The sequence below is a fragment of the Camellia sinensis genome, chromosome 1 (genome assembly GCF_055761805.1).
Source record: "Camellia sinensis isolate YWXY chromosome 1, ASM5576180v1, whole genome shotgun sequence".
In the NCBI taxonomy this organism is placed as follows: domain Eukaryota; kingdom Viridiplantae; phylum Streptophyta; class Magnoliopsida; order Ericales; family Theaceae; genus Camellia; species Camellia sinensis.
In genome coordinates this window covers 178205499-178277587 of record NC_138961.1, presented here as the reverse complement: position 1 = coordinate 178277587, position 72089 = coordinate 178205499, and the positions used below count along the sequence as shown (strand labels likewise).

The 72089-nt window shown below is 35.5% G+C and overlaps 2 protein-coding genes and 1 pseudogene across 2 annotated transcripts; 1 reads left to right on the top strand and 2 right to left on the bottom strand.

The window, feature by feature from the left end:
* Positions 1-23639: 23639 nt before the first annotated feature.
* LOC114301419 (Serine/Threonine-kinase) lies at positions 23640-62604 on the top strand. Its single transcript, XM_028246386.2, has 14 exons — positions 23640-24291; positions 26551-26589; positions 26686-26739; positions 26926-26989; positions 27425-27483; positions 34436-34560; positions 34696-34755; positions 42530-42588; positions 48103-48182; positions 48425-48463; positions 48851-48913; positions 49005-49052; positions 49144-49272; positions 62114-62604. Exons 1-14 carry the CDS (start codon positions 24058-24060, stop codon positions 62159-62161), a joined length of 1101 nt encoding a protein of 366 aa, XP_028102187.2. The 5' UTR covers positions 23640-24057; the 3' UTR covers positions 62162-62604.
* LOC145799933 (putative sugar phosphate/phosphate translocator At1g06470 pseudogene) lies at positions 31759-32983 on the bottom strand (annotated as a pseudogene).
* A 2063-nt stretch (positions 62605-64667) lies between the features above and the next one.
* CPR5 (protein) lies at positions 64668-70757 on the bottom strand. The gene is made up of 5 exons (XM_028246379.2): positions 70193-70757; positions 67813-67869; positions 67476-67511; positions 66599-67333; positions 64668-65544 (listed from the first exon to the last, which is right to left on the bottom strand). The coding sequence occupies exons 1-5, from the start codon at positions 70589-70591 to the stop codon at positions 65011-65013; spliced, it is 1761 nt and encodes a 586-aa protein (XP_028102180.2). The 5' UTR covers positions 70592-70757; the 3' UTR covers positions 64668-65010.
* Positions 70758-72089: the final 1332 nt, after the last annotated feature.

The window sequence follows — 72089 nt, the reverse complement described above, 5'->3', positions numbered from 1 at the left end:
AAAAGATGAGGTAGGCGTGCTTTTAGTTTCTGCTTTCTGATTATTAACTTTTAATTTTTTAAAAAAAAAACTCCACCAAATAGGGCCATATGCTAAAATAAAAAAATTATTATATACAACATAAACAAGTTTTGAACCCAAGACCTTAGGTTTCATTAAAAACATACTTATAACTTAAGCAACATACATATTATGATATTAAATTCTTTATTATTTGTTTTTATTATTAATTATTTGAATTGCACACGCATCGCGTGTGCCACCCACTAATTTTTAATAATATAAACACTAGTTGGCTCACGCACACAAATATTACCCATGCCACAAACAGAAAAGTGAGCCATAGTTACCAGATAATTATTTGATCAATATAATTATTTCATCATGTAATACTTTCAAAAAATTCTATTTTCACACCCATACTTATCTTAGTGCACAACATTTATTAGTGCACACACTTATTAATTTGATTATTAATTATTATTCTCAATGCACATACTAAATGTTTCAATTATACACTTCACTCATACCATTGTATACACACCACCTTAACCCTCTTTCCACACACTTGTTGAAAATTGTAGACTTGCTAAGGTTCCATTCCAGACAAAAAAAACCACAGTCAAAGTGCAAAGTCCACAATCCTCTATTGAAGACCACAGTCCTTTTCTTCAATCTCCAATCGATCTACAGTAATCGTATTTTGAGCTTTGATGGTCAAAGAGCCACTGCCAGAGATCCAAATCAAGGTCTCCTCACGGCGGAGCGGCAACGTGATCTACCCTGCCAATGTAAAGACTCTGTCGCCTCCTCTTTCGGCGACGACGACTCAGAGTTCAATAGTGTACCAAGAAAGCAAGCAATCGAAGAAGTGGTTTTCATGGTTGATACCTTCGTTTGTGGTAACGACATTAAAACCTCTCCATAATCCATCACCATGTCCTCTAAGCATATATTTATCCAATCCAACCACCCAACGAATCCATTTCAAGACTTGAATTCCAAGTCTACTCTTTCATTCGTCACTTTCTCTCTCTTTCATAGTACTAAAAGAACCACACCCAGAAAAAATATCCAAAACTTTTGGAACTTGGGTCAAAAGTCACTGGAGCTGATGAGAGAAAAGACAAAGATGGGTTTACACATTTACTTGATAATCAATCAAAGCATAGCTTCAATTTTCCATTATTTCTCTTTGGTAAGATTGCACATTTTCTTTCTCTTTTTCCCCAAGAAATGTTCATTGCTCGTCACTTTCTCTCTCTTTCATAAACCCCCACTATTTCAATCTCTACAGAATCGTAACTATTACTTCTAAATTTCAAAGTTCTTTTATTGATTTTTACGTTTTTGGGGTTGAGTTTTTTTTGAAAGCTTTGGCATTTAGTTTCGATTATACATTTTCTTTCCTGCTTTCCTAGGAAATCTTCATATTACTTTGTATGCAAGTGAGAAAGAATGGAACATGTGAGGAACAATAGATAAATTAGAGTTTTTTTTACTAAAGGATGTGTATTGAGATTTTTTTTTTTAAAAAGATGTGTATAAAGAAAATTAGAATATTAAAGGTGTATTTTGATGTCCATTATAGTCATTTTACTTTAGGGTATGATTTTTATTAAGATAAAATTTCATTAAGTGTATGCACTAAGGTAAATAGATGTGTGAAAATAGAATTTCTCCATACTTTTGTCTACAACAATTGGGTGAATTACATTAACAACCCTTATAATTTGAGACTTGTGTCACTTTGATCACTGACTTTTCAATTGTTACACATTTGATCATAAATTCTGAATCTCGTTCCAAATAAGGACAATTTAAGATATCGTTATTCCATTTGAAGGGCAAAGTCGTCATACAACTTATTTTGCATTTATTAACTTATATGTTGTTTGAAATATAATGGCCTTTTTTTTAGTGAATAATTATGTTGAAACTTTTTTAGTTATAAAATTCTGTTTGATTTGGTTTTCAGAATCTATATTCAGAAATTTTTTCTAAGAAACTAAAATTAAATTAGTGAAAAAAAATTAAAAACACATCATTTTTTATATAATTTATCTTTTGGGAAAGTAGAAATATTTTTTTAAAATAAAGCTTTTTGATATTTAATTTCATTAAAGTAGTTTTATTTTTTCAACAGTCAAATATGGTGACAACTTTAATATTATTATTAAACCAATCTATTAAATCAAAAAATTCAAAACTAAAAATATTTCATATGTTAAACATATTGATATCATTATTAAACCAATCCATTAAATTAAAAAATCCAAAACTAATATATTAAACATATTGATTATGTATTAAAAGCCTAATAACCATCCATTACATGATAACCATAAAAAAAATATCTATTAATAACGAATACAACCATCTATTATATGATAACCATAAAAAAATATCAATAAAACAACCACCTATTCTATGATCTTCATCCAAACACATATTAAAAATGGCAAATTATACAAATGGTCTCTGTAATTTACACATTGTGTCATTTTGATCCTTTTAATTTCAATTTGCTCGATTTGACCCTAAATTTTATATTTTGTATCAATCTAGTCCAGTAGATAACTTCTGTTAAGCATTTGGACGGAAAAGGCCATATATGGACAACATGTGCAGAGTTTTTAAGGGCAAACAAGTCAATTTGCTCTCATTCTTAATTAACTCAATGATTAATCCATCTAACTCAAAGTGAGTTAACTCAATCCCATTTAACTCAATGATGTGTGTGTGTGTGTATATATCTCTGTACACAGAAGAGAGAGAGAAAGAGAGAGAGGGGCGATGAGGAGGTGTTGTCGAAGAGTAGGGGGAGGAAGAGGGAGGTGATGTCGAGGGCCTATGAAGGATGATAAGGTAGCATAGGGTGATGACAAAGCGATTGATGTCGCAAGTTTGGGATGAAAGTAGTGAGGTGATGGCATTGCAATTGTGGGAGAGGTATGGTGACGCGATTGAGAGAAAACCCCTAAAAAGAAGTGAGTTTTAACCAAAACCTTGAACCCTAATCGGTCGAGGCCATCTGAGTCAACAGACATCGATTCAAATTTTGATCTATGTTGGGTTTTTATATGTATTCATCATTACTTTAGAAGTTCCTTTTGTGCTCAGAACTGGGTTTAATGCTGTGACACAAAAGGGTTTGAATGGTTCTTCAATGACACATCATCTCGGCCTCTAGAGCTTCAAAGCAAAGAAGAATTGTGTAGCGATCTCGGTTTGACCCGTCTCTTGTGATGTTCTAGACTCGGGTTTGTGTTGTTTGAATGGTGATTTATGTCGTGTTTCCCTTTGTCTTCCCCTCATTGTTGGTTATTGGGTTGTAGTTATGTGTTCAGAAAAGGTTGGTTGCTTGTTTTTCCAAACTTTTAGTTGCCCAGAATTTGGCTCTTCCGCTCGAGCGAGCTTCTGAAATTTTGCTCTACGCTCAAGCGGGAATTCGAGCGCTCGAGCGGGGTCTCTGTCTGCAAAAATACTGGAGGAGCGTATTTTATGCTCGAGCGTAGGGTTTCACGCTCGAGCAGGAGTCTGTATCTGACGCTCGAGCGGGGTTTTCTACGCTCAAGTGGACCGTGTTTTATCAGTTCAAAAATGTGACATTTCATATCACTTTTTGCAATCCTCTCTCTCTCAAAAATTCTCCAAGATCCAGATCTAGAGCTCCTCTCTCTAGAAATCATCTTCTCTCTTTGATTTCTCCAAATCTATTGGGATTTTGGCTATAGTTCCTTCATCAAAGTTGTATAACTTCTCGAGGGCTTTGTTGTGTGCGGTGGAGATCAAGGTTCTATACAGTAAATTTTGGGGTTTAATTTCTATCCTTCTTCAATACTTGAGGTAGGGATTTTTCTTTGAGTTATACGTATGTTTTTGCAAGATCTAGATGATTTTCAAAATCATCTTTTGATTTGTTTTCAAAATTGATTGTTGATTCAAGAAGGTGAGTGATTTTAAAAGTAGGTTTACTTCCTTTTCCTTTAAAAATAGAAATTGAGAGTTTTTGAACTATGTTGATGAAAGAAAGATGTTTTTGGTGAGATTTTCTCAAATATTTGAAGATGAATGGTTTTGGGTGAGAAAACATAGAAATTGGGAATTTTTAAGAAAGATGGTGAAAATCTTTAGAATATGTTGTTATATTTATTTTGTGTGTCAAAATAAATGATGTTTGAAAATTATTTATTTATTACATATAAATGATGATTTTCTATGGAATAAGAGAATTGTTGAAGTTTCGAAAATTATTGTTTAAAAGTGTTGATATAGTCTTTAAATGACTAAGTTGTTGGAAATGTCTGAAAAGTAAAAAATGTTATCCCTCGGATGAATTGAAATAAAAGTATTTATCAATCTTGTGAAACTGCATTGTATTATTAATCATTACATTGGCATATCGATTCTTTTGATAATGAAGAGCTTTGAAATTTGATTTGAAAACTTTGCATTAGAAAAGAATGCTAAGAAACAAGTTTTCATGAAATGATTTTGGGGTAAATACGGTAGTAAGTCTTGAAAGGTGGTGTAGATTATAGGTGTCGAGCCTTCTAATTAATACTGGTAAAAATGACAAATTAGAAGTGTCGAGCCTTCCGACTAATACCGGTAAAAATGACAAATTGGTAGTACTGGTAGGGTGTGTTTGTTTTGAAGGATTAGGGAGTGGGATTGGACTATTAGTCCCACCAAATTAATAGTTCATTGTTTGTTTCATTTTTTTTGCTCCGATCTAATAGTCCCTCGGACTATTAGTCCCACAAATATGAGACTATCCTATCCCATGGGGGAAGGTGAGATAGAAACCATGGGATTGGTATCCCATGAGATTATTTTGTGAAATGTCCATTTTACCCTCCATGCTATTACTTAGCAAACAATTAGAAAATGATAAAATAGTCTTTTGAACATTTATAAATTATTTTTTTAGAGTTGTCAATTTAAAATTATATATTAAATAAAAAATTTTAATTATAAATTATAAATTTAATTTAATTAAAAATAATAAATTATAAATTATGGCCTTATAAATTAATTTTTTTTAGTGTTGTTAAAAAATTAAATTTACATATTAAATTAAATTATTTTTTTAGTGTTGTTAATTTAAAATTATATATTAAATAAAAAATATAAATTATAAATTAAATTTATTTAAAAATAATAAATTATGAATTATGGCCTTATAAATTAAATTTTTTTAGTGTTGTTGAAAATTTAATTTATATATAAAATAAATTTATTTTTTATTGTCGTTAATTTAAAATTATATATTAAATAAAAAATATAAATTATAAATAATAAATGTAATTTAATTTAATTGAAAATAATAAATTAAAATAATTAAAATATTGTGCAAAAAATAAAATAAAACAAATTTTTATTTAATCTAACTAAAAATAATTAAAATATTAAAGCAATGTTTAATATTGCTATTACTTAGTAAATAATTGAAAATGATAAAATAGTCATTTGAGCATTTATCCTTCTCCATAATATTCCAAACAAACTTTGGATAACTAAAAATAGTCCAATCCAGACATCTAATCCCATGACTAAACAAACATAGGATACAAATTTAGTTCAACCAAATAGTCCCAGGACAATGTATCCCAAGACGAATAGTCTGATGGATTACAATCCCCCTTATTCAGTCCGTCCAAACAAACGCACCCGTATAGTCTACTTGCAGACACTAACCTAGGGATTTACGGAGTTGTATTTACCGCCCCTTTAACAAAATTGATAAATATGGAACAGTTGAAATTGCATAGCATCATTGAGCATGATGGTTTTTAAATAAGTGAAGATGTATTTTATTTTCAAAAGAGCATGGCATAGCATATGCATTCATCTCTTGAGACTTGTGTAAAATGTATATACTTTGTTAAGAATTTTCTACTGGGCTTTATGCTCACCTTATGGGATTTTTGTGCAGGAAAAGATGTGGTGATTACGCCTAACTGAAGGCATGGAAGTGTGTGCAGAGAGCATAATGTGCTCATTTGCTGTGACTCTGATTGTAAGCCAAGAGCTTTATATGTGTGAGTTTGAATAACCATTTTGTATAACCAGGCTCAAGCCTTGGAAACTTGTAAACCCTTGGGGGTATTTTTTGTTTAATTAATTGTTATTGGATTAACTGTATTATCGAATGAAGACTATTTACATCATGTAATGCAAGTATGAAGATCTATTATTAGTTTTACTTTAAAGAGGCATGATTGTTGCATTATTATTTGAGTTATAAATTTGGGGCGTTACAAATTGGTAGAAAAAGAAGTTCTGATTCGGCCATTGGAAGTCCATCCAAAAGATTTGAATCACCAACCTTCACAATAAAGAAAGCCCGAGAGGCGAATCAGAGAGTACAAAACTTTATCGAGTTTGAATTTTGAGAATAATGTTAAGAATGATAGTAGTAAAAATGGGTTTTCAGGGATTTTGAAGTCGGCGAAAGAGGCATTCGAATCGGGGAAGAAGCTTTTGGATGATCTTGAATCAAGGAAAGCTCAAAACGATATGAAAAAGACTACAGAGAATTGATTTGAGTCGTACCCATATTCAATTTCATTATCGAGGTCTAAATTCACAGACCGTGGAGGAATCATTGTTCTTCCGTATGGATTGACACTGGGTTCTCACATAACTATTGTGGAAAAGCCGAGACAAGCTCACGCCGAGCATAACCCGAAGATATATTTGTTAAATGATAGTCAATATGTGATGGTGTGACAACCCCGATCTGTAATTAGTTAATAATCCGTGATTAAGAATGCCTAATAAGTAATTAAGATGAAATCATGTGTTAATTGTGCATTTCGTGTGTTATTTGTGATTATATATGTTTGACGTATGAATATCTGTTTGAATTTTCATTTCGACATGCTAATTGAAGGCCTTATCGACATCTGAACACGAAACTGTCTAGGTTTATATGCTATTTGGGATTTTTAAAATTTGATGGTAAGTTTAATTAGAATTCAATTCGGACTCAAATAATTAGAATAAATTAATAATTAAGTTGAACTAGCTTAACTCTAATCACACTTAATTAGCCTAATGCTAATGAAACTTATATAAGGCTAATACAAGAGCTTGAGAATGTTCTACACATTCATTTTCTCATCTTTGAGACCAATGTGAGAGAAAGAATTAGAGCTAGAGAGAGAGGATTCAACATTCAAAGAGGAATAAGAGGAGAATTAGAGAGGAATTGAAGAATTGTTCAAGGAATTGCTAAGAGTAGAAGACTTTAAGACTTCTATGTATGAATACAATCTTTAACTCACAAATTGTAGCTATATAGTGTAAGAATTCAAGTGAATTATTGAGCTTAGAATGAAGAAATGAGATCACTCCATGCATGCATGCTCATTTCATCACATTTTGAAGTTATTTCCAAAGAATTCTCACATGTATGTATTTATATTAGCTTTGGTTTATGAATTCATCCCATTTCATACCATTATATCTCAATTATTCATGCTTTGGAAAAAAAGAATTCATGTCAATTATTGTATGTAATACATATGGAGTTTCAAGTGCAATTTTGAACAATTAACATGTTTTTGGGCCTTGACCTTGTGAAATGATTTTTAATTCACGATGTGTTATGAGTTTCTGCATGTTTTCTTTCATTTTGGCCCAACAGAATGAGCTTTGATGTGTGAAAATTGAGTTTTGGACTTGGAGAGCAAATTTGGAAATTCCAAAATTCGTATTGTTTGCTTGAGCTGTGAAACCTTCGCTTGAGTGTACTTTGCAAGCTCTCAGTACTTTTGTAGAGTTTGATGGTTCACTTGAGCGACCACCCTTTATTTTCAGTCTTGGCTAGAGTGATCAAAAGTTAGTTCGAGCGTAAAATGAGAGCATCCAGTGCTTTTGCAGATCAAAGAGTTCGCTCGAGCGACCAAAAGACCGCTCAGCGGACTGTTCTGTTTCTAAAATTTTACAAAGTGTTTTCCAAGTGCATTTTTGCATCATCATTGCGTCTATCTAAGGCATTCTTAAGCCATGATTTAGGCTACAATAACGAGGAAATGAATTGGAAACACACCAAGAAACAAAATTAATAAGTTTAAACGTCAATAGAGCGTGTGTTTTATTGTGTATCTGTCACGTGTTTGTGTAGGTCACGTGTTATCGTCCACCTGATCAGTCTGCTCTGTCCGCTTTGCTTCTAGAGCTATCTGTAAGTAACAACTCTGTAAAGCTATATTTGACTATAAGTATTTTTTGAAAGAAATAAAATGATCTGTTTTCTAAAATGTTATTTTGTGAATCATAAATAATTGTCTAGCTTTCTGAAATGTATTCATGGTATCCTTAACATCATGTGATATATGTTATCTGCTACCTGGTACTAGGGTTTCACGTGGGTTTCAATTATGGAACTGGTTATGCATAACCGTCTATCTGCTCTGTATCTGCTCTATATATGGGTCTTTATGACCACCTACTCTGCATGTGACCAATCTGATCTGTTAGCGCTAATGGAGGTACCACTTATGACTATATGCAAAATCTAAATATGTATATGAATTTTTTTATGATCTGAACTTTGATTTTTGAATCTGTTATGGACACCATTTGTAAAACTTGTACTCTGTTATTATTCACTAGGCTCCAGCTCACTGTATTATGTATGTATATAGGTGATCAAGCGCGTGACTAGGCTTAAGCTGCTGCTGCCTGGAGATCTATAGTGTTAAGCCAACTTGCATGTCTCCCATGGAAGTTTCGAAATCTGCAAGTGATCTTGTCTTTTGTGAAAAAGAAAAAGAAAAAAGAAAGGTTCTATTTTCTTTTGTTTTGTCGGGATAACTTTTGTTAATCTGTATATAGGGCTAAGCCTTTTTTCTGTTCTATCTGTACATGTGATGATGTGATGACGCAAGTATGACGTCATAATATATGTATTATAAGTTTTAAATTTTTGTCTCATGTATGCCTGTACAGTTCTATAGACATCATATTTTTTATATTTGCTTCCGCTAGCCCCTTATTTTGTTAATCTGTGTCAAAGGCCTTTAGTAATCTTATGATTACTGGCCAGTTACGATGCTAAATCTATAGGGCAGGTTTGGGTCGTGACAGATGGCTTCACAGTTTATAATAGAATAGTAATGTTTGAATACTGTTGATAGAAATGACTCGAAGATATCTTTGTGTTGTGGTTTTTGATCTAGGGTTGAAAATTGGATTTTGTTTTGTAATTTTTGATAATTATGATGATCTATTGATGTTGGGATTGTTGTTTAGTTGTGGCGGTGGCGGCGTTTGTGGTAGCGGAATGCAGTGGAACAGCGGACGACGATAGTTAGTGGCTTTGTTCAATCACAAGTTGTAGTTTGCTTTTTGTGGTCCTTTTGTATACGACTAGCCCTACAGTTTGGACTCTTGTGATCTTGAATCTAATTCCATATAAGCAATGTGAAATAGATAAACACAAATGAGTACAAATCCAAAATTTTTTTTGAAAAATAGATTTTGAATAAAAAATACTAGAAATGAACTGTTTTACCAGATTATAGAGTCGTCACCTAAATATTTTTGAAAAATTTAGGAAACCCGAGACTCATGCCAAAGGCCATTTATCCATCATCACCAAAGCGTTTCAGCTCAGGAACTTAGGTACGAGAGGGGAAGATCATGGATTGAGCACTCCACTTACCCGATCAAAGATCGATCTCTGCTAATTATGATGTGATTCTTATTTACATTATATGCTTTTGTTCCGATTATTAGGCTAATTTTACTATGTGACGCACACAAGTATAAACTAATTTGCAAAGATTGGAATATCTTGATTTATGTGTGTTTTGAAAGGTGTTTGAATATGTACTACTTGAAAAAGTGATCTCGTATATACATTAATCAAATTATCTCAATTTAAGTAATTAGTCTTCATCCACATGCATTCAAACAGTTATATCAATTAAGCACTTAACCTTATAAAAAATATGCTAGATATGACAACAATCACACACATGCAATATGCTAAAACAATAAATGCTCACCTAGTACTCCAAGACAAGCTAAACAAAACAAAAGAATTAGAAAAATGCATGCTCCTAACGAATACAATATGACTAATGCAACACATGCGATATGCAATTTAAGTCGGCTTGGCTACTAACATGGCATGTGAATCAATTTGATAACATGCGGTTTGAGCACGTATTCAATGAAGTAAGAAATAACAATGTCGTTAGAATGATAAACCGAACCTTTATGCATGCTAGACGAATGGACACTTTGTACATGGAAAATGCTAAGTAAACATGATTCCCTATGCTATCCATCATATCAAGTAAATAAAATAGAGAAAGAAACGGGGGTTGAAAGATATACACATTATTACATCTTTGCCCTCGCTTAGGAGGGTCCGAATGAATGTCCTAACTGATTACAACGAATTAACTAGCTATTACAAACCAAATAAAATAAATTAATTACACTAGCTAATTATCACAAATGAAGATTAAACTAACTAATTAATTACAACACTATAAATTTAACTAGCTACTCTAGCCAATTAATTAAGTACAACACAAAAAACTAACTATCTATTCTAACTAATTAATACATGTTATAATTAAACTAACTAATTAGTTACAATACAAAATGAACTACCTAAGCAATTAACTATTACAAGTTCACTACTTTAAGTACTACATGCTACTATTAAAACATTATTTTAACGGCAGGCCTCAAGAGACAAGGGATGATTCATGCATGGATACGGATTTTCACCCGAAAATGTTCTATATTTTACTGCCGGAATGCTTCTGTTGCACAGTTTGAAAATTACACTGTTTTTCACCTCAGTCTCTGCTCTGTTTTGTAGGAAAAAGGGCATTGCCTGGCTGAAAAAGGTGGCCGGTCGTGCAGTAAAGGTGGTCGGCCGGCCACTGATGTTTAGTACTGTCCTACTGCAACAGATATGAAACAGATCACAAACTGAGTATTTTCAGGGGATGTTTGTCCACCCTGTTTCTTCTTATCATTAGACAGATCCAATGAAGGGTAGGCTCGATTTGCAACTATCTCAGAAATATCAGTATAGAGATAGCTGGTGCAATGCATGCACTTGTGGAGACAGCTGGCAAAATATCTGGATTTATTGACACAAGTGGCCAGCGGGCCACTAATTAGACGGTCGTACATTCACTTTAGCCAGCCAGCCACTAGTAGGGACACTTAGCTGTAAAAATCTGCCTCTCGGGACACTTGGCCGGCTGGCCAAGGAAGTGTATTGCTATCCACAAAAAGTGGTCGGCCGGCTACAAAAATCTGTTGTCAATGCCTTACTTTAAATGGGCATATCTCCCTCATCCGAACTCGATTTTAAGTGCTTCTTGAGTCTAAATTGAAGTCCTAAAAGTCTACTTTCCAATGGTGGTGGCCTCACATCTCAATTATACGTGTGCAAGAAGATATTCCTATTTTAGTGAAAGCTGCTCATTTCTATCTTAACGGTTTGATGCCAATCTTTCCCCCAGCTAGTTTTTTTCCCTCTCCTCCTATTTCCTCCAACTCCAAACCAATAAATAAGATGTTTCGAAAGATTTTTCAAAGAGTTCACCTCTCTTTCATTTATTTTCACTTTGTCTTTACTTGGTTTACCGAAAAATGCAATATTTTAAACAAAATACGAGCCTCAGAGCATCGTAAAACATTTGAAAAAATATTTTGAAAAGAGGATTTTAAGGTTTAAAATAGTTTTGGTCAAAAATGGGGTGTAAGGTTGGAATTGAAAGCTCAAAAATCGAAGCCTTTTGCTGAAGAATTTGAACAATTGTACAGCGTATTTTTTTTTTATCATCGAGTGATCAACCAAAGGCGCCCAAGTTTTAAGGGCGGTCAAAAATGAGGTGTCCACACACGCAAGGAAGAAGCTAAAAGGGAAAGCAAAATGTCTATTTTGCCATTGGAAACCAATCACATGTCATTCACGTGTAAATTTTCCGTCCAATTTCTTAACTTCCATTTTCAACTGGACCAAAATAATACAAAGTTCAAAATTCAAGGTCAAAATCGAGCAAATTAAAATTAGAGGGACCAAAATGACACAACGTGTAAACTACATGGACTATTTATATAATTTGCCCTACTAAAAATTAATTTGGTAAAAAATATAAAAAATAAAAATGTTAAAGATTTATCATTTTTATATAATTTTATTTTTGGTGAGTAGAAATAATTTTAAATATTTTAAAAAAATTAATATTTATTTTTGTCAAACTAATTTATATTTTATCAAATTGTCAACTTTGCTCCTGAAATGAAATAATAATGCCTTTAATTATCCTTATTTGGAACGAGATTCAAAATTTAGAATTAAATGTATCACAATTAAAAGATTAGGGATTAAAGTGATACAAGTTTCAAACTATAAAAACCGTTAATGTAATTTGCCCTTATAATATAGTACAAAGACTAACACTAGTACACGGTGTCGTTGTTTAACAAAAAGTTATTATATCAAGTATAATGAAACCTATTACGAGAGTTAGACCAAACACTATGTACAAAAATTTAGATACATAAGGCAAGGGCAAGAGACAAATAATGCTTTGATAGGGCACAAGACAAACCCAATAATTTTAAATCTTAAAAGATGATTTTTTACAATATTTTTTCGTCCAATTATCATCTAGCAATTGATTTAAATGTTACAATTCAACTATTAAATAATGATTAGATGAAAAAAGTATTAAGAGGATCTGAATCTTAAAGCTTAATATATCTAATTTATAATGAGACAATTTCAGTGATTTAAAAAAATAATACACAAAATTAAATAAAACTAGAATAAATTGAGAGAGAGAGAGAGAGGGGGGGAGGGCAGGGGGGTTTATATTTAATAAATACTTGCGAGCAAAATTTGAAACAAAAATGTAATAATAAAATCATCATAGGCTGCATACTTAAATCGCATGTAACAATAGAATCATCATAGATTTCATAACTAAACTAGAGGGCAAGGGCATGGCCATGGGCATGTGCATTCCAAACCTATAAGTAGATTTATTTATTTATTTTAATGTTTCTTTTTGCATTTCCCAAATAAATTGAATGCCATTCTACATGCTATTTTAAATATTTTCATCACCCAAAATGGGAAAAGAACATGTTACTTTCATTGTATTATTGGCACGTTGCCTCAATCAAGGTAAAACCCCAATAACTCAAAGAATATAAATGAAATTGTATGGAAAATTTTCCGACCACATTACCAACTCAGTAATTCAGCTGGAGAGCACTGGCAGAATAGATGGCACCTGGCTGACCTGCAACAGAATATAAGAATCCCGCGGTGGTTCGTCCACCCGGGGGCACTCCGGCGATCAAGTCAGTATATCTCTCAAAGATAATCAATTATTCAACTCACAAGCTTGAGCCTAAAATGCATACCTTAGACCCATGGGGGTGCCTCTCTTTTATAGCCAACATAAACCTAGTCCCAATAGAAGCCTAACTTCTGTGGACTCAGGATTACTGCTAATCTTGGACTCTCAGTAAAATTAGATAAACTTTCTAAGAGTCTTATCTTAATACAAACTGAAGTCTTCTCTCATTCTAGGACTCTTGTCCCTCGTCCAGGTTGAGTTCCCTTTTCATTCTAGGACTCTTGTCCCTTATTCACTTATCTTGGATTATGATATCTTCGGAGATAACCTCGGCCTTGTCGAGATCACCTCGGTGTCACGACTAGGACACGTGGCACCTCGGCTGACACGTCGGTGTCACCTTACCACGTGTTGGTACTCAGAAAATATATCCCCACAAAAAGAACCATGTTTTATGAGCTATATAATCATTGAAAAAATGATAAATTACGAACGAGTCGTATGTGATAGACTTAATTACTTATAAGTCCTTTACATTTTTTTAATACACTAATAAGTTATAAAATACTTATTTGATCCCATACATTTTACGGATATTGGTAGATGAAAATGAGTGGGACGTATAGGTAAATAAGTCTGGTAAATAGGACTAACCCGTAAATATCATTGAAAAAAATGAAAGAACATTATCATTGAAGCATCTTCTAATCCTTTTTTTTTTTTTTTTTTTTTTGCTCTTTTGATATTTTTGGTCATTAGTGATTTTGTTTTTAAATTTGTCAAATCTTTAAAATATATTTTAACACTTTAAATTAAAAAGTTTAAGCTAAATATAAAAAGTGGGGGAAAACATGTTACAAAAAGAGTTGAAAACGAATTGAGTCACGTCGAGTACTAGGTTGTTTAAGTTTGATTTAATAACTCAACAAACTTAAAATTATGTTCAAAATTACTTTGTTTACATAATGAACCAATTTCGAATAATCTGAATGCAAGCTGAATTTGAGTAGCTTGATTTATTTATTTATTTATTTTTTAAAATACAAAGGGGTTGTTCAGGATGCTAATAAAATAGCATACTTTTTATTTATTTTTATCTTTTTGGAGTCACAACATTGCTATATTTTTATGTATATTTTTTTTGTAAAAAGTAAGAAAATTACTAAAATAACCTATGATCAAATAATTCCTAAGATTCGTGAACTGTTGTTCAAATTTGATTTCAAAATTAATTAGTTTAAAATTATGTTTAAATTTAACTTATTTACATAATTAGACGATTTCAAAAAAGTTTGTAACGAGCAAAACACAATTAATAGTCTCAAGTATGATGTGCATAAATCCAAATCACAAGTGAAATCTTGAGAGCATGGCGTATGTAGTGTTACTGAATGAATTTAAATCATCGGTAATTAAGTTAACTATAAAATAAAAAATGCATTCATATACGTAAGATATGTATTTAATTAATTTTCTAAATAAAATATGAAAATAATGCCTCTCATAATTAATTAGATTAAAAATTATGTATATATTTTAGTGACTAGTACATCTAGAACATAGGAAAAATATAAAAAAAAAATAGGTAGATCTCGACACACTTATCACTAAGGTCAAGTTTGGCATCCTTAAAATAATCTATCTTTTTATCTTTTTTCATCACATTACCTCTCTACTTTTCTCCACATCTTTTCGTAAAAAGACAAAAAGTACACTTATTTAGATCATTCCAAACAACCTCTAAATTCAAAATAATTTTTTATAATTTTCTACTACCTTTTAACATTTTAACAAAACTTTCAAAACACCTTTTATTACATTTCCAATGTTAACAAGTGTCCGGGTCTGTTTGGTAACGTTTACGTTTTTAATTTATATTTACAAAACTTTCATAAACTGATTTTTGTTTATTTTTAGAAAAACATAAACTACAAATGCGTTTGGTAATTGACAAAATATTTAAAAAAATTTAAAAATATAAAAAAGAGTGAGAAATGGCAAGTGGTGGCAAGTGGCGGCGGAAGACGGTGATGGAAAGTGGTGACGGTGAGTGGTGGGTAACGGGTGGTGGTGGGTGGTGACGGGTGGTGGGTGGGTTGGTGACGTGGCGGGTGGTGGGTGGTAGCGAGTGAGTGGTGGTGGCGGTGGCGGTGGCGGGTGGCGGGTGGTGGTGGTAGGTGGGTGGCGGATGATGGAGGATGGTGGCGGGTAGGTGGGTAACGGTGGCAGGTGGTGGTGGTGGTGGTAGGTGGGTGACGGATGGCGGATGGCAAGTGGTGGTGGTGGTGGTGGTGGGTGGGTGGGTTACAGTGGCAGGTGGTAACGAGTGAGGGGTGGCGGCAGGTGGGTGGCGGACGGGTGGTGAGTGGTGGCGGCGGGTGGATGGCAGGTAGCTGGTGGCGGTGGGTGGGTGGTGGTGGATGGTAGTAGCGGGTAGGTGGAGGATGGTAGTGATAGGTGGCTGGTGGTGGCTGGTGGCAGGTGGGTGGTGGTAGTGGTGGTGGTGGTGGTGGTGGCCAGAGGTGGGTGGTGGTGGTGACAGGTGGTGGTGGTAGCGGAAGACGGTGGTGGAAAATGGTGGCGGGTGGTTGCTAGTGTTGGGTGGTAAAAAAAAAAAAACTAAAAACTCAAAACGGAAATACATTTTTTGAGTTTTCATTTTTTGGCCAAATTTATAAACTGAGACCACTGATTTATAAATAAAAAATTTACCAAACATGTTTTTATTTGAGTTTTTTTAATTTTTGTAAATATAAACAGAAAATTGAAAACGTAAGTATTATCAAACGACACCTTAGCATTTGTCTTTTTTATTTTTATTTTATAATAACATCACGTTTTAATTATATAAGATAAGGGTTATCTCAACTATAGTTTGTGAAATGTGAACAATGTTCTTCACACACATTATGGGTAGGGGTGTAATTTTGATCTGGCCCACCCGGACCACGAGGCCTTTTGCCGAAATTCGGACTGGTTTGGGCTAATCTACGGGCTAAAAAGGTAGGCCCATGCCCACTCAAAATATGGTCGTCGAGCTCGGAGGGCTTTTTTTTTTTTTTTTTTTTTGCGCGAAAAATAAATGATAGATATATTATTTATATATATTATTTATGAGCGATAAAAAAATAAAATAAAATTTGTACTAAAATATTTTAGTTAAGATTAATGAGATGTTTGGTTATGTTTCATGTTGTGGCATTTAATTATGTATGACTTATGTTTTTCTGTATTATGACTAAAAAAATATGAAATTATATAATTTTTTTCTTTTGTTATGACATTATTTTAGTTATTATGATTCATGAGAGCTATTTGGTTATGACTAGGTATCAAGTTATATCATTTTTTACATTAGTTATGACTAAATTTCTTTTTAAGTTATGACATTATTTTAGTTATGATCAAAGCGATATTTAGTTATTATGTTATGTTTTGTGGTTACAACTTAAAAAGTATGAAATTATGTCATTTTGTTATTTAGTTATAAACTGTGTACATAGTCTTTTTCGAGAAAAAAAAATTAAATGAAATGAATAATTTTATATATATCAAAATGAAACAAAATACTACAGTCATTAGTTTAAATAGACAACATTTAATGAATAATTTTTATTTCAAAATGAAATAAAATATTATTACAAAAATTTATATCATTAAATAAAATAAATATAGGTTATTGATGATGGTAGAGAAATTGCATCACTATAGGTCAAATACATTCCAACTAGGTTGACACCTATTAGCCTATCAATCATTTGCATTATATTCCACCTCAGTAATCCAATAAAAGCATTAGAAATGAAACAGTGAAAAACAAATTGTTAATCAATTATCGGAAGAGGAAAACAATTCACTTGCGTTGGCCGAGTATATATAATACAAATCGCTTTGAATTCTCTCATGGTCACTATAATTTTGTTCTTATGTAAGATTATATGAAAATATTTGCAAATTATCAGTTGATGAATCTCCTAATTGTATTTGAGTTCTAATATTAGGTTGTTGACTTTGTAAATGCTTGTTAGTACGCCTTTTAAATGACTAAAACCCTTTGTAGATACAACACTAAATAAATATGCACAATATTTACATTTTACTTTAATTATAGTTATACCATCAAGATTATTTAAATACTCCCAAATAGTCTAGTCATTCCCAAATAGATGATGATGATGATGATGATACTGAAAGGGGGATATTAGGTACAGTAGAAGGAGAATAAACAAATTCATGATGTACATATGCATCAATATCAATATAAACATTAGGAATATTATGATTCATAATAATGTAAGTAAAATAATATACATCAACTAACAATTAATTAAAATAAGGAGTAAATAATAACAAGTAATATATGTTAAGAAATAATTAACGTAAAAAAATGAGTAACTAACAAATATTAATTAAAATAATTAATGTTATCAACTGGTAAATGTGATGCAAAAATTAGTTTATTCTAATAAAAAAAAAATTATTGCACAATTGCAATTGTTATTTAGGGATGAGACCTCAAAATTAATTGGGAAAGTTGAGAGAGAATGAGAATTTGAGAGAGAGATTTGTTTGTGATAAATAAAAAAGGAGAATGGTGGTATATATAGGACTTGGGAAGGAAGGGTTAAATTAAAAAATATATATATTTTTGGCCGTTGTGAATTTTTCAAATTGTTGACTGTTGGAGGAGGTAGTGGCTAGGGGATGAATCGGCCGAGTCGAACTATATGGGGGGGAATTTTCGGGTGGCTCCAAAACACATGTCCCAAGCCTAAGGGCTCAAGTTGGGCTCGGGCCTAACTGAGCCTACTTGGGCGATAGATGGACTTTAGGTGGATCACGGGCTAATAGGCCAAATTTACATCCCTCTGTGGGTGGCTATGGGCTTGTTGGCTTGACAAGGCCAACATTGTCCAACTTAACCTCATATTTTTAAGACTTGTAAAAAATGTTTAGTCTAAAGAGTTAGGGCCGGCTAGAGATTTTTAATTGAACTTTAAATAAAAAGTTTTAGCTATATATAAATATTTATTTTAATTTTATATTATTTAATTACAAAATAAACTATAAAATAAAAAAAGATGTACTCAAATCAGAACATTTGTTACAGAATCACATTTACTATATAGTTTAATTTTGTTAATGTTTCAAATTAAAATATTTACCTTGTGCATATAAAACAACTCGCAAACTCAATGTCAAATCGGATTGGGTTGGGGCCACACATACTTTGAGGGGAATTATATTTATACAAAAAAATAAATAAAAAATGTTTAGGTAAATTCATTTTTTCAATACTCCTTATTAAATTATTTAAGATTACCATTTATTCTAATACATTTTCCCCCTAAATTATCTCTTTGAGATACACCGAAATAAAATAAATTAAAAAATTAAAAATATTTTTGAAAAATTCTTTGAAAATTCTTTCTTTTGTTCACATATATATAAGAATACGACCAAGAAACCGGGCACCGACAAAGAAGAACAACAAAGGAAAAAAAGAGGGTGAACTTCGCGTTCAAGCTTCTATAAGCGAACAATAATGACAAAAAATAAACTGCATAATCGCTTTTATGTAACAAAAACACAGAAATCAATAATTATACTTTGATATTTATGTAAATACTTACATCTTTTTTGATGAGTTACTTAAAAATATTATTTTGATTATTACTCTCATCCATTATTTGATTTTGTTCAAATTTTCTTCTATTTGCATAATAATATAATAAAAAACAGTGATGCTGATGATAGTGGTGAGTTTTAGTGGGGTGGATTGGAGTTTTTGAGTGAGAAAAAATAAGAAGAAAAAAATAATTGAATTTTAGAAAGAAGATGAAGATATTTAAATAGGAAGAATATGTATAATTAATTAGGGTGTATCACAAGAACAAATAAATATTGGGCAAATTACATATACCTCCCTCGAGGTTTAGCTAAATTACAAATACTCCCCTGAGGTTTCGGAAATTACATCCGGCCCCCTGAGGTTTGTATTTTCATAACAATTTGCCCCTTGAGGTTTATACTTCATAACAAATTTGTCACGACCCAAACCCGGCCCTATGGGTTTAGCACCGTAACCGGCTAGTAATCCGAGATTACTGAAGGCCTGCTGAACAGTAATACAGTAAAACAGAGTACAGGGCCTGGCGGAAGCCAATACAGTAAATAAACAATGCCCAATGAGCCGTGATAGTCTATATGCAAAAAGACTTTCATACATATATACATAATCAGTACAGAACAGTATGCACAAAATGTACAATCATTCAGACTAGGGACTCAGCCCTTTACATAACAGTGCAGTAAACATTCAGTCTATACAGAACAGTAAGACAGTACAGAAGGGGGAGTCCTAAAACACCCCTAAGCCTTAGCAGGATAGGCTCGGAACCTCGCAGTGAGGCACATAGGCTGGCTTGACAAAACTGGAGTAACCCTGACGCTCATAGTCGCGGTCTGGTGCCTGAACACCTACATATATATATGAGCAGTGAGCTAAAGCCCAGTGAATAACATAATGCGTAAAGAGGTTAAGAATGAATGTCCTTACAGTAATGAAAACAGTCCATTTAAACAGTATTTCAGTCGATCAATCAGTACAGTCATATGTGGTACACCCATTAGCATAACAGTAGGTCTTAAAAGACCGAACAGTAATGATGGCCATCAGTCAGTAAACAGTAGTGGTTCCAACAAGGGAACCGACAGAGATCTCTGTAACAGTAACAGTAAACAGTAGGTGCTAAGGATGCCACAATACAATTCAGAATATAGGACATACATTCATTCAGTTAACAGTAATCAGTTCAGAAAACAGTACAGTTCAGTTGTTCAGAAAACAATCATTTGTGAACATATCTTTACACAATCGTTACTCATAGAGTTCTGGGCCACAGTATGCTAGAGCGTGTCTCCCCAGTCGCCAACCCTACACAGTTAACAGATTGAACACACTAAGCTACACAGCTGGGAAAGATAATAACTTAATCCCTAATGCCTCGGTGTGTTCTACATCTATATCCTTAGTAAGATGTTTTAAACTAGGCCTAAAAATGCCTAGAATGGGATGAGGATGCAAAGATGTACTCAAAAAGCAGTTTCAGAAGTTTCAGAAAAACAGAGTCCCGCTCGAGCGCAAGTTTACTCGCTCGAGCGGACATGTAACAAAGGTACACGCTCGAGCGTCAACTTTCCCGCTCGAGCGTACTGTAAAAGTACTGGATGGGTGAAATCTCCGCTCAACGGATGGTCGACGCCCGCTCGATCGTGAGACACATTCCTTCGCTCGAGCTCCCAATACTCCGCTCGAGCGGACTATAAAACAGTGCAGAGAAAATACTGGATGCTCGGATTCCACGCTCGAGCATCACTAGTCCCCGCTTGAGCGGGAGTGCAAAATCTGGAAAACCCATATTGCACCTCCAAGCCAAAAACCAAGTTTTAACAACTCAAAACTCGACCTCTTGGGCTGAATTTCTAGAAAACATTTGTAAACACATAGTTAAACATGATTCAAAACTCAACATTGAGAAATCAAAGCCCAAGGGTGTTCAATTCAAACTCAATTTCAAACCATTTTCAAGAACAGAATGAACATGCAAACATGCATGAATTTTAAACAACTCAAAGCTCAATTTGATGCTCTAAGGAGCCAATTGATCCAAAAACAAGATAAAAACATGGACCATTACAAAATCATGGACATGCATGTAACAATTTGCCACGAACTCAACTCAAAATCCAACAATTTAAACATGCATGCATGGATTATGCTCTATATCAACACGTATGAACTAAAACGTGACTTAGCTTTACAATTTAACATGGACTATGCAAGAATTAGCTCAAACACAAGAATGAGAAGATGAGATCCTTACCTAAGTCTTGGAATTAGAAGACTAGGAGCTCAAATATGTAATCTATACTTCAATTACTAAGCAATTCTTCAAGTTCCCAAGCAATTCAAGATGAACAATTCAATCTCTCACTCTCTCCCCCTCTTGGTCGACTATGGCAAGGAGAAAGGCTGAGCAATGTTTTGATCTAAGTGTATAAGTGTATACAAGGCTCAAATGTGTGTGAGATAGTGGCCACTAAGTGTGGCAAAAGTGTAAATAAGCCTAACACTTGCAATTCATTGATATTTAATCTACTTTAATCATACCTAATCAGTTTTCAGATAATTATACCATAAAATCACATAAATTATGATGATCATAAAATATCAATCAATTCCCGGTTTGGCCGCCGATAAGGCCTCCAATTAGCAGTTTGAACATAAAACATGAACAGATCAAATAAACAATCAAACAGATAGAATACAAATTAACATACATACTCAGTTAATTCAGTTCCAGTTTTCAATCAGTCAGTTCAGTACTTTAATCAGTTCAATTATCAGTCATAATCAGTTCAGTTTGACGGTAATCAATGTTTTATCGGTAAGCAGTGATGAGGGTTATTACAAAATTACTCCCTAATTTGTTATGCAAATATAGCATTCAGGGAGAAAGTTGTAATTTCTCAAACCTTAGGGGGTATTTGTAATTTAGCCAAACCTCAAGAGGGTATATGTAATTTGCCCAATAATATTCTATTTTTAAATTTAATATATGTTATCCTACTTAATAAATTTACATTAGAATATAATAGAAATTAAAATTTTAAAATTTGAATCGGACGTATTTAAATAATTTTTAGGTTTAATTAGAATGACCTATAGGTCCCCTTTATCGGCCGGACTAGAGTAAGACTACTGTAGGTCCCACCCACAACATATTTTGGTATTGTTTGGGAGGGTCGACTTCACAGTTTGGACGACTTAGTAATCCCCTCAGTAGAGGATTAAGTTGACTGGGAAATGAGTGAGATTAAAAAAATAGTGAACAACTTTAAATTGTTCGGTCATTCGCCCGAATGTTCGGTATAATGCAAATTTTTTTTTTTTACAAACATAACTGGCAGGCCAAAAAAATTTGGCTGCCAATTTTTTTGATTTTTTATTTTTCTTTAACAATCCAAAGTGTACCTTTTGTTTTAATATTTATTTTTAATTTTTTAAATATATAAATAATTTTTAAATTTATTTTATTTAAAAATAATTTAACAATTCTATCATTAACCATCTTCTACGCTATTATTATAACAAACATATTTTTACTTAATCCATTCACTAATAATTTGGGCACTTTTTTCATAAATTCCTTTTCACCTATTTATGTTCCATTTAGGGTTGGTTTGGTAAGGGCTCATTGGGCTTTTTTGGCTCAATGAGCCATAAAAGACAGAATAGGCTTATGAGCCACAACAAACAAAACATCCCATCCAACCCCATAATCATTACACTCTTCTCTCACAAAAAAATTAAAAAAGCTAAAAAGTCAAAAGCCCTTCTCAAACCAAGCTTTTGAGCCTAGGCTCATATAGTCAAAAAAGCCAAAAAGTCAAAAAGCCAACCCACTTCCCAAACGGAGGCTTAGTCCATATTATTTTTTTATGTTCTAATAAGTCTGTGGGTGACATAGTTACCAAAATACCTCTAATAATATTCACATGTACAGTGTTAATGTTTCGTGATGCGAATATTCACACCATTAATGTGAATGTTAAAATGTCAACATTCACATTACCAAGTTACTAACAGTTCAAAAAAATATTTGTAAATGTATAAATGTCCATAAAATATCTTAAATATAAGAATTAGAATTTGGTAGATCAAATATCAAAATAATAGAACTTATTAAAATACAATAATATTTTATAGACTAATTGGAATACAAACATTCAAAAAATGATTTTCTAATAAATTTTCCCTAATAATTTTCACATTAATAATATTTTCACTAATCGTTACCTCACTAACAATCTCCTTAAACCTAATCTACCAAACAAACGTGGCCATATTTTACAATACAATACGACCATGTTTGTTTAGATGGATATGAGTTTAGAATTAGACTAATAGTCTAATAAAATTATTAATTTAATACTTAGTTAAATAATTAAAGCATTGATTGACAATCCATCTAGATATGATATTTCGCATATACAGAGGGGGTGAGATATAAATTAGAGGATTAAGCCAAACTCTAGACTATTAGTCATTCCTTATAATTCTAACTCAATTTAAACATAGGATATGATACATAATCTAAAAAAATTTGTAATTCTAGAACTATTAATCATGAAAATACTAATTCAATCTAATTCAATCCGTCTAAACCAACGAATCCGACGTCCCTTATTTCGTGAAGAGGATGTGGACCCGGTAGAATAACCCGGGCCGTAAAGATACCTGACATATCCAACCCGTTTTCAGCATGTTCCGTACGCAGGCGGACCCTATCTGATGCCCAAATTTGAAATATTTCACTCTACCCTCTCACTAAATTCACTCCGCGCCTCTCTCTCTCTCTCTCTCGCTCGCTTGCTCTAGAACCCTACCTCCCACCTGTCTCCTCTCTCCTCAGTCCACACCCTTCTTTCTCTCTATCTCTCTCTCTCTCTCTCTCTCTCTCTTCAAATTTGGATCGCCCGCGTTCAATTCACGCACTCACTCTTCAAAACCCTATATCTGTCTATCTCTTTTTCTCTCTCTTTCTAATTTCGCCATTGTTGTTAATTTTCTCTCTCCTCGATTTCGGACCACAACAAACCCTATTTTCTCTGCAAACTATTTAGCTACACCATGAGGAAGGGTACGAAGAGAAAGGCCAGCCAAAAGGTGGAGCCGAAATCTACAGAAGAGACCACGAGCAAAGAGGCGAGCCAATATAAGGTTACAGAAGAGACTACGAGCAAATCTAACGTGGAAACAACAACCTCCAACAAGGAGTCAAGCAAAGCTGGTAGAAGAGCTAAGCGAGTCAAGGCTTCCAAGCCTGAATCCGAGCCCCAGTTCTTTCCTGAAAAGCGTAATTTGGTAGTATTTGCTTCTTCTAGCTTTGGATCTTCTAACCTACCTAGTTGGCATTGAGCTTACGATTTGTATGTGATTTGTTTGTGTTATCAACTATATGTCATTTTACATTTGAATACTCAGGTGAAACATATGACTTCTTTTCCAACCTTTACATATGCTTTTACACAAATTCAACACAGGTTTGAGTAAAAATCTTCACCTGATATCAAGGGCTCCAATGGATAAACTCAAATGAAATGGGATATAAATTGGAGTAAATGAAATGGGTCTCCCTTGATTTGGGTAAAATTTTGAGTAAAACTAAATTTCTTATAAGCTTGAGTAAATCAGTGGAAGTGATGCTAATGGCTTTTTAGTGAAATTTAAGTTTTGAGTCTAGAGTAGAGTAACAATTGGAGATGCCATGACTAACAGTATGTTTGCTTTGCGAGAAGATTTGGGGATTGGATATTTTTAGTTATGTGCTTTAGCTTCCATGATATGGGAAATCAATTATAGTTGCTAACTTGGTGTTTGATTGCTTGAAGAGAACATTCAGGGAAAGAATGTGTGATTAAACCTAGTCTATGTTGTTTTAGCTTAGTCTACAAAATGTGAAAAATTGAATAATTGTTGAAGTATATTATGTAAGATGTACTCGATGTTACTCTGGTGATGTGGAGTCCCATGTTAACATTTTGTAACAGCTAACCATGATCAGTGAAATAGGAAAAACATAGAAGAGCAAATAAACAAGAATTGAAATTACATGCACATACAATGATGCAATTTTTTTTTTTGGTTCAATCCAAAACTAAGGCTGTACGGTGCAAGCCATTTCATTAATGTTACAAGAGAAATACATGGATAGTCGAGCTGCCTCTCTCAACTACATATACATATAATTAGGGAAACAAGTTATAAGTGCAAAAATATCATAAATCCTCTTACTCCCATGTTGGATGTGCTGTCAAGTACTTATCACGATCTAGACTATCCCAACATCTCAATTCCTCAAATACTAGGACATGTGTAAAAAATCTTTCTCGCTGTGGGCCACATTCTTTCATGTATCTCCCTTCACCTACTTTCTTCTCATATGCTCCAAAACTTCAAATGTGTTTGATTCACCGTGACTAAAAACCACAAGATTGCAAGAGAGCTTGACTCCATGGATGGAAGACTGACAAATGAAAAGCAGAGGAAAGGTCGCGAATAGAGAGAAAAGATGTTCAATTTAAAACCCACTTGTTTGTGATGTGTGAAGTGCAGTCGCACATTGCTTGGGTGCAAAAATAATTTGTAGTATATAAGCGCGGGACACCCTCACCTCAATAGTTAGCTTTTGAGATTGAGTTCTATCCAAGACAATTTAACATAGTATTAGAGTTTAACATGGTATTAGAGTTGAAGTATTTATGGATAGGTAGGGTGTGTGTCCTTCACCTACATGTGGTTGGTGCTACCGAGTGAGCACGCTACGAATGAGGGTGTATGTGAAGCAAAGTCTCATATTTTACGAATACAAAAGTAATGTGCAATATATAAGCATGAGGGTACCACCCTCATCTCAATAGCTAGCTTTTGGAGTTTCGTTTTATCTTAGATTGTGTAACATGTTATGTCTTTGCATAATTTGATATATAAAAACTAATAATTAATTTGTGGCATTTATTGTTTTTATACCATTTGGATTTTCAAAAACGTTGGTACTCGGTAGAAAAATTAATAAAAAATTTATGCTGGCATAGAGTTAACATAAGGCAAGAATTTGGTGTGGCACTACTTATTTACTAAAATGTTACATAGGTAATATCATATTATGTATATTTTAAATGAATTTTAATAATTTTGAGTAATACATAATAATTATATTGATAAATCCACAATGGTAATACTGAAATGCATTGGTTGGTATGTACCATACCAATAACAGAAAACAATATGTTAGCTGGTACAGCCTACTAGTTAACCACATTGAAGTGGAAGTTTCTGATTTTGGAACTCCTAATTCCCACTTACTATAGTTTCTCAATAAGGAAATGGAGCATAACTTACAACCCCTTTTCTTATACTTTTGTTAGACAATTATATTTGATTTTCTTTGGTGAAGCTACAGTTTTAACAATCATGAACTATTTTCTCCCTAGGACCGAACTCATTTAATGATTCAATGATTACATTTGACATAGAAGTGGGAGTGTTGTTTTATGCTCAATACAATCTTTTGTTGTCACTGTATCATGTATTGGTAATTAACTGTTGTGCTACTTTTTGCAGGAAGACCTATGGCAACAGGTTTTCCCAGTTGGGACGGAGGTTTGGCTTTGATACTGCTTTCTCATATTTGTTGTGACAGTTCTTGCAGTTTTTTTCTTATTGCTTATAATTTTTTTATATTATTTTTTTTGCCAGTGGGATCAGTTGGACCATGTTTATCAGTACAAGTGGAATTTCTCAAATCTAGAAGTGAGTTGTGCGATCATGTTATGTTCTGCTTTCAATATGAATAGTTGATGTACCATTTGTTTTATTTTCTTTTGCCTCTCATTGAAATAAAAAAAAAATCCTACAAAAAGAAAAGAAAATTAAAATTATAGGAAAATAAGACATAAGAAGAATGTTTAATACTGAATTACTCTTTGTTTTGGCTAGAATGCATTTGAAGAGGGTGGAGAACTATATGGGCAAAAAGTCTACCTTTTTGGTTGCACTGAGCGTAAGTCGTGACTGAAACTTGGACTCCTTACATCATTTCTATATGTTATGCATTCACTTTCTGTCTTTGTTATAAAAAAGATTTTTTAAATTTGAACAGAGGAAATGATGTTAGAATGTTATTGGACGTGTTCTTGTAAGGAGTATCTTTATTTGGTCCTGTATGGCTAGGAGGGTAAGGAACTCACAGTAGTATGTGGGAGTTAGAAGAGATGTAACAATACAGAAAGTGAAACAATTGTCAAAAGTTAATGCGCTTGGGGTTATTTCATATTTTATTATTGTAACTTGCTGTTATTATATGGCCTCAAAAACACTATATTCATTTATTTGACATCATTTTTGGTGTTATTCTTGTAGTAGTTATAGATATTATTTTTGACCTGTTCATTTGCCTTAACTGTTTTCTTGCTTTCCTATAACACTTTTTGTGCAGCTCAATTGGTCTTTTTCAATGGTGAAGGAAAAGTAACCTGCATACCTGTTGTAGTTGCTGTAAGTTACTAAACTATTTCCGTTGTTAATAGGGTCAACAAAAAAGAATAATTTGGTTAGTGCTGGATTGAGCCTGAGAATTCTAATGGTGGTCCTATGCCAGTCTTGGATTTTGATATGTAATCATTTGGCTGCTTGTTATTTCTGCATATTGACCTCTGGAATCTTGTTAGGGTCAAATATAGTATTTTTCACTTGGCTGTTTTATATGTTCGTTTTGTCTGGTGCCATAGTTAGATTACTGTACTGCTTTGTTAGATTTCATGTGGCACTCAACTTTAAGTCTTTTATTAAATTCAGATGTTTGTTGCTTGGTATAATTTGTGTTGCTGTACCCTTGGTGTGCAGTTCTTTCGTCCTAAACATGTAATTTGAGTACTTCTTTTCTTTCTTGGATATGCTGTTTTCTTGGTTCAACCTCAACCCAGTGGATGTGAACTATGAAGCACATATACTTCTAGAAGACTGTTGTATTCGTATGTTGATACTCATAGATCTGTATCCGATACTTCATAAACATATCAGCTACTTGATATTAATTTTGTGAAGTATTGGATAATTTTTGGATACGAAGTCACATATCCAAGCTATTATGAAATTGAGATTGTAATAATTTTTGCATAGTGTTAGTATAATTGTTAGAATAAAATATTTTTTTAATATTTTTCTTATTTCTTCTTGAATAAGAAATTAGTGAGATCAAAGTAGTGCCGTACTTTCTTAGAATTTATTGAATTAATGTATCCTTAATGTGTCTTGCATGTGTTCAATATCCATGTCCATACTTTGTGTTTGTAGAAATCAATGATAAATAAAAAAATGGGAAATTTCTATGGTAACCCCCGCTTTTGTGGCCTGCACCATATGTCTAGTTATGACGTTTGTGGTCTTTGGTTTATGATTTATTGTGGAGTTAGTTATTATCTGGTTATACACATTGTGTTGTTAGGTATGATTCATTGTGATGTTGGTTATGGCATTATTTTGGGTATGATCCAAAAGATTTTTAGTTAAATGCCTTATGTGGTGTTTGGTTGTGACTCATTTTTTTTTAGTTATGACTAAAAACTATTCAGTTATGATATTTGTGGTTATCAACCTCACAAATATCATAACTTGCATATGGTACACACTTTTTTGAGAGTGTGTACCATAGCATGACCCTAAAAAAAAATAATGATCAGACAATTGAATTTCAACAATTAAATACGCAAGTAAACTTGCATACAATACTCTTGCGTATAACATTTTTTAATAGTGAAAGGAAAAAAGAAAATGAATATAAACAGTTTAGACTTGATCTTGAAATGAATTTTTTTATATGAAAAAAAGAAGTTAACCTACTATTTGCTCTTAAACTAATAGTAATACCTTATGAAGCACAGATACTCAAAAAATATTGTTGTACAAGTATCGGGTACTTACTGGGTGCACGTACTGGTACAACTGCACATGTACCGGGTACGCTGTATACGGTTGGGTACGCCATGGGTACGCGGTGGGTACTCAATGGGTGCGGGGTGGGTACTCCATGGGTACTCCACAATAGTTTTTTTTTTTCCCTCTCCAGAAGTTAGAATTTGATGCAAGTCTATGGCCTTATTTTTCCTTAATCATCTTCAAAAAATTTATGTAATTTGGAATCATCAACTCTTTACATAGTTATTGAGTAACTTTGCTCTCTTCCACTTATTGTTGTATAGGTATGAAGCACGAGTATGAGTACTGGTATGGGTACGAGTACTGGTACTAATACGATACGGGTACGCTGATATGGTAAAATTAAAAAAAATAGGGTACGCGTACAACTTGGTGTGCTTGTAAAAAAATATTTATTTTTAATTTAGAGTAATGCAAAAATTAATTAAATGGTTTAATTTGTTAAGGTCCAACCTACAATTAACATTTAAATGGCAAAAGTAAAGATATATGTTAAAATTGATGTATTATTGATTGATGTTTTTGAATGTATACAATGACTCTCCTATATATAGAATAGAAAAACATACTCACCTACCACACTCAACTCTCACCTAACACACTTACATCTACCTACCACACTCAACTCTCACCTAACACACTCAACTCTACCTACCACACTTACCTACCACACTTACAGCTAGGGGTGTTCGCGGATCGGTTTTGTGCGGTTTGCGGTTCGGTTTTGACCCGCCCGCATCTATGCGGTTTAGAAAAAAGTCAACCCGCAACCGCCCGCAGTGCGGTTTGCGGTTTGTGCGGATAGGGTTTGTAAATGTGCGGGCGGTTGCGGGCGGTTTGCGGTTTACACTTTTTTCTTTAAAAATTAATTTTTAAGTTTTTTTTTCCCATCGAATTTAGGCATTAGATTCATTTTATATATTTGTGATCAATTGATAACAATTTTCTGATGAGTTTACAAATAAAAATTGAATATCACTAGCATTTTTGTCATGAAAAAAATGTATATCAATGCATTAAAGGTTGTACTCAATTAGAATTGTCAATTCAGTAATCAATAATCAAACTAGAAGCTTCATCGATCACCAGAATAAAATTTTTATTAGAAAAAAGTGGATGAGTCATCAATGAAAATCGTATAAGAAACCAAGTTTAGGACTTGATAATTCTACGACATTAAGAAAGTTGAGAAATACTTAAAAATAAGGATCCTAGTGTCATACAGAATATAATGGTGCTCCTGTTAAAGTTACAAAGTTGGTATATAAAAAATAATATTAATAATACTAATTAAAGTGCGGGCGGTTTTTGCGGGTTGCGGTTTTAACCCGCGACCCGCCCGCAACCCGCAAATTTGCCATATTTCAAACCGCATCCGCCCGCATTATGTTTGCGAAACCGCCCATTTATATGCGGGTTGAGCGGGTTGGGCGGTTTGAGCGGTTCGGATAAACCGTTGCCCACCCCTACTTACAGCTCCCCTCAAACTCAAGGAGGATAGATACTAACCAACTTGAGTTTGGAGAGAGTAACAAAACAGGAAAGTAAACTGATAAATAAAATAAAACAGGATAGGAGACACGGTATGGTCGTGTCAGACCGTTGTAGGAGACACTTATGGTCGTGTCACACCGTTGGAGAAGATAATGTCTGGACAGTTTACGAGGTCATGTCAGACCGATGTAGAAGACAGTTTACGGGGTCATGTCGGACCGTTGTAGCAGACAATGTTGTGACAGTTGTTGTGACAGTTTATGGAGTCTTGCTGGACCCTTGTAGAAACTAACCGGAATCAATGTCGGGACAGTTTACGGAGTCTTGTCGGACCCATGAAGGAGCTAACCGGAATCAATGTCGGGATAGTTTACAGAGTCTTGTCGGACCCCTAAAAAGTCGCACCCTCAAAAGGTGTGCCCAATCTGTCAAAAGGCGTGCCCAATCCATAAAAAGGCGTGCCATCAAAAGGCGTGCCATCAAAAGGCGCGCCAGACACGCGGCGATGCACGTGATCGACAGAGCGCGTGTCGGCCTCTTCGTCATGGTCTTTATAAACCGAAGCGGAGGCTGAGGCTTGGAAGCATAACAAACCAGTTGAAACCTCTGCGTTCTCTGAGAGCTTGTCTCTAAGAGCTGCAAATCTTGAAACACTCTATAACCAACCCTTTCGGACAGTACCAGTCGGAAATCGCTGCTTCTCTGAAACACTTAGCAACCCAAAAATATGGCCTCTTCTTCCCGTGGTCTACTCACTCTCTTTCCCGATCTTAACGAGTCAACAAGAGAGATAACTGGTGCGGTGGTTCGTGAACCTCAACCAAACACCTCTGGTTTTGCTCCGTTGAACTTTCCGATGCGGTCTGTGGAGCAAAAAATGGCAGTGCAAACGGATATTGAGGCCAATCAGTATACATTGAAGTCATGTGTGGAAACCATGACTGCGGTCACAAACTTGTCGCACCGGCTGCAGAGTAGGACAAATGAGGTGCAGCAGTTAAACGCCCAACTGGCTCTGCTCCAGCGCATGTATAAGGATGCGCGAGCAGAGATAAGTGTGCTAAAGGCGGAAAACAAGGAGCTGAAGCGGAAGGCCACCGTGATGTTCCGATTTGGAGGTCCGCCATATGCTGCAGTGGAGGAGTATGGGGGAGTGAACGTGCTCGGCGGCGTGGAAAACACGGAGGCAGCACCGTCAAGGGCCGCCCAGGACGGAAGTAAGAAGAAGAGACCGGCGGCAGAGTAGAGAAGGGATAAGGAAAAAAATCCCGCCTATGGGTGGGTGTTTGTGGGTGTTGTTTGTTTGTTTGTTTTTTTTTTTTTTTTGGTGTGTGTGTAAAATTGTGATCGGGGTTGATCCTTGAGATGAATAAAGTATGGTTTGGTGTGCAAAGCTATATGGTATGAATGGAATTTGAAAAAGATTAAAAATAATATGAAAGAAAAATAAAGAAAGAAATAATAAAAATATATTTGAAATCAAAATGAAAGATGGGGAAACAAGGAAAGTTTTTTGGAGAAAATAAATAAAAATAATGGATTTTGAAATCAAACGGAGGAGAGAGAGGGGACAAGCCCATGTGAGGGAAAGAGGGGTTTAAAGAAAGTGAGGGAGTGGGTTGATTAAAAAAAGGATTGTGGGTTTGAAAGTGGAAAGATGAGAGAGATTGGTGGCCATCATCTTGATCATCCATCTCTGCAAGAATAACATATTTTGCAGCTGGATTGGCTGTCGATGACCTTGCCACATTCTCTTCACCTATTTCACCCTTTTGTAGCTTTTGGTATTTGTACCAATTGAATAAGCTCACGCCAAACAGGATTGTAATAAGGCCAGCCCCTTTCAACCAAGTAAACTGATCATGGAAGTAAAAGACAGCAACCAAGATGGTGACAGCCTCCTTGACAACTCCTGCTATTGTCACAGTTACTGCACTAGTTACTGAAACAAGAATGTATTCTGTCAATACCATAAAAAAGGCGAGAGTTCCACCAAGAAATATGAGAAGGCAACTCCGAGTGATATGCCATGAACTATTGAAGTAATTGCTTGTTCTGAATTCATCCCAAGGATCCATTATCAGAGAGAGCATAGCAGTTGCCACTGCCATCACTGGAGTTACATGGCTCATCAGGGTAAGTGGATTTTTCAGACCATATACTTCTTTCTGAAGAAGAATCTGAGTCATGGTCCAACGAAATCCAGACATAACAGCAGCAAGCATAACAAAAATAAATCCCCAAAATTCAAATTCAGTTTCCTTCGCAACTGTTAACATTATTCCAATGGATATAATAAAAATAATACCGAAAAGTTTAAAGCTTGGAGACTCCAATCTAAATGCAAAAGCAAATATAAGGGCAGTGAGCAAACAAACGAAGCTTTGGTTGACGAAGATGCAATCTGTATCTGCAGTAGGCCGAAATGAAACACTGGTTGCGAGAAGAGTTGGCATCAATTCGAGCTAGCAGTGGTTTGAGTTGCTGTAGTGGTTATTGGCGGTGATTGGAGAGAAGGTATGTGTTGGAGGTTTCAATTGGTTGAGGTCTGGCGGGCGGTTAAGGCAAAGTTGCCGCCCGCCAGAAGGCGAAGAGCACCAAGAGCTTAACCTATTGCTCTGATACCATGTTAAAATTGATGTATTATTGATTGATGTTTTTGAATGTATACAATGACTCTCCTATATATAGAAGAGAAAAACATACTCACCTACCACACTCAACTCTCACCTAACACACTTACATCTACCTACCACACTCAACTCTCACCTAACACACTCAACTCTACCTACCACACTTACCTACAACACTTACAATATAAACCAAAATTAAATGTCAACATATTAAATAACTTACAAACCATAGTTTAATTTAAAATCATTCTAAGGCCTCGTTTGGGAACAAGTTATTTTAGTAACTTTTTGACTTTTTACGAAAAGATGTGCAAAAAAGTAGAAAGGTGATGTGACTAGTTTTAGTTGACTTTTTGGCTTTTTGGCTAAAATAATCAATCTCCAAACGAGGCCTAAGCATAAAATAAAAAACAAGTCTAGTGAAAGAAGCTTTATCTCTGTAGTAGAAGAAAATATTGTTTTAACTGAGGTACGGTACGACTTAAGTGTATACTAGGTATGTTTGTATTCGCCAAAAATTATGAAAAAAAAAACTTGGGTACGTGTTTTGTGTATTCGGTATGTATGCAGAAGTACCATATGAGGTATCATACGTTGGTAAGTACCTGATACGGGTACGGCATGTTTTTTGAAGTACCTATGCTTTATAGTTGTATAGTATTATATTTGTATTGTTGAATATTGATTTACTTTGGATTTTATAATTTCTCTTTATAGCTATTGTTTTGAATTTTGATTTGTAGGTGGGATATTTAGCTATAAATTTAATAAATAAATAAATAAATAAATAAATATTTATTTGATGTACCCTAGCCGTATCCCTGCCTTACTTTTTTTAGATTTTAGTGTATTGGCATTCTCGTATCGTATCTGTACCCCTATCTATACCGGCACCCGTGCTTCATAGGTAACACCTAATTCCTCCTTTCTTACCGTGCATATATATTTCAATATTAAAAGTTATAATTTTTTTCTAATGTATCTTGGCTGTACCCATATCTTATATTTTTAGATTTTCTCGTGTATAGCTATCTTCGTATTGTATCCGTATCCACACTTCATAGAATGCAAACAATATTATAAATTGCTCTTTTTAATCATAAAAAAACATAATATATCGCTTAGTTTGTTTGTAATATCATGATCTTGACATATTTTATTTAGCTGGAATCTTTAGAAGCTCCAACACTGTAGACATTTGGAATCATGTTTTTTGTGTGAGTATTACTAAAAGGAACACATGATAATTTTAGGTACTCATTCTTTTTGGACCATGACTTCTCTTACCATGTGCAACTTTGTTACATGCATGTACAACACATTTGTTTTTTTGCATGCATCTGCTATTTTTTCCTTATTCCTTTTGGTTCTTTCTTGTTGAACAGGTTGCATCTCCTTTTCCACCTTCTGACAAAATCGGGATTAACTCTGTCCAAAGGGAGGCCGAGGAAATTGTGCCCATGAAGCAGATGAAGATGGATTGGGTTCCATACATTCCATTGGAAGATAGGTATCAAGCTTGATTTAGTTTCTTCACTTTTTGTTTTTTGTCCCAATTTATTTGATGAATGTTTCACATTGCACACCAATTTAAAATTCTTTGTCATGCACCTGATGCTATTGTGCAATTGTATTTTTCTCATAGAGATTCTCAAGTTGAAAGACTCGCATCACAAATTTTTATTCTGAGCTGTACGCAAAGAAGGTATTGTTGCACTTTTTTTTTTTGGCTTCCTTATGCATTTGACTTTTGTTCATTGAATTTTTATTGGGATTTGTTGGCGATGTTAGGCTACCACTGTTTCAAAGCAAGTTAGATTGATTGAATATCTTATAAGCAGGAGTAATTGTTTTATTTACTCAAAGCTTTTTTTGAGTAACAACAAAATTTTATTAAAACGGGAAAGAGAAAGAGGGCAAGAAGTCTTCATACAAAGAAAGAAAAAGAGAAGAAGAAAAAGCAAAAACAAAATTGCAAAACTCGTAACCTTAAGGATGGCAAACAACAGCCAATCCCTAGAGATCAAAAACAAAGGGACTTCTTTAAAAGGAGGAGATACAAATGCCCAAAATGAGGCCAAATATTCCGCATTGTCCCATAAAGCCTCTATACTTACTTCCTTGCCTTCATAAATTCGGACATTTCTCTCCAACTATATAACCCGGAAAATAGCAAAAACAATGACTATCTACATTGCTTTGGCTTTCTTGGTACTCCCAAACCCGTCAAACTAAATAAGAAGCATATGCATACACTCCCGTGGAGCAACCCACTGCACATCACATAACCTGAAAAGACGCTGTCATAATACAGAAGCCACCAGGCAATGAAGAAAAAGATGTTAGAATTTACCATCACCTACCATCACTACCACCTCACCTACTCCACTAAACCTAACCCACTACACCACTACCACCATCCACTACACCTACATCTATATAAGGAACCATTTGTAATAGACAGAATATCAATCAATCAACAAATCAATCAATAATACATATATTTTTACATCATATTTTTACATGGTATCAGAGCCATAAGATTTAGGCCCATATTTTGTTTTCTCACCGGCGGGCAGCCGGCCGGCAACCTTGCCTTCGCTGCCCGCTGGAATTTGTTTACACATACCTTCAGTTTCCTTCCAACTCATCAACAAAAATCACCACCGCCTACCACGGCTTCGCCGCCTCTCTCGCTCCACACCACTCGAACCCCTGAGTTTCTCGGTCTCGACACCCAGATGGGTTTATGGGATGGTCCTCACACGGCGACCACAGCCGGAGGAGCCAATGTGGCTTTGGATGTACTTCAAATGCCTCAGGTCACATGTGCGAAGATTGGTAGAGAGAACAGAGGAAGGAAAGAGAACTCTCTGTCTCTCTCTCTACTCTGACTGAGAAGGATGCAGGCCATTACGAGGCAATTAGGGCACCAATCTTTGAAGCCCTCACCTGTGATTTCTTATCTCAAATCCATCTACCCTCTCTCTCATCATTACTATGGTGCTGATCATCCGCGGTACGCATCTGCCCTTACCACCAAAGGTGTGGGACATCTTGTTAGCAAGGGCACCGGTGGAAGATCCTCTGCCAGTGGCATCATTTCTGCAGTTTTTGGAGCTACTGGGTTTCTTGGGCGCTATCTTGTGCAGCGGCTTGCTAAAATGGGGTCTCAAGTGTTGGTTCCTTTTCGGGGTTCTGAGGATTCTCATCGTCATCTCAAATTGATGGGTGATTTGGGACAGATAATTCCGATGAAATACAATCCAAGAGATGAGAATTACCAGAGGCCACAATAATGAGAGCAGCCTTGAGCAGTGCCTTCTCTTCATCTTGATTATTTTTTTATTGATCTCCTCCTTCAACCAAAAAGAGAATCCATCCTGGCAAGAGAGAGCACATGCATATGTGTGTTGTTTTTCTCTCTCTCCATAGACACACGCACACAGAACTCACACACACCCACGAGATTTCTGATGCCAACATTTTTTTTTAATCATCACCCCCCTCCACTTTCTCTTATTTTAATATATCTCTATATATATATATCTATGATTATTTTATTACATTGACACACCCATACTTTTCCATCTCTCCCCCACTTTCTTTATTTTATATATATATCTCTATCTCTTTTTATTGTTTGATATTACCCAAACACTCCCCGTTTACACCACTCATCATATAATAATCTTCCACCGCCCCATTTTTTATCTTTTATTAAAAAAAAAAAAAAAAAAAAAAAAACCTATCTCTTAAAATAATTTATCATTTTTTCCACCCAAAATCTCATCATCATATATTCTATCTATATTTTAATATGTAAACATATAAATATATATACATTGAATTCAATTTCTTTTCTTTTTTTCTCTTTTCTTTTCTTTTCTATCTATCCATATATTATTATTATTATTATTATTAAACCAAAAAAAAAAAAAAAAAAAACCATTGCCGTTTTGATTTCAACTTTCTTCTTATTATTTCTTTCTTTATTTTGCTTTCACATTATTTTTCATCTTTTTCAAATTCCATTCCTACCATATAGCTTTACACACCAAACCATATTTTATTCATCTCAGGGATCAACCCCGATCACCATTTTACACACACAAAAAAAAAAAAAAACAAAAAACCAAAACAAAAACAAAAAAAAAAAAAAAACAAAAAAAAAAACAAAAAAACCAACAAACCAAAACCCAACACCAACAGATTTGTTTTCTTTTCTGCAGACGGCCACCCACCGACCTACTCTGCCGCCGGTCTCTTCTTCTTGCCTCCGTCTTGGACAGTCTTTGACGGTGTTGCCTCCGTATTTCCCATGCCACCGAGCACATTCAATCCCCCCTGCTCCTCCACTGCAGCATATGGCGGCCCTCCAAATCGGAACATCACGGTGGCCTTCCGCTTCAGTTCCTTATTTTCTGCTTTCAGCACACTTATCTCTGCTCGCGCATCCTTATACATGCGTTGGAGCAGAGCCAGTTGGGCGTTTAAATGCTGCACCTCATTTGTCCTACTCTGCAGCCGGTTCGACAAATTTGTGACCGCCGTCATGCTTTCCACACATGCCTTCAAAGTATATTGATTGGCCTCCACATCTGACTGCACTGCCATTCTTTGCTCCACCGACCGCATCGGAAAGTTCAACGGAGCAAACTCCGGGGCGCTTGGTTGAGTTTCCAGTGCCACCGCACCAGTTCTCTCTCTCGTTGACTCGTTGAGGTCGGGAAAGAGGGTGAGCAGCCCACGGGAAGACGATGAAGCCATTTTCTAGGCACCAGAGTGTTACACAGTATCTCTCTCAGAAAACAGAGTGTTACAGAATCTCTCTCAGAAATCTCTCTCAGAATATCTCTCGCAGGTTTTTTGCCTCAGCCTCAGCCTCTGTCTTATAGCCGAGGCAGCCACGCGCATCGCGCGCCTCTTACCACCAGCCGACAAACGGGCACGCACGCCATCGCGCCCACGTGCCTCGCCATCATGTCCGGCACACCTTTTGATGAATTGGGCACGCCTTTTGATGGCACGCCTTTTGACATAGATTGGGCACACCTTTTGAGGGTGCGACTTTTTAAGGGTCCGACAAGACTCTGTAAACTGTCCCGACATTGATTCCGGTTAGCTCCTTCATGGGTCCGACAAGACTCTGTAAACTGTCCCGACATTGATTCCGGCTAGCTCCTTTATGGGTCCGACAAGACTCTGTAAACTGTCCCGACATTGATTCCGGTTAGCTCCTTTATGGATCCGACAAGACTCTGTAAACTGTCCCGACATTGATTCCGGTTAGTTTCTACAAGGGTCCAGCAAGACCCCATAAACTGTCTTCTACATGGTTATGACACCCCCATACAGTGTCCTCTACAACGTTATGACACCACCATCCAGTGTCTTCACCAATGGTCTGACACGACCATACAGTGTCTCTTATCCTCTTTTATTTTTATGTATTTTCTTGTTTTGTAACTCTCTCCAAACTCAAGTTGGTTAGTTCCTATCCTCCTTGAGTTTGCGGGGGGCTGTTAGAATTTACCATCACCTACCATCACTATCACCTCACCTACTCCACTAAACCTAACCCACTACACCACTACCACCATCCACTACACCTACATCTATATAAGGAACCATTTGTAATAGACAGAATATCAATCAATCAACAAATCAATCAATAATACATATATTTTTACATCATATTTTTACAGATCCGCTACCTCCAAATTTCTCTTGCACATCACACACCATTGAGGGCATAGAGAGTGATTAGGCCTTCTCCTCTAGAGAACATCAATAGTTGTAACACTTTTTTGAGCCAAAGACCACATGAAAAACTTCACTTTATGAGTGACATCTGCTTTCCAAATTTTCTTATGAAAAGGGAACTAAGGAACCGAGGGATTATCAATAATCTTATAAAAAAAGATTTTGCATGAAAAGATCCTTGAAGAGACAAAATTCCACACCTTACTATCAGAAGACGAAGAAAGAGAAATCCCCTCGAGCACTACCAACAAAGATGCCAACTCCCCTGTCTTCCTATCATTCAAGTTTCTAATGAGATCAAAATTTTAGGGGATGGGTGCCATAGATGAGCAAGCCACCGACGTTATAGAAACATTTGGAGAACGAGTCAACCTGTAAAGAAGGGAAAAAGATCTAGCAAACGAAATATCTCCTAACCAAACATCCTCCCAAAACCGAACATTCTCCCCATTCCCTACTCTGAATGAAAAAAAATTAGACACAACAGGATACAATGAGAAATGGATTTCCACGGTGAACGACAATTGCCTCTATTAACCGCATTAGAATCCTTACCATTCGATTGAACTCCATACTTGCTTTTAATAACTGAACACCATAACTACTCACTTTCAAGAGGAAATCTCCACAACCACTTGTCTAAGAAAGCAATATTCCTAGCAACGATGTTTCCTATAGCCAAGCCACCTTTTGCCCTAGAAAGAGAAACAGTCTCCCATCTAATCAAATGAACTCCTTTACCCTCCTCACACCCTTCCCAGAGAAAATCCCTCATCAGTTTCTCAATCTTTCTTGCAATGCTAATCGGAATTTTGAAAAGAGACAAGAAATAAATAGGAACAGATCCTAATACGAATTGTTCCAACGTATACCTCCCTCCCTTAGACAACAAAGCTCGCTTCCATCCCTCCAATCTTTTCCTAATTTTGACAAGAACAGATTCCCAAAAAGGCACCAATCTAGGATCTCCTCCCAACGGAAGCCCTAGATATTTGAGAGGAAATGATTCAATTGAGCATCCCAACATAGCAGCCACCCTATGCACATGACTATCGTCTAAATTAATATCCACAACACTACTTTTGCTAAGATTGACCTTGAGGCCCGACACTATTTTAAAAATTTTCAGAATCTTTAGCGAACTCCCCACCTTACTTTCCTCCTTAGATGAGAAGAAAATAGTATCATTGGCAAATTGTAAGTGAGTAACACCTATCCTATCCGTTCCCACCACAAACCCCTCAATGACACCCCTATCCTTAGCTAAATCAATAATCCTACTTGTGTTTAGCAACTAAAATAAACAAAAATGGTGATAAATGATCACCCTGTCTTGGACCTCTAGATGCTTGGAAAAAATCCCCCGCCTTGCTATTCACAATGATTGCCATATTGTATGACGACAAGCCCCCCAAATCCACTTCTTCCATCTAATGCCAAACCCCTTCCTATCCAAAACAAAATCTACAAAGTCCCAATCAACATGGTCATATGCCTTCTCAAAATCTACCTTAAGCACAATACCTTCCTTACGTAGTCCCCTATACTCTTCCACAACCTCGTTAGCCACTAAGACTACATCCAAAATTTGTCGACCCAGCATGAACGCATCTTGTGCCGAAGAAATAGTTCTCCCCAAGACAACTCTTAGTCTCTTAGGAAGCATTTTAGCTAAATCTTATAAAGAGATGTGACCAAGTTAATGGGTCTAAAATCCCCAATCTTAATCGACTTCTCCTTCTTGGGAATTAGACAAATGAAGGATGCATTGGTGCACAAATTAACTTGCCCACTCTCAAAGAACTCAGTAAATACTCTCATAAGATCCCTTTTTACAATTTCCCAACAATCTTGAAATACTGCCATTGAAAAACCATCTGGGCTTGGAGCCTTATTTCTGTCGCACTCAAATGCAACCTGTCTCAACTCATCTTCGTCGAAGGGTCTTTCCAGCCACCTAGCAGTCGCTAAATCCATTGGGACCCAATTAATGCCTTCAATCCCTGGACAATCCACACCCCCATCAGAATATAGATTTGAATAAAAATTAAAAATTTCCTTGACAATAAGCTCTTCCTTACATACGACTTCACCTGGAGCCACTTCCAAATTTTTAATAAAACTCTTCTTCCGCTTCCCTGACACAACTCTATGATAAAATCTAGAATTGGTATCACCCTGTCTAGCTTGGATTGACTTACTTTGATCATAGATTTGAAAATTGAATTAGTTGTGTATTGGGTTGAGTTACGCAATTTTAACCAGCCAACCAAATCATGGATGATCTTTTTGCAAATTCAGTTGTTTTTTAAATGGGTTCGATATAGTGTGGTTTGTTACATTATATATTCATTTACTTGCTTTATACTTTAAATTTGATTTGGTTGAAGCTCTGTTTTGAATGCTAGTGGAAATCTGTCCCCCATGGGACACACACCAGTGGCTTAGGTTGCATTCCTTTAATTAAGAGACTTACGTTGAAGTCTCCTTTACTTACCTATCAAAAAAGGGTAATGCTCGTAGAAATTTGCGTAATAAGCAGAGGGTTCCTTTTTTCAAAATTTTGTTTCTTTTCCTTTGTTTCCAGTATGGATGAATAGTTTCAACTATTGATCTTATGGGTCAACATGGTGTCTGGTTGTCACTTAAACTTGGTGTGGTGGATTAACCCCCCTACCTCTCCAAGACAGAAGGTAGGGAAATGAGATGCTGGCCAAGAACATTTTTACAGGAATGGGCTCTATCGCTTCTGATATCCTTCACATTTTCAGTGCTAACAATTAAGAATAGAAGCTCTGAATGACATCTAGAAAGGATTTCTCCAGGTTGCAAATAATGTGTTTAATGGGATGGCTGGAATTGTGTAAAAAATGGTAGAAATAATTCACTTTGGCAATGGCACTCATACAATTACAACTACTGCTTACACGAATGTTTTTTCTTTTCTTTTCTTTTTAATCTTTTCCTTCTCTCTCGATTTTTTAGAGGATTTAAAACGAGATCATTGCTTAACTTCTGTTTAAACTATTGAGAATATCTCGAGCCTAGAAAATTGCAGAGAGAGGTGTTATATTTGTTGTTTTGTGGTTGAGATTTGTGAAAGATATAATGTGGTGGAGAACTAATTATGTAATTAGTGCTATTATCTTGTGAAGAAAGGATTGACATTTATGTGTATTGTGGAGAATCGACCATTACCCAACATTGGACTTTTCAATACAACATGATGGAAGGGGTGGACTTGGTATAAACTTAATTTACCCCCTTGTATTTGTTGTTGAGAGTGAGAAAGAAACAAAGAAAAGGACATAGAAGAGGAGTTGATGGAGAAATTATCCTTAAGATGACCCTTTGCCATGGCAAGTTTTGGCCTTCCTTATTTGTAACTTGTTAGCCCCTTTGGTTTTTGTAGTCTTTTTGTGCATCAAATACTTACTTTTCACATGTCATATCATATACATGTGCCTTTCAAGGCATATTTCCCTTGATAGTTTGTGGATGTGAAACCTAGTGTCTGCTCCAAGACATTTCTATGAATTGTCTTGAATTTCTATACATATTTATACTTATCTGACGTCCATTTATGGCCAATATTATTTGTTTCACCGATTTTTTCCCTCCCTTCAGCAGATTGGGGTGTAATTCATTTGTGCTGGGAAAAAAAAGGGAATAACTGTTATGGTTATTCATGTCTATGAAATTGTTTGTTGCAGGGCTGGTTTAAGACATTTGAAGTTGGAGCGTGTTAAGAAATTTGAGTACTGCTTACCTTGTAAGTTCTCAGTTTATGGTAGATTTGCTTCACACATTTGTCTTTTAGATCAACGAATAGATGATTATATTTTCTGCACTTGATTCTGATGAAGGGTTGTGTCACACCTCATGAGTTTTTAAAATTCATGTCCAAGCAATTGCTTCAGTATGTGTTATGTTGCTGTTTCAAGTTTCAACCAAGCCATCCATATCTCAGAGTATCCAATGCCTTTGCTGTGGATTCATATAGAGCCATATACTATTGGTTAATATGCCATACTTTGCTTCTTCTTTTTTTTATTGTACACGTAAAAAGAGTTAGGGTTCTTCATTTCTCATTCTCTCTCTCTGGATCTTTATCGTGTGCCTGAGAGAAGTCAAGTGACTTAATTCTAAGCCAGTTTTGCATTATTTCACATAAAATCAAAAAAGAAGACTTACGCTGGATAAAATGTTTTTGGGTTTGAGAATTTGATCTTTTGCTCCCTTTACTCCCTTTACTCTGCCTCATTTGTTTTGTTCTGTTTATGTAATTTTCCCCTTCTATTTTCTTTTTACTTTTTTAATGAAGCTTTCTGTAGACTATTTTTAAAGGTTGAAATATGAATTTTTGGGTGCAATCATCGGATTGTAACTTGTGTATGGTTTTCTGACTGGTTAAAGAATTTTTGATTTTTCAAGTCTTATCTCAATGGTCCATCATCCTTGCTCCTATGCCTTTGAGAAGACAATTCTATCCTATATATATTGTTTTCTTTTCACATAAATGAATTGAAGAGAAGCATCAAACGAGGTTTGAGGATTCAATTTATTTTTGCTACAGGCTGGAGATCTCTCTTTAATGAGTTTTATTTTTCTGTACCATCTTTGAATACTAAAATATGAATTTTGTTGCTAAAACCATATAATTCTAAGTTACAGTTCTTGAAGTTATATGAAGTTCTTTGAAATTTCGTTAGGGGAAACCCCCTTCTATTTTCTGTTTTACCATATTTGGGGAATATTGATTTCTAGGGTTAAGATATGCACATTGATCTAGTAGTTGTTGACAAATTGCCTTTTGTTTTTTAGATTTTGAGTTGTTTTTGAGGTATTTGTCATTGTTATACTATTTCCAGTTTTTCATTCGTTGTCTTTGTATGCCTTTTAAATCGTTTTTTAAGTTTTACATAGAGCCATGCTAGAGACACCAAGGAATCCTCCAAAAAAATTACCAAACATTCACATGGGTGTGGTAGCATTTTTGTTTTATATAATAGCATTTGATAACCATTACTATTGAAATAAATAGAGATGGAGTGAAGAACTTATCTTTTATCATTCTATTGATTTATTGTTAATTTTTTTTGGGGGGGTGGTTTTAAAAGGTCAATCTTCATGTTGTTTTTTATTTTATGTGATTGCAGGGAAATGCATTTATAAATTCATTGGTTGTGTTTGGAGGAGCTCTAGAAATATGATTCCAATGCATATTTCAATACTTTATTTGGTTTAAGTTTTCAAAAATTGATTCCAAAACTCATTTCAGATCAAGTTTGGAGAGCAGAGAATTTTTTGAATTTTGAGTCTACCCGGTCCTCCTCCCGGACGTCTGGCCGGTTGATCGGAACAATATATATATATATATTTTTTTTTTGCAATTTCCAATCGCCACCTGTTATTTTGGAAAAAAAAATTATATTTGTTTTTGATATTTTTTAAATATAGAAATTATTTTTTAGATCAAAATGACATTATTTTTTTGAATTGAATTTTCAAGAGAATTTGGTTATAAGTTTTGAATAGAATTTTCAATGGAGTTTTGAGTTATGTGTTTAGTTATGAGTTATAAGTTTTTCAATTAAGTTTTGAAAACTCTTTTCAAAACTAATAACTAAACAAATTTTCTCATTTCATATGTCATATCAAAAATTCAAAAATCAATTCAAAATTCTTTTCAAAATTCATAACCAAGCAAATTTTCTCATTTCATATGTCACATCAAAAATTCAAAACTCAATTTAAAACTCTTTCAAAATTCATAACCAAACAAATTTTCTCTTTTGAAATCATAATTCCAAAACTTACAAACTCAAAATACAACTCTATTTTCAAATCATAGTTTTAAACTCCACCAAACACTACCATTATTTTTCTATTAGCTTTCAAAACACATCGTACAGTATAAAAAGAAAATTAAAAAATCTAATGAAATTTTGTGATTTAAACCTAATATGTAATCTAGCATCTATAGTAATTATGTATATGGGTAGAGTAAGGCTACTGAAAATCTGTTGAGGCATTATTATGTTAGTGATTGAGTTGAAAACTTTCTCAAGTAGTCAAGTTTCGAAGAGTTGTCACTCCATCCTCTACCTCTAGATAAAATAAATGTTAAAACCTACCTACTTCACCCACTAAACCTAACCCACTACACCACTACCACCTCACCTACTCCACTAAACCTAACCCACTACACCACTACCACCTCCACTTCACCTACTCCACCTACCACCTCCACTTTACCTACTCCATCTACCACCTACTACCACCTACTCTTCTATATATAGGAATCATTGTAACATTCAATAAAACAATTACAAACATCAATCAATAATACAATTCTCTTTTTCTCTTTATACATTAAATTTCTACATGGTATCAGAGCTATAGGTTAAGCTCTTGGTGCTCTTCGCCTTCTGGCGGGCGGCAACTTTGCCTTAACCGCCCGCCAGAACTCAACCAATTGAAACCTCCAACACATACCTCTCTCTCACCACTATTGATAGATCTCATCTGAACCAGGGTTTCTCTCTCTGCTTCTTCCTCTCCCATGCCCAAATGTGACATCTGTCAGGAGACAGTTGGCTATTTCTTTTGTCTCGAGGATAGAGCTTTACTGTGTCGGAAATGTGATGTTGCCATACACACAGCAAATACCTTTGTGTCTGGTCATCGGAGATTTCTACTTACAGGAGTGAAAGTAGGGCTTGAACCCACTGAACCTGGTGTGTCTGCTTCCTCGGGGAAGGCACAATCTAGTGAGAAAATCTCAGAAACAGAATCTCGTTCTGTGTCTAGAAAGGGTACCCCAATGCTGTTGACTGGTCAGTATAACAAAGTATCACCTGTCCAAGTTGCTGGGGTTGGGGTTTTTCAACCAAGTAAGTTGCCATTGGCTGGAGGATCCACAGCTGGAAGTATTCCACAGTGGCAGTTTGATGATTATCTTGGACTAGCTGACTTCAATCAGAACTATGGCCACCAATCTCTCTCTCTCTCTCTCTCTCTCTCTCATCTTTCCTCTTTTTCTACACAATATTTTTGTACCACCGCCCACTCCATGATACCAATATTATTATTATTATTATTATTATTATTATTATTATTATTATTATTTTCACAAAAAAAAAAAAAAAAAATTCATTCCAGTTGATTTTTCTACATTACCACACCTAACATTCGAGTTTGCCAAACACACTTGCTTTATTCATTTCAGGGATCAACCCCGATCACAATTTTACACCAAAAAAAAAGAAAAAAAAAAAGAAAAAAAAAAAAGGAAAAAAAACCACAAACAACACCCACAGATTTGTTTTCTTTTCTGCACCCACCGCCCTCACTTCTTCACCTATGCCGCCGGTCTTTTCTTCTTGCCTCCGTCCTGGGCGGCCCTTGGTGGTGCTGCCTCCGTGTTTCCCACGCCGCCGAGCACGTTCACTCCTCCCTGCTCCTCCACTGCAGCATATGGTGGACCTCCAAATCGGAACATCACGGTGGCCTTCCGCTTCAGCTCCTTGTTTTCTGTCTTTAGCACACTTATCTCTGCTCGCGCATCCTTATACATGCGTTGGAGCAGAGCCAGCTGGGAGTTTAACTGCTGCACCTCATTTGCCCTACTCTGCAGCCGGTTCGACAAGTTTGTAACCGCAGTCATGGTTTCCACACATGACTTCAATGTATACTGATTGGCTTCCACATCCGACTGCACTGCCATTCTTTGCTCCACCGACCGCATCGGAGAGTTCAACGGAGCAAACTCCGGGGCGCTTGGTTGAGGTTCCAGTGCCACCGCACCAGTTATCTCTCTTGTTGACTCGTTGAGGTCGGGAAAGAGGGTGAGCAGACCGCGGGAAGACGAAGCCATTTTCTGGGTTCCAAAGTGTTCCAAAGTTTCTCTCTCCGAAGAGGCAGAGTTTTTCAGAGACGGGTTGGTTTCAGCGGTTTCAGACTGGTATGCACAGCCTCCGCCTCACCCTTGGTTTAAATAGCCAGGGCCGATCCGCGCATCGCGCGCCACTTGCCGACAGACGACAACACGGGCGCGCAAGCCAAGGCGCTCACGTGCCTCGCCAACATGTCCGACACATCTTTTTATGACTTGGGCTCGCCTTTTGATGGCACGCCTTTTTATGGATTGGGCACGCCTTTTGATGGCACGCCTTTTGAAAAATTGGGCACACCTTTTGTGGGTGCGACTTTTTATGGGTCCGACAAGACTCTGTAAACTGTCCCGACATTGATTCCGGTTAGCTCCTTCATGGGTCCGACAAGACTCTGTAAACTGTCCTGACATTGATTCCGGTTAGTTTCTACATGGGTCCGACAAGACTCTGTAAACTGTCCCAACATTGATTCCGGTTAGCTCCTTCATGGGTCCGACAAGACTCTGTAAACTGTCCCGACATTGATTTCGGTTAGTTTCTACAAGGGTCCAGCAAGACTCCGTAAACTGTCACAACAACTGTCACAACATTGTCTGCTACAACGGTCCGACATGACCCCATAAACTGTCTTCTACATCGGTCTGACACAACCATCCAGTGTCCTCTACAACGTTATGACACCACCATACAGTGTCTTCACCATCGGTCTGACACGACCATACAGTGTCTCCTATCCTCTTTTATTTTTATGTATTTTCTTGTTTTGTTACTCTCTCCAAACTCAAGTTGGTTAGTTCCTATCCCCCTTGAGTTTGCGGGGGGCTGTTAAAACCTACCTACTTCACCCACTAAACCTAACCCACTACACCACTACCACCTCACCTACTCCACTAAACCTAATCCACTACACCACTACCACCTCCACTTCACCTACTCCACCTACCACCTCCACTTTACCTACTCCATCTACCACCTACTACCACCTACTCTTCTATATATAGGAATCATTGTAACATTCAATAAAACAATTACAAACATCAATCAATAATACAATTCTCTTTTTCTCTTTATACATTAAATTTCTACAATAAATCATTATATTGGTTATTTATTGTTGTAAGGTGTTGTCTTATGCTTGTGAGACGTGATGTGTATCTAATACCAAATATTAATACACAATTGGGCATTTAATGCTCTTTTCCAATATATTTTGTTTTAATCTGAATATTGTGAACTGTAATTTTACTTCATGGGCATCTGCTTCATTTGCATGTTCTTCAAACATTCTGATGTCATTGTTTTCATTCTTAAATTTTCTTTTTAACTATCTTCATGTTACTTGTGGCTACATTACAGAATCTTTTCTGATGACATTCTCCCTTTCACAGATTTCTATCAGCCCCTTACGGAAGATGAACTTGAACAGAGCACCATTGTGCAAATCATATTTCCAGCTGAAGAAAAGCCGGTAAGATTTTTGTTGACTGTGAGGTGAACTGATGGCTTATTTTGATAGTGGACATGGCTTTAGATTATGTAATGATAAATAAGATTATTGCAGCCAACAATTAATAGTTGGTTTGATGATTTGGTATGAATTCTACATCTTACAATATTGCAAATGTGTAACTCTTCAAATGGGGTTGACTAATCGGTTGTTTTCATACAATTTGTATAATCAAATTTATATTTTGCTTTTATTTTCTTTAGGTATTCTGTGAGTTTGATTGGGAGCTCGATGAACTAGAGGTAAGCATGACATTCTAATGTGCCTTATTTGAGTCTTCAAAATTGAAATGACAATAACTGGCTGGCAACTTGTACTGAACTTGGTTCTTAATATATGGCGAGCTATCAACATGGTTGACTATCTGCAAGTGCCATTTTGCATAGTTTGCTATGGTTATCAAGTATCAGATTCCCATTGTTCTGCTTATTCCCTTAACCACCAATGGTGGAGCTGATTTCTTGTTTTTGCGATAAAATTATTTAAACTTGCTATTTTTGTGATCATTAGAAGGCTGACATATGTCCTCTCCGTGTTTAATGATATGTTAGCATATGTACTAAATGTGGTATATCCACAATGAAAATGAGTTCATCTCTTGTACTAAATTGAAAGCTGTCAATGTCTAGGAATTTACTGATAAGCTCATTGAGGAGGAAGAGTTGTCTGAAGATCAGAAGGATGCTTTTAAGGTGAACTTTACTCCTACCAACTTATATTTTCCATGTTAAGAAACCATTATCTGAGTTTTATAATTATTTTTCAAATATTTTTCCTTCTCAGGATTTTGTGAAGGAGAAGGTTCGTGAAGGGAAACGAGCTAATCGTGAGGTATTTCATTTGAAACTCTGTTTGTGACAAATGATTTTTAATAAAATCATCCAATCTTCGTATGATTTAGTGTTGCAATTCTCTCTTATAGGCAAGGGAAGCACGGAAGAAAGCATTAGAAGAAATGAGTGAGGACACAAAGGCTGCATTCCAGAGTATGAAGTTTTACAAGTTCTATCCCATGCCAACGCCTGACACTCCTGATGTCTCCAATGTCAAGGTAAAATCTTTATCAACCCTTCTATATCATGCTTAATCTTTCATATTCAATTTGTGTTGATCCATGTATCTATGATTAATCCATGTTGTGTTGTTTGATATATTGTTATATGATCAAGTCCAGATCTGCCTGAATGGTATGCAACTTCTCTTTTTGGTTTTTTTGGTCAATTGGTATGAGAGTAATTAATTACAAATATAAGAAGTATTACATCAAATTGACTACTAGCCCAACAAGAGCTAGAATGCCAACACAATCACCAAGCCCAACAACCACTACTAGCCCAAACTTGAGAAGAAATAACCTCACACCACAAAGTGGTGCTACACAATCACTAGGCTTGGAATTTTAGATGATAGTTAAGGTGTTGTAGTAGTTATTTACTACTTACTATTATAATTTATCATGGAGAGGCTTTTAGGAGTGTCCATTTATTGAGGAGTATTATTTCATATGAGCCTAAGTGCTTAGCAAAAAAAAAAAAAAGTCTTGGTTTTATGAAGAGCAAGTTATTGGGAGTTTTTGTAGTTGATATCATAGCGCATTTCAGTAAACAGAGTACCACTACTGCACACAAACATATGCAAAGCCTCAACTTGAACCCAAAAAAAAATATAGAAAGAACTAACTTCTTGTTTAGTTTTCCATGAAAAAAACAATTATTATGTAATCCTTTTCTTGATGGCTAGTGCTTTCTTCAATTACGATATGCTAAAGGAAAATATCAATTTTATTACCAAGAATCAGGATAACCGAATAGAGATAATCAATGCTATAAAAATCACAATAAAATCTCTTAGGTTAGACGAAACTATTCTCTTTTTTGTTGTTTGGAATTATTCTAGCAATTATTTCTATTGAAGCAACCAAACCTTTTTGTTTCATGGTCAATACACAAGGTGCTTTACCTGTAAATTGTAACGTTACTTGGATAGTTTAAACATTGGCTAATTTATTATTTTATTAGGCACCTTTGTGGAAATTGTAAACACATATGTACATGTTGCATGTATAAAAATATATAACTAATTTTAATAAGAACTAGTGATTGTAAACTTAGAGTATTTAAGTTTATGAAAGAATAAATGGATAACTGTAGCAAGGTGGTCTTTTTAGTTGAGTGTTTCGGGGTCTTTTGTTTGCTAGGGTCTTAGAGAACAATATTCTGTTTGATGCAAATATGAAGCAGCAATAGAGTAGGTTGTGATATAAATAAATAATAGAGATTAATGAGCCCAGAACAGTATTTCATTGGGGACCAAAAGCCGGAACCAATTAGGAACATAAACCAAAAGTCTCCTTTATGTCTAAGGAAATACATGAAATTTGGTAGTTTCCACATTTGAATTAGGGAAAAAAAAGTGCATCAACAAAGTGCTGCCCAGTGTTGTGAAAGACGCGCTTAGGCTTAAGTAGCAGTAAGGCGCAACAGTTGCACCTGCAGGTACCCAAGGCGAGGCAACTTGAAAGAGGCGTGCGCCTTATGCGCGACTTGTCGAGGCAAGAAAAGGCGCAAGTCACACGCTTGGGCGCGACTTTTGTTTTTGGATCTCTGAATGAATCTAATGGCTTAAATCGTGCTTTTAAAGGCTCGAATCACAAAGGATTACAACTCTGAGCTATATGCGAGAGTACCCAATCCCAAATCGATCGAAATGCCCAAATTTCCATTCGTATTTGCTCGAAAGCTTGCTATCTCTCTCTCTCTCTTCCCTTCGGTTCGTCTAGGACCAGGTGAGTTGTTGTTGTTGTTGTTGTTCTTCTTCTTCTTCTTAGACTTTGCTCTATTTTTTTTTTTTTTTTGTTTCTTTGACTTGGGAGTCTTGACTCTCTCTCTCTCTTCTTTTTCTTCTTCTTCGCTCTTTGTTTTTTTTCCTGCTTCTTAGACTGAGTTTCTCTCTCTCTCTCTCTCTCTCTCTCTCTCTCTCTCTCTCTCTCTCTCTTCTTGCTGTGCAGAGTTCTTCTTTGCTATTTGCTATTGGGCTGGTTTTTTTTTTTTTTTTCCTGTCTTATTTTATTTTACTTTATTTTAATTTTCTTGCTTCTTTGTTTTTCTTTTTGGCTTCTCTTCCATGCTTGTGTATGTTTCTTTTTTTTTTTTTTTTTTGCAATTGTCATTGTCTTTGTTTTGAGTCTCTGTTACAACAAAAAAAAAAAAAAAAAAAAAATTAATTCATGACATCACACATTACATTATGAATCATTAGTCTATGTTAATTTATCTATTTTTTACTAAGATTGTGCGCCTTGCTTCAATAAAGCTTGCGCCTCAAGGCCCCAAGATACCTTTAACGCCTTGGTGCGCCTTGAGCCTTTAAAAACACTGATGCTGCCCTTGTGCAGAATATAGTGGTAAAGGGATTGGAAGGAGCTCCGAGGTTGACTTGTCAAACACAAGTCTTCAAATGCAAAACCCCTTGTTAGGGTGGATCTATAGCGCAAATGTGAAATTTCTTGGGACAAAAATTGCTACCAAGAAAAGCCTCTTTTGTTGACTGTAAGGCTTTGGAAAAAAATAATTACTTCTACAAAAGGACTGGAAAGAAAAGAAAACTCAACTTTGGCTTAGTTGGGTTAAAATTAGAACCCATATCGACATAATGATAAAAGTAGCCCTACCTTAACCATGAACACACCACTTCATTTCCATTTACAATCGTATATACATATGATTGGTTCATTTTCTGCCACATGAGAGAATGCATTAGATCTTTGTAGTTTTGTAGTGGTTGTGGAGTGATACGGAAGATGGATAAAATGAAAAAAATTTCATTGAGAGGAAGACAAGGTTGAAAATGCAATTCAAGTGCGAAAGTCAAGAATAGAGCTACTACCTACTTTGGATATCTTGTTAAGTGAGTGGGAAAACCTGATTATGATAAGCCGTGGATAAACAAAAAGAATTTTGTGTGATCGGCATTGAGAAGTGCATGTTGCAAAGATGGCAACTTGTGTGGGAAGGTGAGTTCTTCCTAGCAGTGAAGGGCTATGTAATTGTTAATACACTTACAAGGTAAGGTTGGGTCTTTTGTGTGAGAACTCTTATCTTGCAGTGTTAGATAATTATCTTAGCTTTTAGTGGGGTTATGTGCAATATTTTGCAGTGATTTATCCCAGAAATTTTGGATATATATGATAGGGGGTACGGATTTTGGTGAGCAGTTTTTTTGTTGAGAACTTAGATAAGAATTGTAGCTCTGAAAACAGGGCTTAGATTTTGAGGAGTCAACCTTATGATACACCCTTCAACCCCTCTATTGCTGTGTTTTAGGCAGTGGCCAGAGACTTGCCAATTGTTTCCTTTCTATCCAGACATGGGAAGCACCATGTAGAAATTTAATGTATAAAGAGAAATAGAGAATTGTATTATTGATTGATTTATATTGATATCTATTACAATGATTCATGATTCCTATATATAGAAGAGGGTGAGTGTGTAGTAGGTAAGGAGTAGGTGAAGTGGAGGTGGTAGTGGTGTAGTGGGTTAGGTTTAGTGGAGTAGGTGAGGTGGTAGTGGTGTAGTGGGTTAGGTTTAGTGGAGTAGGTGAGGTGGTAGTGGTGTAGTGGGTTAGGTTTAGTGGAGTAGGTTTAAGTGGGTGAAGTAGGTGGAGAGTAGGTGGATTTTAACAGCCCCCCGCAAACTCAAGGGGGATAGGAACTAACCAACTTGAGTTTGGAGAGAGTAACAAAACAAGAAAATACATAAAAATAAAAGAGGATAGGTGACACTGTATGGTCGTGTCAGACCATTGGTGAAGACACTGGATGATGGTGTCATAACGTTGTAGAGGACACTGTATGGGGGTGTCATAACCATGTAGAGGACACTGTATGGTGGTGTCATAACAGTGTAGAGGACACTGGATGGCGGTGTCAGACCGATGTAGAAGACAGTTTATGGGGTCATGTCGGACCGTTGTAGCAGACAATGTTGTGACAGTTTACAGAGTCTTGCTGGACCCTTGTAGAAACTAACCGGAATCAATGTCGGGACAGTTTACAGAGTCTTGTCGGACCCTTGTAGAAAGTCGCACCCTCAAAAGGTGTGCCCAATCTTTCAAAAGGCGTGCCATCAAAAGGCGTGCCCAATCCATAAAAAGACGTGCCATCAAAAGTTGCGCCCTCAAAAGGCGCGCCCACTTCATCAAAAGTCGTGCCCGACAGAAAGCGTCGAGCCATCAAAAGGTGAGCCGGAGACGCGGCAAGGCACGTGAGCGACAGAGCAGCGTGTCGGCCGCGTCGTCAGTGTCAATATAAACCAATGCAGAGGCGGAGGAAACCAAACCAGACTGAAACCTCTGAACTTGTTATTCTGAAACAATCTGTAAATACTCTGTATCCAACCCTTCTCGGAAACACTCAGCAACCCAAAAAACATGGCCTCTTCTTCCCGTTCAGCTACCCAGAATATGGCCTCTTCATCCCGTGGTCTACTCACTCTCTTTCCCGACCTCAATGAGTCAACAAGAGAGATTACTGGAGCGGTGGCACTGGAACCTCAACCAAGTGCCCCGGAGTTTGCTCCGTTGAACTTTCCGATGCGGTCTGTGGAGCAAAGAATGGCAGTGCAGTCGGATGTGGAAGCCAATCAGTATACATTGAAGTCATGTGTGGAAACCATGACTGCGGTGACAAACTTGTCGAACCGGCTGTAGAGTAGGGCAAATGAGGTGCAGCAGTTAAACTCCCAGCTGGCTCTGCTCCAACGCATGTATAAGGATGCGCGAGCAGAGATAAGCGTGCTAAGGGCTGAAAACAAGGAGCTGAAGCGGAAGGCCACCGTGATGTTCCGTTTTGGAGGGCCGCCATATGCTGTAGTGGAGGAGCAGGGAGGAGGCAACTTGCTTGGTGGTCTAGGAAGCATGGAGGCTGGGCAGTCACGGGACAATCAAGAGAAAAGCAAGAAGAACAGACCCGCAGTAGAGTAGAGAAGAAAAATCCCACTGTGGGTGCGGTTGTTTTGTTTTTTGTTTGTTTGTTTGTTTGTTGTTGTTTTTTTTTTTTTTTTTTTTTTTTTTTTTTTGTTTTTTTTGTTTTTGGATGTAAAATGGTGATCGGGGTGAGTCCCGATATGAATAAAGCAAGTGTGTTTGGCAAACTCGAATGGTAGGTGTGGTAATGCAGAAAAATTAACTGGAATGAAATTTTTTTTTTTTTTTTTTTTTTTTTTTTGATATTGGTATCATGGAGCGGGAGGTGGTACAAAAATATTGTGTAGAAAAGGAGGGAGATGGTGGAAAATTATTGTTTAGACAGAGAGAAGGCATGTGAGGTGTAAAGTGGAGGACAAAATAAAAGAAAAAAAAGGTGAGAAATGTGATGATTTCTGTCCCTTCGCACAAAAACAGTACCACTAAAAGATGTTGTGGCTGCAAAGCCTGAAAAACTCAATGCATCAGTGGTTGATGGCGGAGACAATTGGAGTGTGGGACAGAGACAGCTTCTGTGCTTGGGGAGAGTCATGCTAAAACACAGCAAGATTCTGTTTATGGACGAAGCAACGGCTTCTGTCGACTCCCAGACCGATGTTGTCATTCAGAAAACCATTCGCGAGGACTTTGTGTCGTTTACAATAATCAGCATAGCTCACAGAATACCCACAGTTATGGACTGTGACAAAGTGATGGTTATGGATGCTGGATGGGCAAGGGAATATGAAGCCCCATCTCAGTTGCTCGAGAGGCCTTCGTTATTAGCCCAGCAATACTCAGATTACTATGCATTTAGAGGCCATGAGGTGTACCAAACACCATTCAAGGAGGGGAAGAAAAGAGGGTCTGAGAAGCTTGATCAGAAGCAGGTTGTCCATAGGAAGTCCATTGATGCATTTGGACAGAGGACTTCACAGTATAGAGGTGTCACAAGGCATAGATGGACCGGTAGATATGAAGCCCATCTATGGGACAACAGTTGTAAGAAAGTTGGAAGAGGCAGGAAAGTGAAGGTATGTGTACAAAATTCCAGCGGGCAGCGGAGGCAAGGTTGCCGGCCGGCTGCCCGCCGGTGAGAAAACAAAATACGGGCCTAAATCTTATGGCTCTGATACCATGTAGAAATTTAATGTATAAAGAGAAATAGAGAATTGTATTATTGATTGATTTATATTGATATCTATTACAATGATTCATGATTCCTATATATAGAAGAGGGTGAGTGTGTAGTAGGTAAGGAGTAGGTGAAGTGGAGGTGGTAGTGGTGTAGTGGGTTAGGTTTAGTGGAGTAGGTGAGGTGGTAGTGGTGTAGTGGGTTAGGTTTAGTGGAGTAGGTGAGGTGGTAGTGGTGTAGTGGGTTAGGTTTAGTGGAGTAGGTTTAAGTGGGTGAAGTAGGTGGAGAGTAGGTGGATTTTAACACACCAAATCCCTTGTTTTGATATGGGTTTTTTTTTTTCCCCCCATAATCTGTTATTATCTTTAGATTGAGGAGATGCAAAAATTATTTTCCATGCATTGGTGTTGTTGCTACTCGTTACTGGGAGTAATAATTTCCTTGCTGTTTTAAGTTGTCAGCCTTTATTTTTTTCCACTACCTGTTCTATTACGTGCTGCTGTTTATTTCCTGGTCCAAATTTTTGTGTTTTAGATGAATTACTCATCTAGATACAAGACGTGGGTTTTGAGTTCCTATAACACGGTACTTGTATAGTTACTTGTATGCCTATACTTTGATTAGTCTTGTCTTGTTCACATGATATGTGGAGCATTTCTCAGAAGTGCTATTCCTGTTTAATTTATAGCTTTCTCATAACCTTGTTGGTACCTTATATTGTGCAATTATCAAAGTCAGATGTTCTTCATCTTGAAAACCATCCTCATAGATAGATTTACTTTGGATCAGATAGTTTCTATTGTTTCCAATGTTCAATTTGAGCCCCAGACAAAAAAAAGAAAACAAAGGTAGCGTTTGGTTTAGTTTTAGAATCATGATTTGACAATTTAGTTGTATTTTGAGCAATGTTTTCAAAACCGGACCGGTGAGCGAATCGGAAAAGGGACCAAGTGGACGGGTTACCGGTTTAACCGTCGGGTCAAAGCGATCGAACCGTAGCGTCATAATTAATATTATATAATTTAAAAATATTACTATAAATTATAAATAAATAAAAATATATATAAATAATCAAATAAAAAAAAATGTTGCATAGTATTTATTTATAATATTTAATAATTTCATAATTGATAAAAAAAAGTCACTTATTTTAAAGAAATTAAATTTTTTAAACATTCCTTCCAAACAATTTGATTGAATGCTAGATTTAATTTTGGAGGGAAATGAAATTTTCAACCCTCTCCAATCAATATGCTTCAAATAATTTGATTGAATTCTACATAGAATTTTGTAGGTTCTCTTTGGAAAATCTTTTCCTATAAATAGGAATAGATTTTTATAATTTTTTCAAGTTTTTAATTAGACTCTTCCTTATGGGAGGAGACTCTTGAAATAAGAATTTTTGGTCAAAATTTTGAAATATATATATATATATATATATATATATATATATATATATATATATATAAGAAAGAAAAGAATAATAATAAAAAAAACGGGCCGACCCTCCCGACCCGGTTCGGGTCACCAGTTTTGCTCCCATTCCGGGTTTAGGGGGTTGACCGGACCGGAACAAGGTTTGGTTCCCGGTCTGGTCCAGGTTTGAAAACATTGATTTTGAGTTTGTGAGTTGTTGAACCATGATTTGAAAAGAGAAAATTTGTTTGATTATGAGATATGAAAACTTAATTAAAAAACTTATAATTCACAACCAAATACACAACTTAAAATTCTATTGAAAATTTTATTCAAAACTTATAACCAAACTCTTTTTAAAATTAAATTCAAAAAAATAATTATTGAAAAAATAATTTTTTTATTGAAAAAATAATTTTTTTATTTAAAAAATTCAAAAAAATTTGAAAATATTTTTTTATTTAAAATATTACAAAATATATATTATTTTTTGTTAAAAAAAATGTTCAGCTAGTGCTTTAAAATTACTTTTGATTGTATATTTGATTGTAATTTTTTTAAATTTTTTGTTTAAAAATGTTTTTTTTAAATTTTTTAAAAATTTGTTTGACAAATTAGTTATTATTTAAATTGTTTTTTTGTTAATTTCAAATAAATGGCCAAATAATTTGTCATTTTGGTCTTTTTAAAAAAAATTTCTATATTTAAAAAATATTAAAAACAAATACAAGGTAGTGTTTGGTTTATTTTCAAAACTCAATTTTGTTTTTAAATCATGATTGGGATGAAACATATTAACCAAACATATTTTTAAAATGTAATTCAAAATTATTTTCAAACTCCTCTCTTCTCTCGCTTTTTTTTATTATTTATTACTATTATTATTGATCAATCAATCAATCACTTTTTCTCTCCTCTCTCCTCTCACATTCTATTCATCAATCAATCAATAAACTAAAAAAATTACAAATCATTCCAAAACTATTTTCAAAATGCATAACCAAACAAATTCTCTTTTTAAATCATAATTCAAAAAGCTCAAAATTCAAAACACAACTTGACACTCAAATAATAATTTTAAAACTAAATCAAACGAACCCTAAATTTTTTTTTATTTTTTTAATAGGTGGCAATTGTAAAAAAAAAAAAAAAACTGTTCCGGTCAATTGGTAGACCCAAAAATTCAAAAACTGTCTGGGAGAATGTCCGGACGGACAACCGGGTAGACTCAAAAATTCAAAAACTCTTTGGTTACCAAACATGTTTTGAAATGTGATTTGGAATTGATTGATATATTACAATGATTCCTATATATAGAAGAGAGGATGTGGGAAGAGAATAGGTGAGTGTGTAGTAGGTGAGGAGTAGGTGGAGAGTAGGTGAAGTAGGTGAGTGTGTAGTAGGTGGTAGTGGTAGGTGTGTTGTAGGTGAATTTTAACAGCCCCCCGCAAACTCAAGGGGGATAGGAACTAACCAACTTGAGTTTGGAGAGAGTAACAAAACAAGAAAATACATAAAAATAAAAGAGGATAGGAGACACTGTATGGTCGTGTCAGACTATTGGTGAAGACACTGGATGGTGGTGTCATAACGTTGTAGAGGACACTGGATGGCGGTGTCAGACCGATGTAGAAGACAGTTTATGGGGTCATGTCGGACCGTTGTAGCAGACAATGTTGTGACAGTTTACAGTGTCTTGTTGGACCCTTGTAGAAACTAACCGGAATCAATGTCGGGACAGTTTACAGAGTCTTGTCGGACCCATAAAGGAGCTAACCAGAATCAATGTCGGGACAGTTTACAGAGTCTTGTCGGATCCATGAAGGAGCTAACCGGAATCAATGTCGGGACAGTTTACAGAGTCTTGTCGGACCCATAAAAAGTCGTACCCTCAAAAGGTGTGCCCAATCCATAAAAAGGCGTGCCATCAATCCATAAAAAGGTGTGCCAGATATGATGGCGAGGCACGTGAGTGCCTTGGCTGGCGCGCCCGTTTGTCGTCTGGCGTCAAGTGGCGCGCGATACGCGTGGCTGCCTTGGCTATTTAACCAAGACGGAGGCGGAGGCCGAGGCAGAGGCTGAGACAAGAAACTGAGAAAAAACTTTGAAAAACAAACTCTTCGTTGTCGGAGAGAGAAACTCGGTAATATTCTGTAACACGCTGTTGCCCAGAAAATGGCTTCGTCGTCCCGCGGTCTGCTCACCCTCTTTCCCGACCTCAACGAGTCAACAAGAGAGAGAACTGGTGCGGTGGCACTGGAACCTCAACCAAGCGCCTCGGAGTTTGCTCCGTTGAACTTTCCGATGCGGTCTGTGGAGCAAAGAATGGCAGTGCAGTCGGATGTGGAAGCCAATCAGTATACATTGAAGTCATGTGTGGAAACCATGACTGCGGTTACAAACTTGTCGAACCGGCTGCAGAGTAGGGCAAATGAGGTGCAACAGTTAAACTCCCAGCTGGCTCTGCTCCAACGCATGTATAAGGATGCGCGATCAGAGATAAGTGTGCTAAAGGCGGAAAATAAGGAGCTGAAACGGAAGGCTACCGTGATGTTCCGTTTTGGAGGGCCGCCATATTCTGCAGTGGAGGAGCAGGGAGTAGTGATCATGCCCAGTGGAGTGGGAAATACGGAGGCAACACCGGCAAGGGCCGCCCAGGACGGAGGTAAGAAGAAAAGACCGGCGGCAGAGTAGAGAAGGGATGTCGGTGTGTGGCCGTCTGCAGAAAAGAAAACAAATCGTGTGGGTTGTTGTTGGTTTGTGTTTTGTTGTTGTTTTGTTTTGTTTTTTTTTTTTTTGTTTTGTTTTGTTTTTTTTTTTTTGTGTAATTGTGATCGGGGTTGATCCCCTGATATGAATAAAAACAAATGGGTTGTGTAAACTCGGATGGTAGGAAGCACGTGAGAATGTGTGATTTGTTTTGGTGGTTTTTTTGTTTTTTTTTTGTTTTTTGGTTGTTTTTAATAAAATATATAAATTATCGGGGGAATGAAAACGAGAAAGAAGATTGGTTTAAAAATAAAAGAAGTATGAGTGTGTGCAAAAAGTGGGGGATGATGGGGTAAAATAAAATAAAAGAAAATGATGATGGGTGTGCAAACTTTCGGTGGCTTTGCAAAAGATGGATTAAAACAAATATAAAAAAAAAAGAAAAGAAAGTGGAGTGGGAACAGGAGTGCATGGATTATGTGATGTAATAATAATAGTAATAAAAAAATAAAAAGTTAGACCATCAATGAGAGAAACAGGGAGAGAAGGAAAGTGCATTGGTGATCACGTGGGTAACCTCTTTTTTTATTTTTTATTTTTAATTGGTTTCGCAAAACCAGAAAGAGTAGCTGGTATATATATTATATATCTAATATATATATATCTATTATATATTTAGTATATATATCTAATACTATATTATATATCTAGTATATATATATCTAATTGTATATGTATATATATTATATATCGAATATATCTAATATATCCCATGCGCTGGAGAGTTGGGTATCAGGCTCTGGCAAGGATTCTTTCAGCTTTTCATCAAGAACCACAACCGTAATGTTTGCACCATACTTCTTCTTCTTCTTCTTCTTTTTTTTTTTTTTTTTTTTTTTTTTTTTAAGCCGTTGAGCCAAATTCAGCTTTTGCTTAGGATTGAGAGTGTTGTGTTCTTTGAAGGGAATCGACGCGAGATCGTTGTTGAAGGGAATCGGCGTGAATCGAGCTCCGTCGACGGTGGATTGTTGTTGGAGAGATCTGTTTGGTGGTGCTCTGGACCAGCCACAGCACAGAGCATATCGGAGAATGAAGATGGTGAGTGCGAAGGTTGTGAAACTCCTGACGGTGTTGATGATGCAAATATACTTGCAAACACACTGCTGCTACTGCAATTTGCACCATTACCGCTTGAGCTGGAGGAACCGCTGGCTGTTGCGATGGTTAAGTTGGCCGCCACCGGTTGTTGCGGTGGTATTCCGGAGGGGTTTTCCGGCGCTTCTGAGCTTTGAATGGACAGAACAGAGAGGTAAGAGAGAGGTAAGAGAAGTTACAGTCTGGGTATGTGTAGAAAATTTTAGCGGACTAGGTAGGTTGAGATCCGGCGGGCGGCCAAGGCGAGGTTGCCGCCTGTCGGTGAAGCGAAAAATACTAAATTCTTAACCTTGCTCTGATACCATGTTAAAATTGGTGTATTATTGATTGATATATTTTGATATATTACAATGATTCCTATATATAGAAGAGAGGATGTGGGAAGAGAATAGGTGAGTGTGTAGTAGGCTATGTTACATGGACTCGGGTACGGGTGTCGGGTGCGGGTATGTATCTAGAGGTCGGACTCATCAAATCATAAATTTAAAGATACGCGGACTCGGCAAAAAAATGTCATATTTTTATATTTTTAATCTAATATGTGAGATAAAATGGTATTATATTTAACTTATAGTGTCAAAATGACATTTATAGCAATTATATAACAATATATACATATAATAATAGTGTTATATACAATTATATAAGAAGTATCCGTTGAAAAGTATCCGACACATATCCCATACCCTTGTCCGAGTGTCGGGTGTCCGACACGGGTATTTGATTTAATTTGAAGAGTCCATGTAACATAGGTAGTAGGTGAGGAGTAGGTGGAGAGTAGGTGAAGTAGGTGAGTGTGTAGTTGGTGGTAGTGGTAGGTGTGTAGTAGGTGAATTTTAACAGGAATCATATTTTGAAAACTATAATAAAAAAGAGGGTTGGAATATGAGGGTGGAATTATGATTCTGGAATGGAACCAAACAGAGCAAAAAATTCTCTGCAATCACCCTCCATTACCCGTGACATTTTCAATAGTTGTTCCTTTTTGTTTTTCAAATTGTATTTTTATGCTTATCAGCTGTTTGATTATATGCTTTAGTAAAAACATTTGTTTGTAATGTGGTAGCCAAATGCCGAAAATACAATAAATATTTACCTGTAAAAAGTTTGACATAATTTTAGGCTTGAATCTAATGGAGTGCTTACGTTTATGCTTTTGCCTTTTAATGGATTATGACGTTAAGCAGGACTAGAAATTTTTGACGGCACCTTGCACACAGGTTTCATTTGAATGGGGGTTGAGAGTCTTTAGCTTTCTGTTATTCTACAGGTTCTAGGATTTAAAGTGTTTAATCTTCAAAATATTTAACTCAGCCACTAATCAGTTTGCAAAGCTCTTCTTTTGTTTTTTGTTTCTAAGATTTGTATACGGGTCTCTATCACTTGTGCATCAGGTAGTTATTGGGACACATTTCTAGGGATGGAAGGCAATTTTGTTTACAGTGCTACATCTTTGGACTAGCTACTCTTTTTGGCCTTTTTACTGTTTGATTTTTTTTGGTATTTGGCTTTGCAGTCTCCATTTATAAACAGATATTACGGGAAGGCTCATAAAGTTCTGTGATTTGATGCCGAGGACCAATTGTATGCAGATCATATATCCTATACTTGAGGAGAAAACTAATTTTCTCATTTGGGATTCAGAAGAACCCAGCCTGAGGTTATTGATTTGGTTCATCTTCTAAATGTAAACCCGTAGTTTTTAGAATCATTAGAGGAAGAAAGAATAGATAAAGAGAATAATAATAAAGTGGTCTTAATACCATCGGATATTTGTAGGATACAATGCCGAGGCATCCAATTTTGGGAACTGTTTATTTGGCATGATCAGTAGTTGGGAATTATCAGTTTAGTTTGGTTTAATCTTCCTCAGTAATTTTTTTTTTGTTGTTGCAATACCTTCGTTCTGTAATTTTGTTTTTGCCCAGAAAAAAGAGACCTTAGTTGTGTAATATTGGGAGTTGAGTTCTACAACATTATGAATGGGAGAATTAGTTTATTGAATCATTTTAAGAGCCTTTGGGGGGGATCATATATCTCATATATATGCTGAGTATCATTTTGTGCCCATTATGCTTTTGGAATTTTGGATATGTATGCTCTGAATAAGCTTTGGATTTGCAATCATGTCAGTTACATTGGTGTAGGTTAGGAGAAGTTAAGCCGAAGTTGGCATAAAGTATGCTGTCATTGTGTAGTTGTTAGGCTCTGTTCGGAACATGGAAAGGAAATTATTAGGGTTTTGTTTTACTTCGGTTTGAAAATTATTGGTAAAGGAAAAACATGAAAGAAATGCATATGCTTTCGACGAAACCCAATGTCAGGTAAAATAGTGATGATCTTCTCCAGTATTTTCTTCATCCAGAATTGGGTCCTTTGGATCAATTACTGGATGAAGAAAGTTTTAGAGAGGATTCGGATCCAAAATAGTGATGAAATAGTGGGCCAATTTGTGATTTTTATGAGATCTGAATGCAGCGAGTGTGTAAACACAGAAATATTTGTACATAGATAATGAGGAAAATATGTAATAATGTAAACAATTGAAATTTGTCTTTCAAAACTGTATTGAAAATAGTTACGAGCTTTATTTATTTGGACATTAACTTTTGAATAAAATTACATGATTTGAAAATTCACTTTGGATCTAAAACATATAGTTTGGAATCTGATTTTTAATTATAAATTTTTTTGAAAATTGATATATTCAAATTAAAAATGATGTGTTAACTAATAGAAAGTGATCTGTGAAAATTGAGTTAATGTTCCTCCCATAAATGGCTTGCCAAGAGAAGAGAGTTAAATGAACTCGATGGCTAAGAAGGTCCAAATGTTGTCCTCCCATGAGGGTTTCAAATGAACAGAGTCATTTGTGAACAAGTTCGAGTTTGGTTTAGTAAAAGCTCGTTTGAACTTGATTCGTTAAATGTTTTGCGTATGAGTTAGAGCTTGAGCTCGTGAAATTTTTAATAAATAAGTTCAAACATTTTAAAACTTGACTTATATAAGTTCGGTTTGTTAGTTGACTCATTTAATATTTATTATTTATATATTAAATAATATAAAAATATGTATAAAAAATAAGATAAATATATTATTTATATATTTAAAAAATATAAATGTAAATAATATTTAACTATAGATAGTAGATATTATTATTTTGGTAAAAGATTGATTTTTTTTTTTTAGTATGTTTATATATGTTGTATAATTAAAATTTTAATTGTAATTTTAGTCTCATATGCAAGTATAAATTTATAAATTTTTTGATTCGTTCAGCTCATGAACATGTTCAAGCTCAGAGTCAAGCTTAAGTCAATTCGACTTGAGTTCAGTTCGTTAAATTTTTATTAAACTCGAACTCAAGTTCGATAAAATCTTAATAAACAAGTCCAAATATACTAAAATTCAGCTCGGCTCAGCTTATTTGCAATCTTACCTCCCATAGAGTTGCCAATTTTTAACAATATGATTCAAAGTGTAAACTACTAAATCTAGTCTTTCGCATTTTACTCTTCCTTTTTCTCAACAAATCCAAGGAATTTGTAGACATTCTCAGCAAATCTCCCGGTAAATTTCTTTCATGTTTGTTATTTACCAATGCCTAGGCTAAACAACCAATAAATTGTTGCTCATAGGAGATCAATAAAATTCAACTAAAAAGAGGATTGTGGGGGAAGCACAACGCAACTATTGTTGTCAAATGCCAAAATAGTGAATCACAATTTGAATAGCACAATTCCCTCAATTTTCGATTCAACAACAAGATTTGAATTGTTTTGGTTAAATTTCAGTATCATATGAATCAATTGGTGAGGAACTGAAGCATTCCATGCAATTCCAAGGAATTGAATCAAATTGTGAATCATACAATTCTAACAACCACGCACATGACCACCAACTTAAAATACAGGTCGGACTGAATCATATGCTTGTGAAACCATTGCCATTTCAACTGAATCAACAACCATTCCCATTTCAACTGAATCAACAACCATTGTCATTTCAACAGAATCAACACTGCTAAAAAAAAAACAAAAACAGTAATGTGCAAAGTACAAGGTGCGAAGTTACATAACTTGTGTCAATGTATTCAGCTTATAGTATAACTTAATGTTACAATACAAATCAAGTACAAACTCGGAACCCAGCTCTATTTCGTTTCCCCTTAACAAGAAAACCCCAAAATAACAGACAAATTGAGGAAGGTAATAATATTACTTGATAAATAAAATTAGAACAATCGCTCGCGTCAACACACCTGTGTTCTTGTGTTTGCCAAATACACTACATTCATCTGAGTAGTAGTACAGAAAAAAAAAAAAAAAAAAACTACTAATAGTCGAGAGCGAAGAGAATACCTTTGACTTGATGTAAAATGCAGTAGGCTCTTCTTACCACACGGCTTCAGTTTCAATCACTGGTACTTTGCAAGAAATCTATCACCCTTGATGAGAAGTGATCTTTCCACTCCACAGGACTTGCAAAAGGCACAAGACCACATAGCAATGGTAGAAACAGAAGCATGGTGGCATAGAACAAAAATCGCCTGATCCAATAAGGGACTATTGTACTGCTGTTTGGCCCTTGACACACGGTAATGGGACCATGGAGAATAAGGAACAAAGCCGAGGTCCAAACATTTGAAAATAAATGCAAAAAGCATAGAACTTCCCAATACAAGAGCCAATGATATCCACTTCCCCCCATTGTGTCTATGCAAAGCTTGCCTGCAAAACCACAGGCAAATACTAGCAAGAGAATGAAGGTAATTGGCATTGTCTGTGTAGACATCGCAGAACGCTGGAGAAGCAAATACACAATTGCCAAGATCATTAACATGCCAAATAGCATACGGCTGACAACTTGAACCTGACACCACAGGATTCGCAGTCCTGAATTGACAGATGCCATGGGGTTTGGGACCCCCCACCAAGACTTGGACCTCTGAAATAGAACCAATCCTAATAAGAACACTTATCACCTAAATACAGAAAAGGAGTAGAGTAGCAAAAGAATCAATTATGCATGATGGATAATAGTAGCAAAAACAACCAAAAACTACAAGTTTGGCAACTAAGAACCACCTCCAACCTTTTTGAAAATTGATTCTTTTCTCCCAACTTTCAGGTTTCAATAACAAAGAAAATTATATCAAATCATAAAAACGAGGTAAAGGATAGTAACAATTCATTATATATTTTATTCAACTGTAAATTATACTAACCTCCCGAGGTTTGGAGAAAATACAACCAACCCCACGGTTTTGGCATAATTATACCGACCTCCATTTTAGTTATGTACAAACACAAAGATAAACAAGGTAGACTATATATATATATATATATTTCAGTATAAAAGAGATGACAACCTCACTTTTCCACCCATATATAGCTATCGAATTACTAATGAAAAGGAAGCTAGCCAAGTGTTATGTAAATTAAAACATTAAGAGAGCCCAATATAATTATGCCAAAAACTTGTGGGGCTTACTGTATTTTCTCCAAATCTTGGAGGAGATTAGCGTAATTTACCCTTTATTCAATTATTATAATTTCTTCCCCATAATTTTGGCTGTAAAAGATTTTTATTAGATTCATCAATATTTTGGATCTTGAAAAGCAGGTGAATTGTCAAATTGAACTGTAAGCTCAAAAATAGGATATCCTGTGGTAGAAAGAATAGAAGGACCAACTCAAGTATTCCTCCAATCTGTCTGTTCAAAGAATTCTTCCCGATTTACAGAGAAGACTACCTCTGTTGTGGGCATGGTTCAAAAAGCAGAAGTTAGTTGATGGTCCTGGCGAGATTTCTAATTGAACTGTCAGAAAATCTAATCTAAAAACATATGATGCTGTATATTAACTTAAAAAAACTGTTGGTGTGCAGATAAGAACATCTTCTAAAAGAAGTCAAATCAAAAGTAAAACTTCAGACTTTGAGAGAAGAGTTTGATCAATGAAATCCAGAACAAGAATACATACAGCCCCTTAGTCTTTACCTCAGAAGGCGTACAGGATGCGGTAGCTTCAGTTAGCCTGTTGTGTGAATAAACATAAGCTCCATATGCAACTGAGGCCAACATGATGAGCAAACCAGCAACAAGACAGTCTATGCACGTTTTAAGCAGCACAGCATGTCTTGTTTCTTCTAATTCATTTTTGAATTTCTCAGCTTTAAATGATGCCTTTGAAATACCCATAGATAATTTGCACCTCTCCAAGAAATTTAAATCAGAGTTAAGAGAAAGCTGTTTCTCTTTCAGTTGTAATTTTTTCGTGATGAGACCAATCTCAAATGCCTTGAGGTCGTTAGAACGAGTTTGTTCAATGACAGATTTTTCAAGGGTGCTAAACAGAGACTGGTTAATTACAGAACGATTTGTGAAAGAAGAAACACAGGACAACTGTCGGTTTATTCCCCCACCATGCAAAACCAGCTCCTGAGTTTTTGAATCAATTTGCATATTTTGCTCTCTCTCTTCGAGAGTGCCAAAATGCTCCTCAGCTTCTTCTGAATGACAAGCTTTTATGCTAGAACTGCAAGAGAAACCATGTTCTTTGTTGAGAGACATTGGAGGAATCACATCTAAATAGTCATTTTCTTTGTTTGAATATCTTGGGTGTTCTCCAGTGTATTGAGAAGATTCATTGATTAATCTAAGAGTCATCAAGGTGCTCCGGAATGATTTCTCAAAGTTCCTCACAAACAATTCAAACTTGTTGTCCCCAAATACCTGTTTCCACACATCCAATCAAAACAATAACTTCATAAATTCTAGGTTAACATCTTCAATGTGTCGAGCAATATCAACTACAAGAAAAAACTTAACTTGACAACCAGTCAAAAGATGAGTCAACAGTTGAGGTCTGGCTTACATTGGCTAAAGATTCTCTGACAGCCAAAGAGCAGATCTGCAAGAGAGTAATTGAATAACAACAATCAGCACACATTTCTTTTGGAGTGCAAGATAAAGCTGGCAAAAAAGTGCAAATGAAATAATGAAAGTTGTTTAACAATCCAAGTGGAGCAACATTTGGTTGATCCATAGTTGAAAAAAAATACCCACTGGGAAATTTCACCATATGTGAAAATGGGTGTGCCATGCCAAGAAATAACACATTGATGGAGGACTTTCATCTATGGCTGGGTGGATCCATTTGTGGGAGTATAATTTCAAAACACATGTTGGTCTAAAAAGAAGTAGAGAAGTACCTTAGAAAGGTGATCAACAGCCATTGTTTCCCTAGTAGCATACTTTCTTTCCAGGACCTGTGATCCATATGCACCATATCCATGTATTACCCAAAAGCTACAAATGTTAATCTTAAAAAACAACAAAAGTCACCCATGCTTCTATTGGATGTTGGCAAGTATATAAAAAAAAACACCCAGTTTAGCTCCCAATAGATGGGGGTCTGGGAGGAATAGAATTGAGTGCAAACCTAACCTTTGGCATAATTTGCACAAAGTGGCTGCCCTCAAGTTTGCACCTACAACCTCAACGTTGATATGAGGAGTTTAACCACTGAACAAGTAGCCCCGTGTCACTCTGGAAAGTTTCATGATAGTGAAAAAAAAGGAATTTATTGTCATGATCTTTAAAGCTAATGTCATGAGGCCTGCTTTGAACAAGGATAAGAAAAACCCTTTAGCCTTACCCTCACATATCACACTCACCTGTGACTGGAAATCTAATTGTTATAATTATTTTCACAGTTCAAGTTCTCACATAATATTAATTAATTTCCAACAGAAAAATCAAACAAAAGGGTCACTTTGAAAAGTTGCACGATAGTGAATCAGGGAATTGCTTGACAAGATCTTTAAAAGTTAATGCCGTAAGGCTTGCTTTGAGCAAGGATAAAAAAAAAATCTTTAGCCTTAGCCTCAGACATTAGACTCACCCATGCCAGAAGGTGATGGACATGCTCTGATCCTTCACTCCTATGCAAATGCAAGTTGGAAGGTCGAATGCATGAGGTGGCACGTCAGGGCAACCAAATGCACGAGACTTAAGATTCATGTAGAGAGTCTTCATTTTTATTACAAATACAACAAAATTATAGGAGAAACCCTAAATCTAACGAGTGGTATTTGGTTATGACCCATTGTGTGTCTCTCAGTTATGATTGAAAGTGATTTAGTTATGACATTTGTAGTATCAATATCAAAAATTATCATAATTTGCATATGGTACACACACAAAAAGAGGTTTGTATTGTAGAATGACCCTTGAACAACAGATGTTTGTTAATGAAACCATGCCTTGTTTGGGAAATTTGCTATTTTAGTAGGTTATTTTAGTTTTTGTCTATTTTAGTAGGCTAAAATTTGTGTATTTAAGAAGAGGGTTAAATTTTTTTGTAGTTGGATGTTATGTTTGTGAGAGAACAAGTGAAATGACTATAGGTTGTTTTATTGGCTATTTTAGCCTATTTTGTCTTTTTGTGGATTTTAGTCAAAAAAAAAAAAAAAAAAAACCAAAAATCGACTTGCCAAACAGGGCCATATAGAATGTTAATATCTAACAAATCTATTAATGCTTAATTTTTTAATTTCAAGGGGTTATTAATTAGACGGATGACTAAAGTTAGATTTCAGACCACTACAACAATAGATTTGTTTTCCAATCCACCCCCTTCTAAAACATAGATCCATGTTACCTATATGCATGAATTCTCATTATTTTTTCTTTTAAAAAAAAAATACCCATAATAGCATAAAATAAATAGAAAACTTTGAGACAAGGGTGCTCAATGAAATAAATTAATGTGGTATTCCAAAATATAAACACAAAAATGAAATATTATCTAAAAGATTTTAATAAAACATTAGAAAATATAATAGGGAAAAATATATTTGTTAATTTCAACCATATCACTTAAGCATGTAAATACTTTTTTCCTCTAAGCATCAAACATTTCACTACAGATAAAAAAATTTGCCATCATCAAAGGTGAAACCAACATACTTTATTTTCAATTATTGAACTTCACAGTGACCTTTGTATTTTTTTGTAGTTTCATTTATTTATTAAATGTTTAAACAATGCATTAGACGAGTTTAACAACAACTCAAGTCAAACTCTCTCTATATGTATACTCCAGATATGCTGATGCGCAAAAGGCGTACAATTTACACCTGAGACGTACTACTCGGACCGTGATGCACAAGCTTTAATAACATTTGTTTCTTCACTAATTTTACTTATTAACCATGATCATTAGCTTGTTATATATCAACAACTTGATAGAAAAACAATTTATTTGACAATCTAAACCATTAACAAAATGCAAAATTGTACCCAAACAAATCAAGAAAACCATTAACAAAATTCAAAATTGTACCCAAAATAATCAAGAAACAAAATTCAAAATTGTACCCAAAATAATCAAGAAACATAAAACTCCAACCAAACCCAAACAGTCAAAAATCAGCTACATACAACCCAAAGTCTTCTAGAATTAAATCTCTCTCAAAAGAGGAAAAAAAATCCGATTTTTTTTTTTTTTTTTTTTTTCCCAGGAAAAGGCTTTTCCCCAAAAATCTGATTTTAGTTTTCCACAATGACAAGCAATGAAATTGATCGTACCTGAGCAACAACAGCAGCAATCGACATTCCGAGAGGGAGAGCCAAGGCCTCGACATCGCATTCCTTTTGCCGAGCCGAAGCGATCAAGACTCTAGGGTTTCGTTGCTTAGTCGCAACGCGTACCCCTCTCTGTATAGAATGCGAGGTAGAACAAACCGACGAGGTTGAAGACGATGTTGCTTCAGAGCCATCCATGAAGAGCTTCTTCTTCTTCTTCTGGTTCTTCTTGGTTTTGATGGTGATGGGTTTGCCGCCGTCGATGGTGGGTTTTGATGGGGGCAGGATTTCGGCCGTTGAATTGGAATCGACGGCGACGGCGGAGGCGGCGGTGGGGGTTGCGTCGGTGGAGGCGACGGTAGGGGAGTGGAGGGGTTTGGGAGAAGGTGGAGGGGCGTCCATGGAAGATTGAATGGGTGGAACGGGGTCGAATTTCAAATATCGATTAATTTTTATGAAGAGAAAAAGAGAGAGGGAGAGAGACTAGTAGGTCCAAAATCAACTCCAACCACAGTAGTAGATTTTTTTCCCCTTAATTATCTATAATACTATTATTAAGTAGAAGTCTGAATTGATTTACGCCTCGTTTGTCGACTGAACTTTTTAGTTAAAAAGTTAAAAAATTATTAAATTAATCAACAAATTAATAATTCATATTAAAAAGTTAAAAATTTTCTTTTCTCTTTACTTTTTGTATATCTTTTTATAAAAAATTAAAAAATTATCCCAAACATACTAATTTTTTTTAATTCATATTTTAGCCAAATAATTAAAAAATTACTAAATTAACCTGTTCCTAAACGAGACCTTAGTAAAATCTTCTCCCCTTTTATGTCAAGTGACAATTTTACATATGTTAAAAAATTAAAGATTATTATATACACTGTAAATAAATTTTAAACTTAAGACCTTAAGTTTTGTTAAAAATATAATTATTATTTAAATAACATGTATAGTTCACTCTATTTTCACTTTACATGTATAGTTCACTCTATTTTCACTTTACACACATGTTACCTACTTTAAGTTTTCATTGGAGCACCTACCCACTCAGTAATTGAGGAGTGGTTTAAAAAGTTGGTTAAAAATTAATTTTTTGATTTTTAATTTTTTGATTTTTCATCTTTTTGTATATAAAAAATATGAGAGATGATATGATTCAAAATAGATTAAAAATTAAAAATTAACTTGTAACTAACTTTTTAACTTATTCTAAGCTAAACTTTGTCACTTTCCATCGGTTAATACAAACTAATTTTAACACTTCTAATGGAGATGCTCTTGCACCATCATAGGCTTCCAATTTATATTAAGGTGTAGAAGGTGCTTGATCACTGTTTAGTAATCAACATCAACTAAAGTTACAAGAATCTAATAAGCAATTAATTACTGTTTACATTAAAATGGCAAGCAATGAACATCGATAGCTTTGCAAGAAGTTTGAGTCTATGTTTTGATTAGGTACACTTAGATTTGGATCAATGATATTGGATTAGAAAGCATCATTAATATAACTATTTGATTATCTTTTTAAGGAATGTGTTAGTGCCACACGTTTAGCACATAACATATATAGCAATGTCAAGTTTTTTAATTTTTTTGACTATTTTAATTATAAAAAGACAAAATAAACCTTTTTAGTCCAATAAATAAAATATCACATTTAATTTATAATCATTTCATTTTTTCTCTTACAAAAGTTAAAATAGTCAAAAAAAATATTTATTCTAAACAAGACTTAAAAATAATCAAAAAGTCGAAACCAACATTCCGAGAGAGAGAGAGAGAGAGAGAGAGAGAGAGAAGGGGGGGGGGGGGGGGGGGGGAAGAACTGAAGAAGAAGCCAACCAAACAAAAAAAGGGTAGAGAAAAAGACCAGAAAGGAATGCAACCAAGCACC

What these genes read in the sequence shown, in the direction of transcription:
- LOC114301419 (XM_028246386.2), top strand. Translation starts at nt 24,058, where the DNA reads ATGAGGAAGGGTACGAAGAGAAAGGCCAGCCAAAAGGTGGAGCCGAAA. An exon ending in GGAATTTCTCAAATCTAGAA is followed by an intron (nt 26,740 to 26,925) that starts GTGAGTTGTGCG and finishes TGTTTTGGCTAG; the next exon opens with AATGCATTTGAAGAGGGTGG. An exon ending in TTCCAGCTGAAGAAAAGCCG is followed by an intron (nt 48,183 to 48,424) that starts GTAAGATTTTTG and finishes TATTTTCTTTAG; the next exon opens with GTATTCTGTGAGTTTGATTG.
- CPR5 (XM_028246379.2), bottom strand. Translation starts at nt 70,591, where the DNA reads ATGGACGCCCCTCCACCTTCTCCCAAACCCCTCCACTCCCCTACCGTC. An exon ending in CTGTTGATCACCTTTCTAAG is followed by an intron (nt 67,512 to 67,812) that starts GTACTTCTCTAC and finishes ACTCTCTTGCAG; the next exon opens with ATCTGCTCTTTGGCTGTCAG. An exon ending in CATCCTGTACGCCTTCTGAG is followed by an intron (nt 65,545 to 66,598) that starts GTAAAGACTAAG and finishes GTTCTATTTCAG; the next exon opens with AGGTCCAAGTCTTGGTGGGG.